This window comes from Lepus europaeus, chromosome 14 (assembly GCF_033115175.1).
Source record: "Lepus europaeus isolate LE1 chromosome 14, mLepTim1.pri, whole genome shotgun sequence".
NCBI lineage: Eukaryota > Metazoa > Chordata > Mammalia > Lagomorpha > Leporidae > Lepus > Lepus europaeus.
Genome location: NC_084840.1, coordinates 41,576,674 through 41,648,762, shown reverse-complemented (window position 1 = coordinate 41,648,762; position 72,089 = coordinate 41,576,674).

The following is a 72,089-nucleotide window of genomic DNA, read 5'->3' as shown; positions in this document are numbered from 1 at the left end:
AAAAATCTGTCTCCTACTTTATACACCTTTCTTCATTGAGCAGCAGAATCTGCCCTTTTCTTTTTCTCTCTCTAATTAAAACATTGTAACCTGGGGAAGCCATCAGTTAGCTTGCAGTAAATGATGCTTGTTTTGATCTCCTTTTGTATGGCAAGAAAAATGGTGAAGAGGACAGAAATGCCCTGGTCCCCAAAACTAGATATAAATTCACTAATATTCACCCTCCAGAATCCTCTGGGTCTTCAGGAATGGCACCCAGTAATTTATTTCAACATAAAGCAACTTGCTTTCACTCAACAGCTCAGCTGTGCAGAGCTCATTTTTCAAAGGAACTTAACAGTTCAAGATTGTTCATGTCTTCTAGAATCCTACATCTATATTTTCTTTCTTAACTGATTCTCTGAGGTTGCAATCAAAACCATACATCATGTTGTAACTCCACTACGTAGTAGACTCATCACTCTGGCTACCATTTTGTATTCTTTTTTGCCCTTGGCTAAGGATCATCATCAACATAAGCCATCCAGGAATATGAGGATTTTTTTTTTTTTTTGCTTTAAACTCTTATGCTCTATTAGCAAAACCACAGGCAAGAAGATTATAAAGATTGTGCAAGCTAATGCCTCTACATCTTTTCCTATATCCCAGGGGTATAGACGAGGCCTTGAATAATGGACACATTGACCTAATGCATAATGGTTTGCTAATTAAAAGACTGCTTTTGATATATATTAGTATTAATGAAGATTGTCAAACAAAAACAGCATAATAAACTTGCACTTAATAAACATGTATAAATTGTATGACTACTTGCATACTGATAATTTAGAAGAGATTTATAAAACAAATTATTTTCTAGTGTAAACAGTCTAGGCACATGCTTAGAGAAGCAACATATGCTAAATTGGCTGGTACTTACAATTCACATCAGAATTGGGACAATGGTTATGCACTATACACACGAGAAAAACAGAATAACAGCCATGTTAGAAGTAGTATAAAATAGGAGCCAGCATTGTAGCACAGGTTAAGCCATCTCCTGCAAAGCTGATAAGTCATATGAGCATTGATTCAAATGTCATGGAAATCTGGGGAGTGAACCAACAGATGGAAGATCTCTTTCTGTCTGCTCTACCTGTCTCTACGTCACCCTGATTTTCAAATAAATAAAATAAATATCTTTTAAAGTAATCTCTTTTTAATAAAAATTGCTTGACTAAAGGAAAGGTAGCCACATTGACTTTACTCAAGAATGTGAGCCCTCATTCATAAAGTATCAATTTCACTGAAAGGAAGTCACTAGATTTAGAATTAGGAAGCTTAGATGTCATTCTTAATTTTTCCATTAAATGTCATACGATCTTAAAAACTTGAGTTGACCTTTGCAAACTTCCTTCGGTTTGCTTATCTATAAAACGAGTGGTTCGATATTTTAACCTACAAGATCATATCCAATTCCATAAACTGAGGAGAAAAAGCCAACAGAAAATAATCAGAGAGCTTAAAGCAAGGGGAGAACCCGGTCCTACTTTTGAAGTCACTTTCCAGGACAGCCAAAACACGGAACTTCATTCCACACAAAAATCTTAATTAATTTTATAGATATCTGAAGATAACACTAACAGTAAGCTTAATTATCCCTTATCTGAAACATTTTCAGCATATATTAGAAGTTCATTTTGTACAATATCTTAGAACTGAGCAAGGCTTAGCTTTTAATTTAAAGATAGTATGGATTTGTGATAAGAGTTTGGACTTTTAAAGCCGGCGTCGCGGCTCAACAGGCTAATCCCCTGCCTTGTGGCGCTGGCACACCGGGTTCTAGTCCCAGTCGGGGCGCCGGATTCTGTCCCGGTTGCCCCTCTTCCAGGCCAGCTCTCTGCTATGGCCCGGGAGTGCAGTGGAGGGTGGCCCAAGTGCTTGGGCCCTGCACCCCATGGGAGACCAGGAGAAGCACCTGGCTCCTGCCTTCGGATCAGCGCGGTGCGCAGGCCGCAGCGGCCATTGGAGGGTGAACCAACGGCAAAGGAAGACCTTTCTCTCTTTCTCTCTCTCTCACTGTCCACTCTGCCTGTCAAAAAAAAAAAAAAAAAAGAGTTTGGACTTATTTAAGTAGACAGAGTTTAACTCTAGCCCCACCACATTCAATTGTATAAATCTGAGCAAGCTACTTAATTTCTCTAAATATGTTTCCATATCTATAAAATGGGTTTAATACTATCTATATCACAGAAAATATAGGATTGGATGGAATAATATGTGTATAGTCCAATGTTATGCCTGGCATTCAGTAGGTGCTCAATAAATATGTATTCATCTTAGGAGAGTTTAAAATAATATATTTAAAATAAGCATCCTGCTTTGGCATATTTTCTTGTTGGTCAGGGTGAGTTCTATGGATAAGAGTTTGCTCATGGGGGCCGGCGCCGCGGCTCACTAGGCTAATCCTCTGCCTTGCGGCGCCGGCACACCGGGTTCTAGTCCCGGTCGGGGCACCGATCCTGTCCCGGTTGCCCCTCTTCCAGGCCAGCTCTCTGCTGTGGCCAGGGAGTGCAGTGGAGGATGGCCCAAGTGTTAGGGCCCTGCACCCCATGGGAGACCAGGAGAAGCACCTGGCTCCTGCCTTCAGAACAAAGGAAGACCTTTCTCTCTGTCTCTCTCTCTCTCACTGTCCACTCTGCCTGTCAAAAAAAAAGAAAAAGAAAAAGAAAGTGCTCATTAAGTATCCATTAGTAATAATATTAAACAGTATGCATTGAATTTTTCAAACAAAACTGCAAACGGCAAAAAGGAAGACCTTTCTCTCTGTCTCTCTCTCACTGTCCACTCTGCCTGTCAAAAAAAAAAAAAAGAGTTTGCTCATGGGAAGAAATCAAGTGTTAAGAAAAAAATCATAGTTATAATAATAATAAAATAGCCAGGAATAAATATTACAAAGGAAATACTTGTATTCTACAAAAGAAAGACTTGTATACTACAAAGTATTTATAAGAATAATTTAAAAAGACAAATAAATGGAAAGACATCCTGTGTTCTCAGATTGAAAAACTTATTATTGTTTAAATGTCCACACTACCCAAAGTAATCTACAGATTTAATGCAACCTCTATCAAAATCTCAATGGTATAGAAATAGAAAAAAAACAGTCCTAAAATTCATGTGGAACCACAAAGCATGCTAATTACTAAAAGAAATCCTAAGAAAGAGTAACAAATCTGAAGTCATGATAACCCCTAGTTTCAAAATATATATTATAAAACTATACTAATTAACCAGCATGGTACTGACTGGCACAAAAACACACAGACAAATGGAACAGAACAGAGAACCCAGGAGTAAATCCACACATGAACAGCCAATTGATCTTTGACAAGAGCCAAGGATACAAAATGATGACAATATCTTCAATAAATGATGAGAAAATTAGATCTTAATATTTAAAGGAAAGAAAGTGGAAGCTTATGTCATGTGGAAAAAATCAACTCAAAATGGATTAAAGCCTTGAACATAAGAACTTAAACAAAACAATGAAAAAAAAAAGAAAATCATAATGGTACTGATCTTAACATTGCCTTCTTCACTATGACCACAAAAGCACTAGCAGTGAAAGCTAACATAGTTAAGTGGGTCTAAACAAAACTACAAATGTCCACACAGGAAAGGAAAAAAAGCAAAAAGATTGGATGGGAGAAAATATTTAAATCCATAATCTGATAAGGGACTCTAACAACTTAATAGTAAAAACAACTGGATTTAAAACTGGGCAAAGGACTTAAATACGCCTTTGAAGAACCTCCACTGTGATATGGCCTTGACTAAATAAGTTCAGAGTTGGTGAACTCAAGAGGCTTCCATAGCCTTGACAGCTCATGACAAGAGCCTCGGGTGATTACTGATGTCATAAGTAAGTGTCAATTGTTAAATCAACAACGGGAGTCACTGTGCACCTGCTCCCCATGTAGGATCTCCGTCCTTAATGTGTTGTACTATGAGAATTAACGGTAAAACTACTGGGTGAATAGTACTCTATCTCTTGTGCAGTTGTGTGGGTGCAGTCTGTTGAAATCTTTGCTTAGTATATACTAAGTTGATCTTCTGTATATAAAGATAATTGGAAATGAATCTTGATGAAGTGTGGGATGGGAGAGAGAGTAGGAGATGGGATGGCTGAGGGTGGGAGGGAGGTTATGGGGGAAAAAGCCACAACAATGCAAAAGTTGCACTTTGTAAATTTATATTTATTAAATAAAAAAATCAACTTAAAAAAACAAATGGTCAAAAGATATTAAAATACACTTTATAACACAAATAATCAGAGAAATGCAAACGAAAACCATGAGATATCACCTTATACTTATTAAAATAGTCATTATCAAAATACAAATGATAAGAAGTGTTGGTGAGAATTTCAAGAAATTGAGGCCCGGGTACATTATTGGTAGAAATGAAAAAGTGACACAGTCATTATGGAAAATAGTGTGAAAGTTTCTCAAAGCATTTATAGTATGACTATTGTATAATCCACTAATCCTACTTCTGGGAAAATAGCTGAAAGTATTGAAATCAGAATCTTGAGGCAATATTTGAATGCTGTGGTCCCTGCAGCATTATTTATGACAGCCAAGATGTGAAACCAATCTAAACCTGTTTTCTCTGAAAATGGATAAAGAAAATGTGGTAGACACATACAATGGAATATTCTTTGGCCTTAAAAAAAAAAAAAAAGAAATACTGCCATAATCAATAAATATTGATGAATCAGGAGGACACTGTGCTTAGTGAAAATAAGCCAATCATGAAAAACATGATATAATTCCACTTACGTTAGGTATCTAAAATAGTCAAGCTCATGAAAACTGAATCAAATGGTGGCTGACAGAGAATGGGAGAACGAGGAAATGAGGAATTGTTGTTCAGCAGTGAAGGAGTAAAGTTTCAGCTATACATTAGGAATAAGTTCTAGAGATCTACTGTGCAACATTGTGCCTAAAGCTAGCAATACGGTATTGGGCACTTAACAATTCAAGGGGTTAGGGGTGAACATTGTGGCACAGTGAGTTAAGCCGCCAGCTGTGACACAGGCATCCCATATGGTGCTGATTTGAATCCCAGCGGCTCCACTTCTGTTTCAACTCCCTGTTAATGCACCTGGAAAAACAGCAAAGATGGGCCCACATGCTTGGGCCCCTGCCACCCATGGGGGAGCCCCATATGGAGTACCAGGTTCCTGGCTTCAGCCTGACCCAGCCCTGCCCATTGGGGTCATTTGTGAGCCAGTGGATTTAAGATATCTCTCTCTCTCTCTCTCTCTCTCTCTGCCATTTCCTCTCTGTATACAACTCTGCCTTTGAAATAAGTAAATAAACCTTGAAAAAGAATTCAAGATGGTAGATCTATCTTCAGTGTTCTTAACAACAATCAAAAGAAAAAAAAATAAAAGTAGCTATCTGATCCTGTTCTGCTGTACTTGTCCAAGAGTGAATGAAAAAAAAAAAAAACCTTTCTTATCTGTGATTTGATATAAATACCCAACAATCAGAAAATCTACCTGGATATCCTAGGCAGCTTCACTCATGTCAAAGTCTCCCATCTGCTCAGGAGACAGGGTCTCTCAGTTCCATTGGGAAGAGTGTTAGAACATCTAATTGCTGTCTCAATGAACAATTTAGTGTCTTCTGAGAGGAAGTGAATCATAAAATGTGGTTGAATATGAACTGTTTGGGGTTAGCAAGAGAGGCCACCCATGAAATGTCAACTTGATTGCTAAACTGCATTTGTAGCTTCTCATGTACCTCTGTGAAAAAATGCTGAGGTCACTAAAACATAGTTTGCTTAATAATGTTTCTATCAAGTGGAGATAGTTATGATATAAGAAATGTGTGTGTAACTGCTTTGTGCCTGATTACATCTCAAAAGACACTTTATTCATGCCTGGGAAAACACAATTTAAAATAAGGCCTGTTGAAAAGTAGCGATTAACCCTGTTAATAAGCAAATACCCTTTTTTTCCACTCATAGATGATACTCAATATGTCTTTGGGCTCATCTTTCAGAGAATACTTCCATATGAAGTTTATTCTAGTAGAAGAAATACTTCCTGACTACTGACCTGAAGTGGCTCACCAAGACGCGTGTGCTCTGCAGCAGATGCCACACTGCTAAGTCCATCCTCAGGGGTTTTCATAAAAGCAAATTCCTTATCTGAGAGCCTAATCTCTTGTGAAGTTTGACCATCTCTACACATGGCAAGGGCACAGACATCTTTGTGTTTACTGCAACCTCAGAGAATGCTTCTATTAGGCAAAGACTAAAGTCAATCAGTAAGCGCCCTACAATATTGAGCACACCATCAACCTTCATTACGGCATTTTTTATTATGATGGTGCTGGTAGTGTTGGAGGAATTCACTGAAAGAATTAAAGTCTTCCTGACTAGATGCAGGTTTCAGAGGGAGTGAAAAATACAACACATTAAGAAAGTATTTTAGGGCACCTAAGCTGGTTCCTTGCTCTCATTCATTTAAGGTATGGTGGTATCTACAAAAGAGTGAAATGACTTTTCCTAAGTCACACACGAAGTGAAGAAATAGAAAAAAATATATAGCAGAGAGTGATACTTGGTCGTCATACCACAGCATAGGAACTTGTTCATTTCATGAAAAAAATGGCATTGAGTGCAGAGTCTGAAAGGAATGGTTACTAGTATAGAACATAGTAGAAAGAAGAACTCTTTCCTTTGACAGGTATGTGATTTGAAGACATAACAAAGGATAATTTCTGAAATTCTAAATGGATACTGTTTTAAGCTGTATTCTAGACATTTTAAAATCAATTGTTAAATATAGAAAGCATGTTTAATATTCATGATTCTAAATAAATTTGTTTTTAAGAAGTGCATGAATTTTATGCTCTGGTCAATTAAGCTGATCTTCCTTTCATGTAAGATACAGAAGGGCCAATGTCTAAAAAAGAAGATTATTCCTGAAACAACTATTGGGTTTTGTGAGTCACCATTCAAAGAATTTTTTAGATAGAGAGTAAAATAAGTTACTGTGCTTTACAGCTTCACATTGTCTTAATATCTTTAATGCACTAACATCCAGTATAGACTTTATCAAACACAGGGGCAAGATACTCTTGACAAAAAATGAGTGAGCTCCTTTCTCACCTTATCAATGAACTGCAAATACAAAAATATATCCTACCTTATGTTAAGGATAATAAGTGCCTAGGAAGGTAAAAACAAAGTGCTTTGGGAACACTGAGGAAAGAGATTGTATAGCTTCCCAGAAGATTTAGGGCAGTATTTATGCAGAAGTAACTACTTGAACTGAGTCTTCAAACACAGCTAATTTTTATTAGCAAGAGAGGACGTATGTTCCAAGGGAGACCAGCATGAACAGAAATCATGGAGCATGTACTCAGTCTGGTTACTGGAGTCAATATTGGAACAACACTAATGAGAGATGAAGCCAGGGAAGTATACTATTTTTGCCTACAGAAATTCCTGGGGAATATATTAAGGACAGTGAGCTTTACAATGCAAGCACAGATAAATCACTGTAAATTTCTTAGCAAAGGAGTGACATGATCAAAGCTGTACACTAGGAACAATGCTATTCATCTGTCTATCAGATAATGAGAGGGGAAGACTCTGAAATAGCAATACCTTATAAAGAAGCTAGTACAAAGTACTAAGTAATAAAAGGAGACAAATACGAGATCAATAGGCAAAGAAAGAAAAGGGTTGACAGTCTGGGTAGTTCACTGGGTCAAATGCTGCATTCATTTTATTCATAATGCATACAATTACAAAATATTCCCTGAGCAACTGCTAAGCATGAGGCACTACAGTAAGTGATGAAGCAACAAAAGTGATGGGGCCATTGCTGTGGTGCAGTCAGTTAAGGCCCTGGCCTGAAGTGCCAGCATCCCATATGGGTGCTGGTTCGAGTCCCAGCTGTTCCTTTTCCAACCCAGCTCTCTGCTATGGCCTGAGCTAGCAGTAGAAGATGGCCCAAGTCGTTGGGCCCCTGCACCCATGTGGAAGACCAGAAAGAAGATCCTGGCTCCTGGATTCGGATCAGCACAGCTCCAGCCGTTGCGCCATCTGGGGAGTGAACCAGCGGATGGAAGACCTCTCTGTCTCTGCCTCTCTCTGTAACTCTGTCTTTCAAATAAATAAAATAAATCTTTTTTTTAAAAAAAAAAAGAAACAACAGTGAAATGATAAGGGGCTTCAAAAAAGTTAATGGAAAATGGAATTAAAAGATAATACACTTGGCCAGCGCCGCGGCTCAATAGGCTAATCCTCCACCTGTGGCGCTGGCACCCCGGGTTCTAGTCCCGCTTGGGGCGCCAGATTCTGTCCCGGTTGCCCCACTTCCAGGCCAGCTCTCTGCTGTGGCCCAGAGTGCAGTGGAGGATGGCCCAAGTGCTTGGGCCCTGCACCCGCATGGGAGACCAGGAGAAGCACATGGCTCCTGGCTTCGGATCAGTGTGATGCGCCAGCTGTAGCGCGCTTGCCACGGCAGCCACTGGAGAGTGAACCAACGGCAAAAGGAAGACCTTTCTCTCTGTCTCTCTCACTGTCCACTCTGTAAAAAAAAAAAAAAAGAAAGATAATATACTTGATACCAAAACTAAACAAGAACCGAACAAAAGAAAAGGAAGTTACATGCCAACATTCTTTATGCAAAAATCTCAACAAAAGACTAGCAAACCAAACACAACAATATATTTAAAAGATCATTTACTATGATCAAATGGGATTCATTCCAGGCATGCAAGGATAGTTTTTGAAGGACTTGTGGAAAATTGTAAAAATTTACCAGAGTTTAACCTGCTGAAAGTTTCAAGGAAGGTCAGTTTCTGGGAAACTGCAACTTAGCAGATAACAGGGAATAGCAGTTTGGAAACCCCCCTTGTGCAATGGTTAAGATAAGTAAAACTGATGTGTACTGAGATAAGCAGGACTGCTGTATACTAAGATAAGTGAAATTACTGTAAACAAAAATCCCCTTCCCCTTTGTATTCACTTGCTTAAGATAACTTTGTGGTTTTTGCCTTTAAATACTGCCTGTAACCCTTGTCCAGTACCTCACTCTCTCAGGAGGGAGGGGTCCGTTTTGCGCAAAACGTAAATAAAGCCGCCTCTTGCATTTGCATCGTCTGGTCTGAGGATTTTTGAGTCTGGGGTCGCGATCTAAAGGACCCAGCGGGGATTAGGGTCCTTCATTTTAAAATGTCAACAAACATGAAGAGGACACACAACACAAAAGTGGAAAGGTACTCTGTGTTTATGGATTGAAAGTATTGAAAGAATCACTATCAGTAAAATATACATGGTTCCTGTTGGGAAAATGAAGTCAGTCAGGCTCTATTGCTGTTGTCAACAGCAGGAAGCCCAGTGGCTGATACAATTCTGCTATGTAACTCTTTGGCTGCCTGACATTATTGTTCCTAAGCACATAGAAGACGTTGGGGCCATGGTTCAGCATGGATCCTCAGCGTGTGCTCACCTGTCACCTGGGGATAAAGTACAGACTTCCTGTGTGCAGTTTCCTGCTGCTGTGAGGTTAAAAGGTATGAATTTTCAATCAGCTCCACAGTTGTTCTCTGATCAATCTAAATCCAAACCTGTCTTCCTGGAGCTGAGTTCCTGCATTATAATGCCCAAAGTAATTTACAAATTCATTACATTCCTATTGAAATACCAATGACATTTTTCATAGAACTAGAGAAAAACACCAATAAAATTTGTATGGAACCACAAAAGATCCCTAATTGCTAAGCAATTAAAACAATGCTAAGCAAAAAGGAAAAAGCAGGAGGCATTACACTGCCTGAATTTAAAATATATTACAAAGCTACTGAGATTAAAATAGCAAGATTGTTTAATAAAACAAATACATATAGTCGTAGAATAGAGATCCTCAAAGTAAACACACACACATATATAGACAACAGATCTTTGACAAAGGTGCTGAGAATGTTCATTAGAAAACTGACAGTTTTTTTCAATAAATTCTGCTATGAAAATTAGATATCCACATGTGGAAGAGTGAAATTAGATGGTCCTCCCACCTTCTGTCAGTTTGTACAAAAATCAACTTAAAATGGAGTAGAGGGCTACATTTATGACCTTCAAATTGCAGCAAGAAAACATATTGGCAATGTTTCAGGACACTAGAATGGCAAGGATATTTTGGATCAAACTCAAAGGGCACAGGAACCAAAAGCAGAAACAGACACATGGAATTTCATCAAACTAAAGAGCTTCTACAAGAAATGGAAACAATCCACAGAATAGACAGCTTCCAGAGTGGGAGAAACTTTTTTCAAGCTAAACATCTGACAAGGGAATAATAACTACAACATATAAGGAGTTCAAATAAATCAAGAGCATAAAAAGCAAATAATAAAATTTCAAAATGGCCAATACATGAAAAAAATCATTAGGGAAATACAAATCAAAATTGTAATGAGATTTCATTGCACTCCAGTTGTGTGGAGAATGGAGAATCTTTACACATTGTTGGTGGGGAAGTAAATTAGCACAGCCAATATGAAAACCAGTATGACAGGTCCTCAAAAATTGAAAACAGAATAGTATACGATTCTTCAAACCTACAACTGCATACATATCCAAGGGAAATGAAATCAGTCTATTGAAGCAGCATTTGCAGTCCTGTGTTTATTGTATTATCCACAATAGCTAAGAACACAAACACCTAAATATTCATCAACTGGTGAATGGATAAGGACAATGTGGTTCATATACACAATGGAATACTACTCAGTTATTAAAAAATGCAGTCTTGTCCTCTGCCAGCAACATGAATGAACTATAGGAAGTGAAGTAAGCAAAGTACAGAATGACAGTACCACATGATCTCACTCATACGCTGAGTCTAAATGGAAGGTGAGATCATATGATTTAAAAGTATGATGGCAGAGGCTGGACAGCGAAATAGGGAGAAAGAACTGACTAACAGGTACTAAGTAATAATAGGTAGGAGAAAGAAGTAGCATTCTACTATACATTAGGGTGACCATAATGTTAATTAGTAGTATGTACTTCTCTATTTAAAAGATTGTAATACAGGAGTTCAGATATTTTCACATAAGAAATGTTAAATGTTTCAGGTGCTAGGTATGTTTACCCTGAATGGAAATCATACAATGTACACATGTATTGAAATACCACACGGTATCCTGCAAATATGTACAACTTTTTTCTCTAGTAAAAACAGTTCAAAAAGGATAATGCACATTTTCTCTAAACTTTTTGAATACCACCTCATGTGTGGATTTTCTAAAGGTTCATAACAGCAGCAATATAAATATATATAATAAACAAAAATATGAAAGAATATGCCAGGAAGCAAGAAGAACATGTGTAAGCTCAGAAGGTAGCTAGAATAAGCATGATATATCTGAGATGCTATAAGAAATGTAGCTTGGTTTAAGCACAGAGCATAATTCAGCAAGTCAAGATAGAGGTGGAGATGGAAGCAGAAGCCAGACAAGGGTAAATCCTGAAAACAATATTAACAGTTGATAATTGATGCTGAAGCTAATTGGGAGAACAGTACAGTGATATGACCCTGTTTCACTTTAGAAAGATCAGGAAGAAGACATGCGTGGGTAAACTTAAAAACTAACAAATAAGGGAGAGTAGTAAAAGCTCAAAAGTCAGTGATGTTGAGAAAATTATAAAACCCCAAAGGTTTAGCAATTAGGAACTCAGAAATTCTGAAAGAGCAGTTTCAGTGTGCCACAGGGGCAGAAGCCAGTCTGCAAAGAGTTTCAGAAGGCAAGGGTAGTTGATGTCCCATCATTTTTTACAAGTAAGGAAATCAAAGAGGAAAAATGGATTTAAAAATTGTAAAAGAAGTAACAGGATCTAGAAAAAGTTTACTTTTGTTCATAAAATATATAGACATGAAAACTATTATAAGAATGGGAGGAATCCTGGGGCTGGCACTGTGGCACAGCAGGTTAATGCTCTGGCCTGAAGCACCGGCATCTCATATGGGATCTAGTTTGAGACCTGGCTGCTCCACTTCCAATCCAGCTCTCTGCTATGGCCTGGGATAGCAGTGTAAGGTGGCCTAAGTCCTTGGGCCCCTGCACTTGCGTGGGAGACCCGGAGGAAGCTCCTGGCTCCTGGCTTCGGATCGGCGCAGCTCTGGCCATTGTGGCCAATTGGGGAGTGAACTATTGGATGGAAGACCTCTCTCTCTCTCTCTCTGCCTCTCCTCTCTCTGTGTAACTCTTTCAAATAAATAAATAAATCTTTAAAAAAAAAATAAAAGGAATCTAAAAAGAGATTGGAAGTGCAAAGAAAAATGGAAGAAACACTAGATGGAGTGAGGAAGGAATGGTATCACTATGGACTAAGAACCTGTGGGAAATTTCCCTAAATACCTTAACCTAAGCAGGAAAAGCTCTACCATGATTACACATGCTCATTTCGGAGAAATTAAATAAACAAAGATATTCTTCATAAATTCATACTTTAAAAAAATCTGGTAAATCTATCACATGTGAGATTTGTTTAACACAAACCCCAGGATTATAATATAGAAGTCTGAAGAACTTGCTAAGAGCTATCTGTTTTAAAAGAATGTACTTTCAGGGGCCAGCATTGTGATACAATAGATCATGCTCCTGCCTGCAAAGCCCACATCCAATGTGGGTGATGGCTCAAATCCTGGCTGCACCAGATCCAGCTTCTTGCTAACACACCTGGGAAAGCAGCGAAAGATGGGCCAAGTGCTTGGGCCCATGAAGACGCAGATGGAGTTCCAGGCTCCTGGTGTTGGCTTGGCCTAGCCCTGAACATTGTGGCCATTTGGGGAGTATACCAGTGGAAGGAAGATTCTATTTCTCCCTCTCTCTCTGTGTAACTGTGCCTTTCAAATAAATAAATATTTTTAAATGTACTTTCAGCTAGGAATAGCTAATGTCCTGGTAAAAGAAAAGAAGAAAAAAAAAAAAACTACATAAGAGGCATTGTAGTCTTTTAAGTTGATGAAAAAAATCCTTTAATGTAGACTCCCATCCAAAAGTGGATTTTTAGGTTTATATCATGGCTCATGATCTATTAGGTTTAGCTAGACAATACGGTGTCCTTGTTGGTCTCCCTTTCCTTGTGAACTACAAAACATGCCTCATGCCATGAATAAGAGAGCTGGCCTAGATCATAGGTAGAAATCCTGACAACATGTCCTGGCTGTAAGGGTCAAGCGTTCTTTTTTTTTTTTTTTTTAAGGATTTATTTAGTTTAGCTCAAAGGCAGAGTTACAGAGAGGCAGAGCCAGAGAGAGAGAAAGAGAGAAAGGGAGGGAGAGAGGGAGGTGGAGGGAGAGAGGGAGGGAGGGAAAGGGGGAGGGAGGGAGAGGTCGGTCCTCCATCCGCTGGTTCACTCCCCAGATGGCTGCAACAGCTGGAACTCCACTGATCAGAAGCCAGGAGCCAGGAGCTTCTTCCAGGTCTCCTACATAGATGCAGCGGCCCAAGCACCTGGGCCATCTTCCACTGCTCTCTCAGGCCATAGCAGGGAGCTGGATCGGAAGTGGGATCGGAAGCTGGATCGGAGCTGGGACTCAAATCGGCATCCATATGGAATGCCGGCACTACAGGCGGTGGCTTTACTTGCTACGCCACAGTGCTGGCCACCCAAGTGTTCTTGATTTGTAATAATGTCTACCCTTCCAGACAGCAAGCAGTCAGCAAGTGAAAAGACAACAGTGTGTTGGCGGAAAACTACGCACCACTATTTTGGAGGCACAGAATTTCCACAACCACATACTGGTTGAAGCACAGCATACAAACGTCAGATGACTTGTTGGACATTTGGGAGGAGTTTAGAAAATATAAATTAACCACCACAATTTGATTTCACTTGTACCTTCTCTCTTTTTTCCCACCTCAACCATCAAGATGCATGGTGAATCTGAGGACATATAAATCTTAGCAATAAAGGAGACAAAATTTGACTAACCTGAGTTACAAGGACTCTAGTGGACAAATATGACAAAAATGAACAAAGTTACTAACATGTCATAATTCACTGTATCTAAAATATAGTTTATGGGAACACATACCCCAGTTTGAGGCATGCTAAAAATGGGAACTGTATGTTAAAGCCAAAGAAACACAGTACCTTGGAAGCTGAGGAAATTCAACCTAAGATGGTATTAATGTTCTTTGTAATAAAGGGCACTATGCTTTCAGATGAAAAGGGAATGACCTGAGCAAATACTGAGAGTGTAAAGAGCAAGAAATGTTCAGAAAAGACATCGATGGTGATGAACATAAAGTCTGTTTATGGAAGAACATAAAGTCAGTTTTTCAACTCGAAGCTGCTCTCTTAATTTTGAGATACTATCTTCTCAGGTGTGCTATCTAAACATTTGGGGCTGTCAGTAATTCTCCCTTTTCCCTCTCCCCAACACCTGAGCAATCATTATCAATTGTATATCCCGCACATTTTTCACTTTATTCTCTATTGTACTTCCCCACTGCAATTTATTAAGACTCACCATTCTGGGCTTAAAGTTTTGGTATAGCCTCTTGTGGTAGAAAGCCAAATTCTAGTGAAGTGATTGGTCATTCAATACGACAATAACAAAAATTCTAATTGAAAAATTCACCATTTACTACACTGGAATTTCTCCCAGATGACAGAATTCCACAAGCTTTTTAATAAAGTGAAGTCTTACTTGTCTGAAGAAGCCAGTGAAGTTACTCACAAGCTTGTGATGGTGTTGCTGTCCAATCACCAGTATTGTGTTCACCAGATCTGTGGCCTCTACGTGAGTACTTTCAGAATCGATATCCACATACCCAAAACAATGTAGAAGCACATGGCAAAGATGGGAAAATTTAGTAGGGAATGCACATGTCTGTGTACACTGAATCAAAAGAATTTCCAACAGCAGCATTGCATAGGAAAGGAATGTGAACAGTTTCTCTAACAGAGCCAAGCCTTAAAAAAAAAAAAAAAGCAACTATTCATCATGATGAAAAACTTCAAAATATAGTTAATGGTGGTGAAAGTTATCTAGCTCATATGACCTACTCCACACAGCTGCCTACAATCTGTATCTGTGACATCCTTTTTCATATGTTGATTTTTCTTTTAAATTTTTAGGGTTCTTTTTTTCCTACTATTTTAAATTGTCAGCACTATTTTTTTTACAATTCATTATGTTAAATATTCCATTTTTGTATCATTTTCAACACTGACTGTAAAAATTATATATAAAGACTTTTAGGAAGCTCTAATTCATTTTATGTCATTTTTGCAAATGTGACTGTGTAATAGTGCACTATTACTTGATTGTGCAGTAGGCATTGTAGATGCACATAAAAATGTTAAAACTTCCTCAGTAAATCAAGAGGTGTCCTTTTTGTACTACTTCATCTGTGGAACATTAAAATTATCAAATTTTGGCTCTTTGAGATACTGCTTAGGCAGTGGTGATCCATAATGGTTTTTGATCCATCCCTCAAGACTCCAGCTACCCTTCATTGTACTTCAGATAACCACAGTTATAAAGTTGGGTGCATACAATTACCAACAACAGTGATAGGCATTCATGTATTTCATGTAGACCTACTTCATTATGCATACAATTGGCTGTCACACCTGTGAACCTGTTGTTAGCACATCTGTGCTTATATTTGCAAAAATATGTATGATTAATATTGCATACCTTGGCTGGCGCTGCGATCACTAGGTTAATGCTCCGCCTGTGGCACCAGCACCCTGGGTTCTAGTCCCAGTTGCTCCTCTTCCAGTCCAGCTATCTGCTGTGGCCCAGGAAGGCAGTGGAGGATGGCCCACGTGCTTGGGCCCTGCACCCACATGGGAGACCAAGAGGAAGCACCTGGCTCCTGGCTTTGGATCGGCGCAGCGCACCAGCTGTAGCAGCCATTTGAGGGGTGAACCAATGGAAGGAAGACCTTTCTCTCTCTCTCTCTCTCTCGCTAACTATGCCTGTCAAAAAAAATTGCATATTTTATTGTGTGAAGTGACTGAAAGTATTCTATCATATTTGATGTTTCTCACATAATTCTGTTTAATAAATTTAAATAAATATCCTTTAGATAATTTTAACTATCTTTTCCAAAGTATCACTTTTGGGATTTCAATTTGGGGAGTCTTTATATTTTAAGGATTATTTGAGATTTCAACATTCAGGATTATGACATCCATGATTGTGTCTTTCAGGATTATGGCCCAAACTCTCATTCCTGACTCATGATATTCACCCTTGTGTAAGTGTCCACCCACATAGAAATCAACATGACCATTATTCCATGTGACCATTGAACATGGCAGAAGTGAAAGCGTATCATTCTCAAGGTCAAGTTATAAGATTTAAATTCTGCTCCCTCCCCATATCCCCCAAACCATCACTCATTCTGGTGAACTCATGGGGAAGTTTGCTGCTGGCAATCCTGTAGGGAGGCCCTAGTGGCAAGCCAACAGGAAGAAAAGCCTCTTGGCAATACCCACAAGTATGAGACGGGAAGTGGCTCCCACATTCCTTGCCAGGCTTTAGTTGACTGACGCCTCAGCTGACAACTGATTACAAACTCATGAGAACCTAAGCGAGGCTTGCAAACTGAACTGCTGCTGCATTCCTGAACCACAGCAACCACAAGATGAGTGTCTCTGGCTTTAAGTTTTAGTTTTGGGATAATTTGTTACAAAGCAATGGAAAATTTAATTCTTTTCTTAAATTGACTATTATATACTTCCACAACCCTGGTATTTACTTATAAAATGTATCACATTTGTGATTGTTTTCTCAATGATCATCTTCCAACTTTAACTCTACAAAGAGGGTATGTGATCTTAGAAAAATTTGTTTACCCTTTGTTTTCATCAATAATATGAAAGTTGACATAAAATTTAAGTGCATGTAAAATATCTGAAATAATGCTAAACACTAGGTACATATTCAATGGTGAAAGTGTTGTTTTCCTCATGATTATCCTCATCTTTAGAGAAGCACAATCAACCTCTGTTGAATGGTTTGGATGATTACCTCTACCTAATGCACACTATCACCCTGTCAATTACATTTTCATACCACTGGGAAAATAATCTTAGTAAAGTACAAATATTATCATCCTTTTGCTTCATACCCACTAATGATTCAAACCACTAGTAATTCAAACCTCATATCTGTTACTTAACCTTTTTAGTATTATATAATTATATTTAATTAACAATTATTTTCTTTCTCTCTTCCACCTAGAATCTATTTAACAGAAAAACAATCACATGATTGGTGTCAAAGAAAAGAAAGAAAAATATAATCAGTGTTCAATAATTAGAAGAAAAAGTGGTTGTCTTACCTTTCCTAAAATAAATTTTCTGCTCTATTCAAAATGGTAGCCATTAAACATATATGGTATTTTCATAAAATTACTAAAAAATATATTAAATAAAATTTAGTTCTTCAGTTATTTTAAGTGCTCAATATTTTAGTGACTACCAGGACTACAGATCATTGTAGAATTAAAGATCCTTTCAATCATCACAGAAAGCTCAATTGGACAGACGTGGTCTACTGTAAATACTGATCTGAAATTCTTCCATGTGAAAGTTTTTACCAAGGTTTCGCTCTCCTCTGATTGTAACTTAGCATTTGAACTATTCATAAGTTGTCTATAATTGCGAAGTATAACATACATATTACATGTGCCGTTTAAAGAGTATCTGAAAGCAATACAATCATATAGCTCTGTAACACAGTATTTTTGAAACCTCGGGAATAGTCTGAATATACTTCACTAATCATATTTTCCTTCCTTCACCTCAGAGATAAACACTATTTTATGTTAATTATTCTCATTTCCTTTATAATTTATTTCCTATGTGTACAGCTGCAAAGTATTGTATTTTGTACATATTTCTGAACTATTATATATATATATTTATTGTTGTGCATTTCTCTTTTCCTTTAAATAAGAATCAAGCATGATGATGAAGTCTATAGTTCATTATTTTTTAAAGATTTACTTATTTTATTTGAAAGGCAGAGTTACACAGAGAGAGAGAGAGAGAAACAGAGATATCGTCCATCCATTGGTTTCTTCAAATGGCCAAAACAGCCAAGGCTGGGCCAAGCCAAAGCCAGCAGCCCAGAACTCCATCTAGGTTTCCCACGAGGGGTGGCAGGGGGTGACCCAAGCATTTGGGCCATCTTCTACTGATTTCTCATGTGCATTAGCAGGGACCTGGATTGAAAGTGGAGCAACCAGGACATGAACCAGCATTCAAATGGAATGCTGGCAGTGGCTTAACCTGGTGTGTCCCAATGCCTACCACTTACTCTGGTTCTAATATGCAATTCACTGATTTAATGCAACTGAACTAATTCATGTACTGTTTTGTTTTCCAATAAAGACCAGTTCTTGATTTTGTTTGATGGTTTCTGTTCAGTTTATTATCTTGGTCTACTTAATTTCTCTAAGTTCTTAGTCACTTATTATTTATATGATAATAATTTTTTCGGCCAGCACCGTGGCTCAACAGGCTAATCCTCTGCCTAGCGGCGCCGGCACACCGGGTTCTAGTCCCAGTCGGGGCACCAGATTCTGTCCAGGTTGCCCCTCTTCCAGGCCAGCTCTCTGCTGTGGCCAGGGAGTGCAGTGGAGGATGGCCCAAGTGCTTGGGTCCTGCACCCTATGGGAGACCAGGAGAAGCACCTGGCTCCTGCCTTCGGATCAGAGCGGTGCGCCGGCCACAGCAAGCTGGCCGCGGTGGCCATTGGAGGGTGAACCAACGGCAAAGGAAGACCTTTCTCTCTGTCTCTCTCTCTCTCACTGTCCACTCTGCCTGTCAAAAAAAAAAAAAAAAAAAAAAAAGGAAATATTTTTCTGCAGTTTTTTGCTCTCTTTTTCTCATGTCTTTTGATAAGTAGAATTTTTTTTTACCTTTAATTTAATAAAGCTTACAGGCATTTTTTTTTTTTTTGACAGGCAGAGTGGACAGTGAGAGAGAGAGAGACAGAGAGAAAGGTCTTCCTTTTGCCTTTGGTTCACCCTCCAATGGCCGCCGCGGCTGGCGCGTTGCGGCCGGCGCACCACGCTGATCCGATGGCAGGAGCCAGGTGCTTCTCCTGGTCTCCCATGGGGTGCAGGACCCAAGGACTTGGACCATCCTCCATTGCACTCCCGGGCCACAGCAGAGAGCTGGCCTGGAAGAGGGGCAACCAGGACAGGATCTGGCGCCCCGACCGGGACTAGAACCCGGTGTGCCGGCGCCGCTAGGCGGAGGATTAGCCTAGTGAGCCACGGCGCTGGCATCTTACAGGCATTTTTATTATCTGTGCATTGGTACCTCATTTAGGAGTCATTCTCTATTCTCTAGATTATATAAATAATCTTATATAATATCTTTTTAAACATAAATGTTTATAATTTGTTTGATTTTGGGGGGGACCATACATTATGAATTCAGGCCAGAAACAGCTCCAAGTTTGAGTTCCTGTCAAGAAATTCTTAAGATCTTTGTTCAGATTCCAGCCCTGACAGGACAGAGGGAGTTTCACAGGCTAAGTCTTGAGATTATCTCGCACCATGCTCAGATTTCTCATTTAACTCTCCTTCTCTGCTCTTGTGGCTCTTAAAATGCAAACTACAAACCAACAGACAATAATGCTTATCTCAAGGCAGACGCAATATTCAGGATTCAGGGGCTGGAGTTATCGCATAGCGGGTAAAACATGGCACCATCTGTGAGGCTGAGCATCCCATATGGGCGCTGCTTTGAGTCTGGGCCCAAGTTCACCCTTTGCGGCCATCTGGGGAGTGAACCAGCAGATGGAAGATATCTCTGTCTTTCCCCTTCTCTGTAAATCTCTATTTCAATTAAATATATAAATGTTTTTAAAAATTCAGGATTCAAGAAATCTTGTTATTGTTGGTCTAAAAAGAATTGCTTTACTTTCCATAAGCTCAGTTGTGCATTTTTAAAAGTTATATTTTAGCTAGAACTTAGATATAATGTTCCTGGAAATATCTCTGTAAATATATAAGCTTTTGGCCGGCGCTGCGGCTCAATAGGCTAATCCTCCGCCTTGCGGCGCCAGCACACCGGGTTCTAGTCCCAGTCGGGGCACCGGATTCTGTCCCGGTTGTCCCTCTTCCAGGCCAGCTCTCTGCTGTGGCCCAGGAGTGCAGTGGAGGATGGCCCAAATGCTTGGGCCCTACACCCCATGGGAGAAGCACCTGGCTCCTGCCTTGGGATCAGTGCGGTGCGCCAGCCGCATCGCGCTGGCCGCAGTGGCCATTGGAGGGTTAACCAACGGCAAAAAGGAAGACCTTTCTCTCTGTCTCTCTCTCTCACTATCCACTCTGCCTGTCAAAAAAAAAATTTTATATATATATATATATATATATATATATATATATAAGCTTTTACATTATCCTGATGAAATCTGCTATTAAATTAGTTGTAGGGTGATGGTCCTAAGTTCACGGAAGACTATTTTTTGCCTAACAGAATAGCCATTTACTGGCAATTAATGGATGAGTAATTCTCCTTTCCAGGGGGTAAGTGCAGAATCAAGAGTTGACACAGCATAAGCTAAAACATCTCATATTTTGATGAGGGCTTCAGAATTTATTAATGAAAATACTATACATACATATTCCAAATTAAAGTTATCTTTTCAAAGTAATCATCTTGGGAAAATCTTTCCTTTATTCTACTAATTCTGGCATTTCAAAAAAGTTTGGGGATTTCTTTTTAGAAAATGCTACCCAAGCCTGTATAATAGTTTTGTGAATACCCTCTGGAGCAGTAAATCTTTTTGAGGGTAGATTTGATTTTTGGAAACCACCCAAAATTATTTAGTACTGTGTCTGTTGAAAATGGCAATTTCTCAAACTATGGAATTACTATTTAGAGTCTAAAATGAATTTGACCACAATTTAATGACTGAAATACTTTGGTGATGTCTGTACTGGCTTATGGACATTTCAGCACATATGATCAATATATACTTACTGATGATAAGCTACCTTACACCATGATCCGTGACCATGGCCACAGTGAGTCAAAATTATACACCACCAATATGAATGAGTAATAGTGGGGAGGCAGAAGGATTCCATGCACTTTCTAATATATCTTGCCCCTTTGTTTATCCACATCAGCTCAATCCAGCCCTACTGAGGATAGTGCTTGTCAGTGGTGCTGACTTTTAATGACAAAGTCTTCACATAACCTTCAAGCAAAGCTTCAGTCCAAGCCTATCACAGGCAGCCCAGGGAATCTCCCAGTAGCAATAAATGTCTCATATTCATTTTTCACTGGATAACAGTGTGACTCTTGGTCCTGAAAGAAAATCACACACAGCTATATTACATTTTAAATGCTTCTGATTCCCTTCCTCACTGAATTCTCTTTAAGAAAAAGATCAGGCATTCTTTTTGTCATTTATTTTTCCATTTATGTCTTTTTTGTTTCCTTTTCAGTTCAAACTTCCTAGGTAATTGCATTGTAAATAATCTTAAGTTATTCTCACTTTAACATAATTTTCATGAATTTCTGCATCTATAACAAATACATTTGTTATTATCTTTGTCACAGTGTTAATAATCTCCTATCACCTTATCATTAAAGTATGATTCTAGCTACTACAATAAAATATTTATATTCCTCTGTTTCTATAACATGTATGCATAGGAAAAATTACAGATTTTTTCATGACAAATTTCTAAGATGAAAACAGCTAAGGAATATGATGTTTGACTTTCTGTAAGACATAAATTATGTGTGTAGTGATAAATGAGTGAATGTTTTAGGTGTAACCAAGTTGTGTCCTATGTTTTTCCATGAAAAGTCATAGTGGTTCTGAGCTAAAGTAAGAAATATCAAATTACATATTCCAAAATGATCATATGGTAAACTGGGCGGACAGAGGGATCTCTGATACACCACTGTGCTTCAGAATTCATATGCACAAGAAAAGGTTCTGGCCTCTTAAGTGCTGATGCCAAAGAGTTAAATACATCAGGTTCAAGGAAGCTGACTAATCCACTGACCTATGTGGGAAAAAATAAAACGTTTTGGGAATAAAAGAAGATCTCATAAAGGCAAACGTGCGCAGTCTCCCTTTGACTTACGACATCTCAGCAAGGTAAGAGGTAACTAGTGGGATGTATGAGGGGACAGTGATTTCAGATGATTTCATAAGTGTCATAATGGGCTTTTTGCTCAATTTATATACAAATAAGTGCCAAGGATCAAATCTGCCTCTTTATCACCTGATGGACATGAAAAAATATTTGCTAGAATAATTTAAAACACAACTGTTTTTCAAAATTTTGCATGTAAAAATCCAAAGAAAAAACTGAGAATGTACAGGTAATTCCATATTCTGAGAGAAATTTTTATTCCTGTGTACACAAATAGCAACAAATTCCTATTGTACTTTGTACCACACAAAATAACTTTGATTCTCTTCATTTTAATAAACATTGATTAAATACTATATCATGAGGAAAACAGAAGCTAAACCTGATTTCGAAACATTGTTCAATGATTGTTATAGAGAAATGAAAAACAATGGTAAAGCATGAAAAGAAATACTTATTACATTCAATGTAGTTTCAAAATAAAAATGTCAAAAAATTTACTGAAATTATTAAAATATTCATATATATGGACAAGGACTAAAAGGTCACAATATATGTTTACAGTACATTATATATGCAATTATTCTTTGACCCAGAAATCTTAATTTTAGAAATGTATCCCAAAGACACACACACACACACACACAGAAAAGCTAACTGGTAGGTATACAAAGATATTCATGGTGGTATTATAATAACAGAAAATCAGAAATAAACTAAATGTTCAAAATGGAGAATGTGTTCAATAAATTATGAGACATTCACAAATTAGAAGCCTGTATAGTTGTAGGAAAGACAGGAGCTGATTCTCTACACTGTTAAAGAGAGATCCCCAAAGTATACCAGTAAGTGAAATACCAAGGTGTGGAAATGTTTATAGTTTAAAAATGGTAAAAATATGAATATATTTCACTTATTTTTTTTAAAAAATCACTTAAATTAGAACTAAAATTACATTTCTCAGAGATGTACCTGTAAAGATTTTGGTCCTGGGGTGGTGCTATTTGGTGGGGTATACAGGGAGGTCCGCAGGTGAGTAGGGGCATGCTCTCAGGAGGTAGTGCTCATGGAGGCCGTAATAAAAGCTTGGATTTGGGCTCAAACACTCTCTCTGCTTCCTGGCTTACCACATGGCCCTTCTCCTGTGCACATGCTCTACCACCTGCCTTAGGCTCTTCGCCAAAGTCAAAGCCTTTGCTACGCCACGTGGTCCTGAACCTCCAAAACCATGACCCGAATACAGCTTTTCTCTTTATAAAGTTAGCTGCCTCACAGATTCCATCAAAGAAATGACAAGCTGACTAATCCAATAACCTTTGTGGGAAGAAATAAAACAGCTCTAGGAAGAAAAGACGAACTCATAAAGGCAAACATGCAGTTATAACAACAAGCATTATTACAACAATAGTTTGTAACTCCACCTATCGTTTTCTAGATAATTTAAAAGACTAACATATTTTTAAAACAATCATTAAGTCTAAAAGCTGGCATTATTTTAAGTGGTTTATAATTGTACATTTTACTTTCTATATGAGACCAGGGCATTTAAAAATATTAACTTATGGTCTACAGCATTCAATTTTAAAATAAAGTGATCTTGTAATGCCAACAACTTAAATGGTATGGATGGAGCTGTAAAGGAACAGAGTTATATGCTATTGATGTTAAGTTAGTATACATTCAAATAAGGTGTTATAGCTTTAGGATGTTAAATATAAGCCCCAAGGTAGGCACTAAGAAAGTAGCTACCGAATATACACAAACAGAAATGATAAAGGGACTTAAATATTTAATTACAAAAGAAAAACTGAACACAAAGAAGACATCAATGCAGGAAAGAGTGACATAAAACTAAAAATCATGGGCCAACACTGTGGTATAGCAGATTAAGCTACTACCTGTGACACCAGCATCCCATATGGGTACTGGTTCATGTCTGGGCTGCTTCCACTTCCAAACCAACTCCCTGCTAAAGTGCCCTGGGAAAGCAGTGCAGGATGTTCCAAGTGCTTGGGCCCCTGCACCCATGTGGGAGACAGCAAAAGAAGCTCCTGGCTCCTGGCTTTGGCCCAGCCCGGCCTGGTCCAGACCCAGCTACTGCAACCATTTGGGGAGTGAACCAGAGGAAGGAAGATATCTCATTCTGTCTCTGTCTCTGTCTCTGTGTGTGTGTGTGTGTGTATAAATTTGCCTTTCAAATAAATAAATGTTTAAAAAATAGAAATCATAAGAGAGGGAGGAGATGTACAGTATGGCACAAGTTCCCTTGGACTTACCCTAGGGTAAAGCTAAAAAATTGCCATGGGGCTCCAAATCCCATTAAGTTGGTAGGTAGCAAGGCCATCTTACTAATTAAAGTGATCAGTTTAAGTTCATAATTGATCATAAAGATAGGGTTAGGTCTCAAAGGGATCACATAAATAAGACCAACTGTCTGCTAATAATAATTAATATAATTAAAAAGGAGAGAGTGATCTAACATGGAAAGCAGGACACATAGCAGACTCATAGAATGACAAATGCCGTAAACAACACTCTGGCCTCAGAATCAGCCCTTCAGGCATCCGGAACTGGCTAAAAAGCCCATGAGAGCATTTCAGGCATGGAAAGCCAAGACACTGTGGCAACGAATGACCTAAATGAAAAATCTCTGTGAGTGAGATCCTAGTGGAAAGAAGGAGCTATCAAAGAAGGAGGTACCTTTCTCTGAAGGGAGAAGAGAACTTCCACTTTGCTTATGGTCCTGTCTAAATACTGATGGAGTTTGTGGACTCAAGAGGCTTCCATAGCCTTTGCAACTCATGACAAGAGCCTCAGGTACTTACTGACATCATAAATAAGAGTGTCAATTGTTAAATCAACAACAGGAGTCATTGTGCACTTGTTCCCCATGTAGGACCTCTGTCCTTAATGTGTTGTACTATGAGATTTAATGATAAAACTAGTCTTCAAACAGTACTTTATACTTTGTATGTCTGTGTGGGTGCCAACTGTTAAAATCTTTACTTAGTATAGGGTTGATCTTCTGTATATAAAGATAAATAAAAATTAATCTTAATGAAGAATGCTATGGGAGAGGGAGTAGGAGGTGGGATGGTTTGCAGGTGGGAGGGTGGGTATGGAGGAAGAACTGCTGTAATCCAAAAGTCGGACTTTCGAAATTTCTGTTTATTAAATAAAAGATTTCTATAAAAAATAAAAAATTAGAAATTGTAAAAAAATTAAGAAAATGGCAGCAAGCTCCTACTATAAGCATAAATAGATTAAATTTTTCAATTGAGACAGAGACTGACAGAATGGATACAAAAGAAAAACAGCCTATATACCTTCTCCCTTAAAAAAAAAAAAAAGGAAACAAAAACTTGATCCAACTATATGCAATCAACAAGAGACTCACTTTGTATCCAAAGATATAATATATTGAAAGTCAAAATATAGGAGCTGGCATTGTTATAAAGCAAGTTAAGTCACCACCTCCTATAATGGAGTCCCATATGAATGTTGGTTGGAATCCCAGTTGCTCCACTTCTGACTCAGCTTCCTGCTAATGTGCATAGGAATGCAGTAGATGATGGCTCAAGATTTGGGCTCCTGCACCCACGTGGAAGACCTAGATGTGTTCTAGGCTCCTGGGTTTGGCCTGGCCCAGCCCAAGCCATTACAGCCATTTGGGGAGTAAACCAGTGGCTAGAAGATCTTTCTCTCTCTGTCTCTGTCTCTGTCTTTCTCTCTCTTTCTGTAACTCTGCCTTTCAAGTAAATAAATAGATATTTAAAAAAGAAAGTGAAAGTATAAAGAAAGATACTCCATGCAAATAGTAACCAAGAGAGAGCAAGTGGGCTATATTAGTATCAGACAAAACAGATTTTAAATTAAAAAAATTTACAAAACAAAGAATAGTTTCAATACAGCAAGAAGATAAAAATATAAACATTTACACCTCATAAAAATCATCAAATGAAACAAAAATTGCCATTATTGAAAGGATAAATAGTTTTGTTTTTGTTTTTGTTTTTGTTTTTGTTTTTTTGACAGGCAGAGTGGACAGTGAGAGAGAGACAGAGAGAAAGGTCTTCCTTTTGCCGTTGGTTCACCCTCCAATGGCCGCCGCGGTAGCGCGCTGCGCCGGCGCACCGCGCTGCTCCGATGGCAGGAGCCAGGTGCTTCTCCTGGTCTCCCATGGGGTGCAGAGCCCAAGCACTTGGGCCATCCTCCACTGCACTCCCGGGCCACAGCAGAGAGCTGGCCTGGAAGAGGGGCACCCGGGACAGGATCGGTGCCCCAACCGGGACTAGAACCCGGTGTGCCGGCGCCGCAAGGTGGAGGATTAGCCTGTTGAGCCACGGCGCCGGCCAGGATAAATAGTTTTATAATAATAAATAGAGAAAAAAATACACTACACTCAATAGTGGAAATAACAATCAGACAAAACGTAAGTAAGGAAAGATAAGGCTTAAACAATACAATAAATCAACCAGATGAAACACACATATGTGGAGCACTGAACTCAAACAACAGCATACATGTTTTTCTCAAGTCTGTATCAGAGTGCTCCAGGATAGAGAATTTATAAGGCAACACGTAAAATTTCAGTATATTTTAGAAGATAGACACACCAAATATCTCCTTTGGCCATATGGGTTTAAAAGTGAATAACAGAAGGTAAATTGGAAAATTTAAAAAAAAATGTAGAAATTAACACATCTTAAACAATTAATGAATCAATCTAGAAGTTAGAAAATACTTAGGACTGGTATTGCAGCATGGCAGATAAAGCCGCCACCTGCAACACTGGCATCCCATGAAGGCACTGGTTTGTGTCCTGGCTACTCCATGTCCAACACAGCTCCCTGTGAGTGGCCTGGCAAAGCAGTGGACAATGGCCCAAGTGCTTGCTTCCCTACCACCCAGTGGGGAAACTGGATGAAGCTCCTGGCTCCTGGCTTTGGCCTGGCCCAGTGCCGGCTGTTGCAGCCACCTGGGGAGTTAATCAGCAGATGGAAGATCTCTCTCCCCTTTCTGTAACTCTAACTTTCAAAATACATAAATAAATATTTTAAAAATAAAAGGGGCCAGTTCTGTGGCATAGTGGATTAAGCCACGGCTTGCAATGCCGGCATCCCATATGGGTGCCGGTTCGAGACCCAGCTGCTACATTTCCCATCCAGCTCTCTGCTATGGCCTGGGGAAGCAGTAAAAGATGGCCCAAGTCCTTGGGCTCCTGAACCCACATGAGAGACCTGGAAGAAGCTCCTGGCTCCTGGCTTAAGATGAGCGCAGCTCCAGCCAACGCGGCCAACTGGAGAGTGAATCAGTGGATGGAAGACCTCTCTCTCTCTCTCTCTCTCTCTCTCTCTCTCTCTCTTTGCCTCTTCTTCTCTCTGTGTGTAACTCTGACTTTCAATAAAATAAAATAAACAGAATAAAAGAAATCCTTAAATACAAATGAAATCAAAAGCATACCAGAGTTATACGACATAATAAAAGCAGTGCTAAGGGAGAAATTTTTACCTGAAAACACTTCTATTAATACCCACAAAATAATCAAATATTTAGAGAGTAAAATATCTCTACAATGAAAATTAAAACATTAATACACATGTACACACATCCTGTCATTTGCAAAAAAATGGATTGTACTGGAGTACATTATTTAAGTGAAATAAGCCAGAAAATTATAGACAAATACTGTATTTTTGTTCCTAGAATTTAGAAACTAAAAAAAAAAAAAAAAAAAAAGAAGAAGAAGAAAAACAGAAAGAAAAATAAATACAGAATGGTGGTAGCTAGAGACTGGGAAGGGTCCAGAAGCATGGAGGAACTTTAGACAATGGGTACCAAATCAAAGTTAGATCAATGGCCAGCACCGCGGCTCACCAGGCTAATCCTCCGCTTGTGGCACCGGCACCCCGGGTTCTAGTCCCGGTTGGGGCACCGGATTCTATCCCGGTTGCTCCTCTTCCAGTCCAGCTCTCTGCTGTGGCCCGGGAAGGCAGTGGAGGATGGCCCAAGTGCTTGGGCCCTGCACCCGCATGGGAGACCAGGAGGAAGCACCTGGCTCCTGGCTTGGCTCGGTGCAGCACGCTGGCCATAGCAGCCATTTGGGGGGGGGGGGGGGGGGAGGAACCAACGGAAGGAAGACCTTTCTCTCTGTCTCACTAACTCTGCCTGTCCAAAAAAAAAAAAAAAAAAAAAAAGTTAGATCAAATGAGTAGGTCCTAAGTGTTACACAACAGAGCTGGGAGACTAGAGTTCACAATAACCTAGTAGATCTTCTATGAACAAATAGAAGAAGGAAACTCCAAGCCTCCAATCAGAAAGTAATATCAAAGTGTGTGTTTGTGTGGGGGAATACTGATTACCCTCTTCTGATGAATATGCGTTGCATACAAGTACTGAAATGTCACACTGTAGACTATAATTATGTACAATTATTAATACATTTTTAAAATAATGAACCAAAATAAAAGATTAAAAGACACCTAAAAAGAGAAAATAAAAGAGTTCAAAATAATTAACCTGGTTTACAATAATGAGCTAGGTTTATCAAACTGATCCTTTAAGAAATGTCTACAAACAATAGCAAATGGAATATTTTGGATATTACTAATTTTTTTAAATTAACAAAGAATATTTATTTTAAAACATATGAACATTTCTGATAAAATTGGCTTTAAAATGTCATGGATACAGAACTTGGATCCATAAGTAACAGATCCAAATGAATCTGTGGATGAACATCAATTAAATAAAGTTCTAATTAGTATCACAATGGAATCATATCCTATTGACTTGGCACATAGGTCATTATCATTCAAAACAAAGCAAGCAATACCTAAAAACACAAAGAAAAATTTTGGCATGCAACACACTAAAAGTTTCAGGTATCTGCCAGATGTAGCAGAAAAACATCAGTTAGGATGTAGTGGACAGTCCACAGAATTGCTGTAAAACCTACAGATCTACCCTAGAGGTTACATCATAGAACCAGTTTAGTAAGAATATTATGGCTATACTCCCAACGTCCCCAGTCTGAACACCAACTATGCTGTCCTACCAGCTACCAACTGCTGTCACCCCAAGATAATGACAGAAGCATTCAACTAGAGCACTTTAAGTCATATACTCACAATCTAGCTGCAAGGGAGCTGGGAAAGAAAAGATTCTGTAGGTTTAACTTCTGTAGTGGGAGAAGGGCTCTCTCTCCTACCGTGACTCACGATGTAAGGATTTTTTTTTTTTTTTTGACAGGCAGAGTGGACAGTGAGAGAGAGAGACAGAGAAAAAGGTCTTCCTTTGCCGTTGGTTCACCCTCCAATGGCCGCCGCGGCTGGCGCGCTGCGGCTGGCGCACCACACTGATGCGAAGGCAGGAGCCAGGTGCTTCTCCTGGTCTCCCATGGGGTGCAGGGCCCAAGCACTTGGGCCATCCTCCACTGCACTCCTGGGCCACAGCAGAGAGCTGGCCTGGAAGAGGGGCGACCAGGACAGAATCCAGCGCCCCGACTGGGACTAGAACCCAGTGTCCTGGCGCCACAAGGCAGGGGATTAGCCTATTGAGCCACGGCACCGGCCACGATGTAAGGATTTTAAATGTTGAGTTTATGAAAAGGAATGACAGAAATCCACTCCAAAAGGACTGTGAAAGAAATGTGACAACGAATCAAGATATAGGCTCACAATAGCCACCTATCAGATTCTGCTGTATTATTTATATACTGGTGTTTTTTTCCACTATGTGTGAACTCTTGAGAGCACCAGGTATGTCTTAATCTAATGGTTGGTGTCAAATCTGACATTCCCAACACATATTTGTTGAGTGAACAGAGAAATAACTGACTGACCGAATTAATGAATAGTGTATCTAATCATTCTTATTTCACAGCCATAATAGGCCTGGGTGGCCTGATAATATCTAATTACCTGTTACTTAGAAGGATTTACAGATATAGGACATCCTGATGATAAATTTATCTGTTAATTTCCCCTTTTGTATGACTGTCCAGAGAAGAGAGTCTCAAAGAATTTTGAAACTTAAGGATGATAATAGAAACTCTGGGCATTGAGCCTAGAAAATTAGACCTGGAACTATGAAAATCAATGTAAGATTGGTCTATCAAAGTAGGAGGCATCTGGGAAATAGATGGATCTTCTTCCATTTCTGGTAGAGCCTGCTTATTGTCAGTCCTTTCTAAATGATTCATTCCAATTTGTGTCAGAGTTGGCTCTTAGGCAAAAATTAGTAATTGATACCCAAATAATTTATTATACATTCAAACCAAGAATTCTTATTAACACGTGACTAATGAGTTTCCAGCTTTCAAAAGGAAATCAGAGGACAAATGAATTAAACTGTTGGAGGCTTTAGAATGCAAAATAGGGGCCCAGTGCTGTAGTATAGCAGGTAAAGCCTCTGCCTGCAGTGCCGGCATCCCATACAGGTGCCGCTATGAGTCCCAGCTGCTCCTCTTCTGATCCAGCTTTCTGCTATGGCCTGGGAAAGCAGCAGAAGATGGACCAAGTATTTGGGCCCCTGCACCCACATGGGAGACCCAGAAGAAGCTCCTGGCTCCTGGCTTTGATCTTTGCAGCTCCAGCCATTGTGGCCAACTGGGGAGTAAACCAGTAGATGGAAGACCCCCCCCAGTGCCACAAGCGAGGATTAACCAAGTGAGCCATGGCGCCGGCCTCATAAATAAATAAATTTTTATTTTTAAAAAAGTAACCTGCAAATCATATTAGGATATATCTGTGGACTTTCAGGATTAAGTATAAAAAATATTTCCAATCCAAGAAAGTGTGCGTGTGCTTGATTTCTAGCTACAGCTGAAATGTACACTCTTTAGAGAATACAACTAGCTGCACAGTGCATACAGCTTAGACAGTGCAAATGGTTAAGCACACAAACACAGCCTCGGAGTAATATTTGTTAGTCTTTCATTTTAAAATACACCCTGCTGAACTACCAGCAAATTATCACTGCTCTTTGTAACGAAAACTCAGTACAATCCCAAAAATCTCAAAAATAAAGTGAACAATTGGTACTTTCAGTCCTATCTTATACTCAGGTAATTTTCTAAGGTAATTGTGCTTTATCCTAAACTGAGTTTGCAAATGTTCACCATTTTTCTTCACAATCAAAAGCAAACAGAAACTTGGAGGAGTACGTTACAGGGATTTACTCTCTGCTTATAAGGGTCTACTTCTGGTTCTGTCCAAGCAGGATAGATTAAGTCAACAACCTTAAAACTGACTCAGACATTCACATAAGGATTCACAGTGGCAAGACAAGGTAAAGAAGATGTGTGCAAGGGGCAAAAAAAAAAAAAAAAAAAAAAAAAAAAGAAGTTGGCTATTTATTAGGATCGAATTTAAAGAGGGACTCAGACAAAGTATAACTCAGAGACAGCTTATCTATTTTTTTCTTCTTTCCTCACCCACTTTCCCTTTTCCAAAGAATTCTAGTCTTTCTTCTTCTTTTTTTTTTAAGATTTATTTATTTATTTATTTATTTGAAAGGCAGAGTTACAAAGAGGCAGAGGCAGAGAGAGAGAGAGAGAAAGGTCTTTGATCTGTTGGTTTACTCCTCAAATGGCCACAAGGGCAAGCTGGGCCGATCTGAAGCCAGGAGGTAGGAGCTTCTTCTGGGTCTCCTACCCAAGTGCAGGGGCCTAAGGACTGAGCCATCTTCTACTGCTTCCCCAGGCCATAGCAGAGAGCTGGATAGGAAGTAGAATAGCTGGGATTTGAACTGGCATCCATATGGGAGGCGGGCACTAGAGGCTTTATCTGCTATGCCACAGCTCTTGCCCCTGGAATTCTAGTCTTAAAGGGCATTTTCAATCAAAAGACATAAGAATAGAAGAAATGGAAGTAACACGGAGATTCAATTCTTCTAAGAGATTTTACTGCAAAGGGGAATACAGTAATGGGTGTTTGAGATGAGGCATATGGGAGCTTGGAAAGGGTCTCTTTTATAGAGAAAAAATAGACTGTTGTGGTGATATCTTTAAGTAGGCAAGAGGAGACAAGATTGAGATTGCAAGTGAAGGTGTTGGTGCAGACAATTTTTTTTTCTCTTTTTTTCAATTTTTTTGACAGGCAGAGTGGACAGAGAGAGACAGAGAGAAAGGTCTTCTTTTGCCATTGGTTTGGTGCAGACAATTCATCTATGGAAACAGCAGTGAAGGCAGGATGGGAACTGGTGGAAACCCTCTTCTGATTGTTTGGCTTTGACTGCGCAGTAGGAAGCAAGATCATCGGAAAAAGTGAAAATTGCTAAGGGAGTGCTGAAGGTTTAAGAAGAGCTGATTAACTACAAACATCATCAGCAGAGAAAGAAAAGCAAGAGGAGAGAGATTCGTGGATGATAAATAGGGCATTTCCAGCAACATATGAGACTGGTGGTCTAGTAAGTATGGGTGTTATTTACTTATTTATTTAGTCTTATTTTGTTTATTTCCAGCTAGGCTTAATAGTACAGATCCTGGTCTTAAATAGGATAAGTCTAGATTTAATCAGGGTTGCAGTTTTACTAGCAAGGACCATGAAATTGGAAAAGGCAGGGGTAAGAGTGCAAGCAACAGAGTTTGAAAGATGAATCTGAAATCCAGGCTAGGTAAAGAGGAGAATGCATACAAGAGAGCACTCAGCGACGTTCTAGGGAGTAGTTTCAATGAATGTAAGAATCAGGAGGGTTAAAGGAACATTGGAAGGTGGGTCACTAAAAATGTCACCTGTAAAATGGAAGATGATGATAAAACAGTGAGACCCCAGAAACTGAAACTACAGCAACTGGGCTGTGAGTGATAATAATAGTCTAGAATGGCTGTGGGACATGAGGGGAACAACACCTCACTCACAGGAAGGAGATCAAGGTAGTGCAGGTCAGACTAATGGGAGGATCATCTACTTTAATAGAAATATTTCTACAAGTGATCAAGGAAGTAGTGACAGAGACAGCAACAGGGATCTGGAAAGGAAAATCAAGACCTGAAAGAAGAAACCTCAAAGTCTGTAACTGCCTGAACGAAAAACAGTGTTTGTTTGCTTGTTTGTTTGTTATTGTCTTTTTATTTGAGAGGCAGAGGGACAGAGAGACAGACAGAGAACCAGAGACAGACAAACCAAGAGAAAGACAAGAGTCCGCCATCTGCTGGTTCACTCTCTAAATGCCTGCCATGACCAGGACTGCATCAAAGTTGGGAGCCAGGAATTCAACCAAAGCTTTCCACATGGGTGGCAGAGACTCAAGCACTTGAGCCATCATCTGCTGCCTCCCAGTGTCTGCATTAGCAGGAAGCTGGAACCAGGAGCTGGAGCAAGGTTTCAAACACAGGTGCTCCTGTGTAGGATGTAAGAATTTTAACCACAGGACAAATGTCATGCTGCAAAAATGGTTAAGTGTGTGATGAGAACTCCAATGATGACATGAGCTTGAAATGGTGGATGTGAATATTTAGGGAAGACTTAGGGAGAAAGGCTTGAGAAAATAATGAGGTTCCATGACACAAAGAATCAGAGAGCGAAAACAGTCACCTTTGCAGAGCCATAGAACAGTGGCTTGGATAAGCCAGGATTTCATTTAAGGAGAGGAGGTAATGGGAACATTCACTGACCAGGCTGGGGGCAAAGAAGATTTTGCTGATGATGGCTTGTGAACTCCAGAGGGCCCAGTGCAAGGGTTTTGAATTTGGGGAATGCACAGATCACATCAGAGGACCATGTTGGGGATGTGGCTCTCCACAAGGGCGCATGTGGGGTTCACCTCCCACTGCCTTTCTACGTGCATTAGCAGGAGGCTAGAAGGGAAATGGAGCAGCTGGAACTAGAACCAGCACTCTAAGGGCTTAACCTGCTGCACCACAACACTGGCCCCCCTGAACTCTTCCTTGAAGTGAAGTCAAGGACCTGCCTACCAGGCAGCTCTCGCTGTCTACTGCCAACACCATCTTCTTTCATTGATCTCCAGTTTTCAGACAACAGATCATGGGACTTCTCAGCCTCCATAATGACCAATTCTTTGTAATAAATCTCCACATACATACATGAGGGGGCCTTCAAAAACTTTGAGAAAATTTTGCATTATCTTTTGAGTTTTCCATGAACTTTATGAAGCCCCATCCATGTGTTTGTGTATTATTCATTAAACACCCGGCTGTCATTAGGCCATGTGAATGCTGGCGTCATTCTATCACTATTTCAGAACATAGCTGCTAAGCATTCTCCACTTGGGGCAACTCGTGTCTTTTTCTCCTTAGTTTGAAAATTTGGCATTTATTTACTAGTTTCATGATTTTTTTCCTCTTTATTTTAAGTGCAATTATGATATTTTTGAATAGGAGGGATTCCAGGAACTTTGTTGGACTAAGCACATGTGAAGACATGAGCACTGCATTATCATTCCTGCACATCATCTTGATAGAGCAAATGAAATCTGAACTCTGGGCTCCAATACCACATAGCTGTCCTTATCATTTAGCACTTTTGTGCTGCCTTTTTTTTTTAATTGACTGCTTGCATGCTCCGATATGTATCTCTGCAAACAGTACGGAATAATAAATGAAACATCACCCACTCTTCACTCCCAAACACTATCATGCTTTAAAGCCACTGAATTTATAACATTTCATATAAAATATCTAACATACTAGGGTTTCAATATAAAAATATTATCAAAGTTAATTTGTATATCCTAATCATAAAAATAATTACAAAAACATAGAATTTTAATTGATATAAAAGTGCATGAAATAAGTTTAAAGCCCAAGGTCTCTTTAAATAACATTATATCTAAATGTTTGATGGGTATATTGAAAGTAAGAGGTCTTAGTCTAAAACATTTTGTTTGTATTAGCAGATGATAATGAATTGGTGTTTTCACTGAGTGAAATGTTAGATTCGTACTTGGATTTCATCTACTCTGAGCAAATATGAGCATTTGAAGTTTCTGTGGTGGAGCCGAGAAACAAGTACACTTGAATGCTAAAGGCTAAGGAATGAGGGAGAAATAGAAAACTGACCTGGAGAAATTAATAGAATCTGTATCTGAGTGTCTCTGGCATTGTTTAGGGGTCTCTATTCTCCCTATCTGTCTTCCTAATCTAGTGTTCTTTTTCCTTTAATAATGTTAAACCAGTTTCTCTTTTCTTGTGTGTTTCATTTATTATTCATTTCAATAAATGGTGCTGGGAAAACTGGATTTCCACGTGAAGAAGCATGAAGCAAGACCCCTACCCTACACCTTACACAAAAATCCATTCAACATGGATTAAAGATCTAAATCTACGACCTGATATCATCAAATTATTAGAGAACATTGGAGAAATCCTGCAATATATTGGAAAAGACCCTGGAGGCACAGGCAGTCAAAGCCAAAATTAACTATTGGGATTGCATCAAATTGAGAAGTTTCTGTACTGCAAAAGAAACAGTCAGGGAAGTGAAGAGGCAACCGACAAAAAGGGAAAAAATACTTGCAAACTATGCAACAGATAAAGGGTTAATAACCAGAATCTCCGAAGAGATCAAGAAACTCCACAACATCAAAACAAACAAACCACTTGAGAGATGGGCCAAGGACCTCAATAGACATTTTTCAAAAGAGGAAATCCAAATGGCCAACAGGCACATGAAAAAATGTTCAAGATCACTAGCAATCAGGGAAATGCAAATCAAAACCACAGTGAGGTTTCATCTCACCCCAGTTAGAATAGCTCACATACAGAAATCTACCAACAACAGATGCTGGAGAGGATGTGGGGAAAAAGGGACACTAACCCAATGTTGGTGGGAATGCAAATTGTTAAGCCACTATGGAAGTCAGTCTGGAGATTCCTCAGAAACCTGAATATAACCCTACCATACAACCCAGCCATCCCACACCTTGGAATTTACCCAAAGGAAATTAAATTGGCAAACAAAAAAGCCATCTGCACCTTAATGTTTATTGCAGCTCAAATCACAATAGCTAAGACCTGGAACCAACCCAAATGCCCATCAACAGTAGACTGGATAAAGAAATTATGGGATATGTACTCTATAGAATACTATACAGCAGGCCGGCGCCATGGCTTAACAGGCTAATCCTCCACCTTGCGGCGCCGGCACACCGGGTTCTAGTCCCGGTTGGGGCGCCGGATTCTACCCCAGTTGCCCCTCTTCCAGGCCAGCTCTCTGCTATGGCCCGGGAAGGCAGTAGAGGATGGCCCAAGTGCTTGGGCCCTGCACCCGCATGGGAGACCAGGAGAAGCACCTGGCTCCTGGCTTCGGATAGGCGCGGTATGCCGGCCGCAGTGGCCTTTGGAGGATGAACCAACGGCAAAAAGGAAGACCTTCCTCTCTGTCTCTCTCTCTCACTATCCACTCTGCCTGTCAAAAAAAAAAAAAAAGAATACTATACAGCAGTCAAAAACAATGAAATCTGGTCATTTGCAACAAAATGGAGGAATCTGGAAAACATCATGCTGAGTGAAATAAGCCAGTCCCAAAGGGACAAATATCATATGTTCTCCCTGGTCAGTGACAACTAACCAAGCACCAAAAAGGAAAACTGTTAAAGTGAAATGGACACTATGAAAAACAGTGACTTGATCAGTCCTTGTCCTGACTGTTGATGTACAATTTAATACTTTATCCCTTTTAGTATTTTTTTTGTTCTGGAGCTATTGGTTGAACTCTGTAATTATCACACAATTATTCTTAGGTGTTTAAATTTAACTGAAAAGTGATCCCTGTTAAATATAAGAGTGGGAATAAGAGAGGGAGGAGATGTACAATTTGGGACATGCTCAATAGGACTTGCCCCAAATGGAGGAGTTAGAAACGTGCCAGCAGATTCCAATACAATCCCATCAAGGTGGCATGTACCAATGCCATCTCACTAGTCCAAGTGATCAATTTCAGTTCACAATTGATCACACTGATAGGTCTAAGAGTCAAAGGGATCACACAAACAAGACTAGTGTCTGCTAATACTAACCAATAGAATAAAAAAAGGGAGAGAATGATCCAATATGGAAAGTGGGAGACACAGCAGACTCATAGAATGGCAGATGTCCTAAATAGCACTCTGGCCTCAGAATCAGCCCTTAAGGCATTCGGATCCAGCTGAAGAGCCCATGAGAGTATTTTAGGCATGGAAAGCCAAGACACTCTGGCAAAAGAAAAAATGACCTTAATGAATGATCTCTGTGAGTGAGATCCCAGTGGAAAGAATGGGGCCATCAAAGAAGGAGGTACCTTTCTTTGAAGGGAGGAGAGAACTTCCATTTTGACTATGACTTTGTCTAAATATGATCAGAGTCGGCAAACTTGGAAGGCTTCCATAGCCTTGGCAACTCATGACTAGAGCCTAGGGTGATTACTGACATCATAAACAAGAGTGTCAATTTGTTAAGTCAACAACAGGAGTCACCGTGCACTTACTCCTCATGTGGGATCTCTGTCCTTAATATGCTGTACATTGTGATTTAATGCAATAACTAGTACTCAAACAGTATTTTTCACTTTGTGTTTCTATGTGGGTGCAAACTGATGAAATCTTTACTTAATATATACTAAACTGATCTTCTGTATATAAAGAGAATTGAAAATGAATATTGATGTGAATGGAAGGGGAGAGGGAGCGGGAAAGTGGAGGGTTGCGGGTTGGAGGGAAGTTATGTGTGTGGGGGGGTTCTATTGTAATCCATAAGCTGTACTTTGGAAATTTATATTCATTAAATAAAAGTTAAAAAAATAAATTATGTCTGATAGGAAAAAAATGCCACTTTTTGAAAAGTGAAGGCAATTCATATTTCCATCACAAGATGCAAGGGAGAGGCCGGCGCTGTGGCTCAACAAGCTAATCCTCCGCCTTGCAGCGCCGGCACACTGGGTTCTAGTCCCGGTCGGGATGCCGGATTCTATCCAGGTTGCCCCTCTTCCAGGCCAGCTCTCTGCTATGGCCCAGGAGTGCAGTGGAGGATGGCCCAAGTGCTTGGGCCCTGCACCCCATGGGAGACCAGGAGAAGCACCTGGCTCCTGCCATCGGATCAGTGCGGTGCACCGTCTGCAGCGCGCCGGCCGCGGCGGCCATTGGAGGGTGAATCAACGGCAAAGGAAGACCTTTCTCTCTGTCTCTCTCTCTCTCACTGTCCACTCTGCCTGTCAAAAAAAAAAAAAAGAAAAAAAAAGAAAAAAAAAGATGCAAGGGAGGGAAAGTCGATAGGTGCCTTAAATATTGCCCAAAGAAAATATTCTCAATCATTCCACAGAAAAATTTATTGAAAAAAGAAGGTATCTGGAGTGTTTTCTGTAAAATAAGTCACCTCCTGAGAACTGTTTCATTACTTGATTCAACTCCTGCTGACCTTATGCTGATTGTGTGATAAAGTTTTATGAGGGAGTATAAATGCGTAGCCGTTACTTCTGGAGGGGGAAAAAGCCAGCACCAAGTTGACTGCTTAAACTGCTCTATTTTAAGTAATATCACAAAATTATGGCAAAAGGTTTCCAAAGGGCAAAAATGATAAACATTTTCAGATCCTGTTTGATGGATATTTTGTAATATTTTGAGATATTTCAGATGGGTAGTATAGTTTTCTCTAGGTGAAAGCTGTAAGTTAAAGCTAAAATGACTCCATCTCAGTTCTAACCCAGGTTATAGCGGTATTCCATTAAGGCATCTTGAGGAAGCATTTAAGTTGTGTGCCACCCCTAAAGAAAATGTAGTACATTCTCCCTTTTAATGTAGCTTTTTCATTTACTATGTAACTTAATTTGATATTGTCTACGGAATTGACCAACTAAGATAGCAATACAGTAATGCTTCACCCACAAAAAAGTCAATAATGTAGAGACTTCAATTGTGTAAAACACAGCAAATATCACAGTATAAAGACAACTGAATAGATAAAAAATATACAAACTAAACATTATGAGTTGTTTGCTCATTGCCTAAATCTTCAAGCTTTTAGTCTCGGTGTCTTGTTCTTTTTAAAATTTTTATTATATTTATTTATTTGAAAAGCATGATACAGAAACACACACACAACAGAGTGTGTGTGTACTTCCATTAGCTAGTTTCTTCTCCAAATGCCTGCAACAGCCAAGGGTAGCTCAGGCCAGAGACACCTGCTGTCTCCTAGCATGTGCATTGGCAGGGAGCTGGATCAGAAGGAGAGGTTGGACTCAAATCCAGGCAGCAGCTTAACTGCTGCACCACAATGGCTGCCCAGGGGCTGCACTGTAAACACAGAGTTAACTGTTCTGTTTATTTGCTTTTCCCATCTATAGCCAACAAGAAACTATAAGCAAGAAAACAGAGCCACTAAAGACACCAAAATGAGAACAGGGAAAGCTGATAACAGACTATAAGGGATGACACAGAAAAAAAATACTAACAATAACTGGAATCATTTAGTATGCGACAAATCACCCTTAATATTTCTTTTTTTTTTTAAAGGAAAGAGTTTATTGGGGAAAACCCAACAGACGAGAGCGAAGGGGCGAAGAAGGAAAAGAGAGAAAGGAGAGCATAAGAGAGAGGTCAAGAGAGAGACAGAGACAGAGAGATCAGGTGACAAAGAAAAAGAGAGCCACATTTTCAGGAACAGGTCCTTTTAAAACTTCATGGGGGGCCAGCGCCGTGGCTCACTTGGCTAATCCTCCGCCTGTGGCGCCAGCATCCCATGTGAGCGCCAGGTTCTAGTCCCGGTTGCTCCTCTTCCAGTCCAGCTCTCTGCTCTGGCCCTGGAAGGCAGTGGAGGATGGCCCAAGTGCTTGGGCCTCTGTACCCGCATGGGAGACCAGGAAGAAGCACCTGGCTCCTGGCTTCGGATCGGCACAGCGCCAGCCGTAGCGGCCATTTTGGGGGTGAACCAATGGAAGGAAGACCTTTCTCTCTGTCTCTGTCTCTCATTGTCTATCTCCATCTGTAAAAAAACAAACAAACAAACAAACAAAAAACACTTTATGGGGGCGGGCAGGTATGTAGTAACAGTGAATCCCATTAGGGTGGGGCTGACACCGGTTAACCCTTCATATTTCAAAACTGGCATTAGAGAATCACTCCATCACTGACAAGTACAATTGATACAAATGACAATAGTTAACAGTTACATAAGGTTAGATACTGGATACTGGAGTGAGCAAAGCACCAAACACAGCCTCCAAGAGTTCCAGGGCAGTGATCAGTAACTGCAAGCTGTCTAAAAGTACTTGAGAAGGCTATGCATGGCTGAGAACCTTTGAGCAAGTTCTAGGCAGACAGGGGCTGATAGTCAACTGAGGGAGGCAATAACAAATATTGATAAACACAAATACCTGACAAAAGATCAATGGACTAACTAAAAGATCATAGAAATCTGAAAAACAAACAACAAACTTGTGAAACTACTAAAGGACATCAAACAAGACAAGAATTACAGGAGATTGAAGGAATTGGTGAAATCTGCAGGTTTATATTCACTTACTTAAAACATTTTAGTTCTAATTACATCACCTAAGACTATACTTTCAGGGATCATTTCCATAGTTCGCTACTAATTACATCATCTATATGGCAATATATGCTTCTTTCCTCCACTTACAATCATTGTCATTACTCTCATAATGTGATATTAAAATGTTTTCAAGGGGCCAGCTCTGTGGCACAGTGAGTTAACGTCCTGGCCTGAAGCATTGCCATCCCATATGGGCGCTGGTTCTAGTCCCGGCTGCTTCTCTTCTGATCCAGCTCTCCGCTATGGCCTGGGATAACAGTAGAAGATGGCCCAAGTCCTTGGGCCCCTGCACCTACGTTGAAGACCTGGAAGAAGCTCCTGGCTCCTGGCTCTTGGCTTCGTATCGGTGCAGCTCTGGCCATTGCAGCCATCTGGGGAGTGAACCAGCAGATGGAAGACCTCTCCCTCTGTCTCTACCTCTCTCTGTAACTGTCTTTCAAATAAATAAAATAATAATAAATTTTAAAAAAATGTTTTCAAGAATAGTGTAGATGTTATGTATATAATACCTGTATATGAAGTGAATATGGCAAAATGTTAAAAATAGTTAAATCTTAAAACAAAATTTGAAATGCTTATAGGGGCACAAAGGAAAGATGTCACACTAAACCCCTTAATACGTGTAATTACTAATAAAATATTTTAATGAAAAAAGGAACATCTTCAGTCTCAATCACAAGTATGGGAAAACTCAGTTTATCCTCTGTAAACTCAGAAAATGGAAGTATAAATATTTGTAAAAATGATTTTTTCTAAGTTAAACAGAAGTACTTTAAAAATAAAAACAAGCTTTGATGCGATTCCATAAAAATGTACAGATTAAAGAGGAATAAAAAACCCTGCTACTTCTAAGTGAGCCCTGATGGATGATAAAAGACTATTTTCGGCAGTTTATATATATATTACATTATTTAATCCTCAAATCAACAATGAGAAACAGAGCTAGAAAGGAAACTGTTAATCAACCATGAAATAAGGGAAGGAAATAAAATGTTTACAGAGGTTGTTAAGTTTCAGATGGCTGTTCAGAGGTAGAACACACAAAAATGTGCTATTAACTAACACACAACACTATGAATAGATATTTAATATAAATCACAAATAGAGAAATTAGTGTTCACAAGTACTTCATATAGATGGCCAATACACTTAACATAAAAATAATTCATACAGTTGATGAGAATAGCATTAACATTCCACAAAGAAAACAGAGGACACACAAATCACTAGTGGACTTGAAAAATGTTTAACTCTATAAACATTTTAAAAACCTGTGGTTTTCAGTGATGCCAAGCATGTAGCGATACTGGTATTCTTATGTTTTGCTGATCGAAATGTGAACTTGTACACCTTTTTTCAAAAGCAATTTGTTGAAATATCTACCAACTCTTATCTCAGTTACTTTGCTTTATGATTTATCCTAAGGAAACAATATGTAATGCAAAATTTAAAAGCACAAATTTTGGTTTAAAATTATATTCAAGTAGTTGTATAATTTATATAACAAAAAGAATACTGTTGTTTTCTTTTTAATAAAAAAAAAAAATTGGAGGGGCTGGCACTGTAGTGTAGTGGATAAAGCCATGGCCTGCATTGTCGGCATCCCATATGGGTGCCAGTTTGAGTCCTGGTTGCTCCATTTCCCATCCAGCTTTATGCTATGGCCTGGGAAAGCAGTAGAAGATGGCCCAAGTCCTTGGGCCCCTGCACCCATGTGAGAGATCTGGAAGAAGCTCCTGGCTCCTAGCTTCAGATCCGCACAGCTCCGGCCAATTAGGCCAATTGTGCAGTGAACCAGCGGATAGAGGACCTCTCTCTCTGCCTCTCCTTCTCTTTGTGTGTAACTCTGACTTTCAAATAAATAAACAAATCTTTAAAAAAAAAGAAAAAAATGGAAAGAAAAATGAATTTTAACAAGGAAACATTTTAGTAAATTCTATTTTATTCAAATTTAATCACATGACATAATTTAAATGCTAATAATGGCATGCATTGGAAAGTATTTATAATATAAAGGCAATAAAAATTAGGATATACAAATCTTACATGAAATTTTTTTTAACTTTTATTTAGTAAATATAAATCTCCAAAGTACAGTTTATGGATTACAATGGCTTCCCCGCCCCCATAACTTCCCTCCCACTCGCACCACTCCCATCTCGCACTCCCTCTCCCATTCCATTCACATCAAGATTCATTTTCAATTTTCTTTATATACAGAAGATCGATTTAGTATATATTAATTAAAGATTTCATCAGTTTGCACCCACACAGAAACACAGAGTGTAAAATACTGTTTGAGTACTAGTTACAGCATTACTTCACATTGGACAACACATTAAGGACAGATCCCACATGAGACGTAAGTACACAGTGACTCTTGTTGTTGACTTAACAATTTGACACTCTTGTTTATGGTGTCAGTAATCTCCCTAGGCTCTAGTCATGAGTTGCCAAGGCTATGGAAGCCTTTAGGGTTCGCCGACTTTGATCTTATTCAGACAGGGTCATAGTCAAAGTGGAAGTTCTCTCCTCCCTTCAGAGAAAGGTACCTCCTTCTTTGATGGTCCCATTCTTTCCACTGGGATCTCACTCACAGAGATCTTTCATTTAGGTCTTCTTTTTTTTTTCTTTTGCTAGAGTGTCTTGGCTTTCCATGCCTAAAATACTCTCATGGGCTCTTCAGCTGGATCCGAATGCCTTAAGGGCTGATTCTGAGGCCAGAGTGCTATTTAGGACATCTGCCATTCTGTGAGTCTGCTGTGTCTCCCACTTTCCATATTGGATCATTCTCTCCCTTTTTTTATTCTATTGGTTAGTATTAGCAGACACTAGTCTTGTTTGTGTGATCCCTTTGACTCTTAGACTATCAGTGTGATCAATTGTGAACTGAAATTGATCACTTGGACTAGTGAGATGGCATTGGTACATGCCACCTTGATGGGATTGTATTGGAATCTGCTGGCACGTTTCTAACTCCTCCATTTGGGGCAAGTCCTATTGAGCATGTCCCAAATTGTACATCTCCTCCCTCTCTTATTCCCACTCTTATATTTAACAGGGATCACTTTTCAGTTAAATTTAAACACCTAAGAATAATTGTGTGATAATTACAGAGTTCAACCAATAGCTCCAGAACAAAAAAAATACTAAAAGGGATAAAGTATTAAATTGTACATCAACAGTCAGGACAAGGACTGATCAAGTCACTGTTTTTCATAGTGTCCATTTCACTTTAATAGGTTTCCCCTTTGGTGCTCAGTTAGTTGTTGCTGATCAGGGAGAACATATGATATTTATCCCTTTTAGACTGGCTTAATTCACTCATGAAATCTTAATTGGGTCAAAATAAAGTATATATGCAGCAAAATTAATATAATTTAGGTAATAATTTCATTATACACTTTTCTGTTCTCAATTTTTTACAAATGAAAATAAATGAGATCTATAATAAGAAAGACTAATTATAGATTAGAATTTGGTATTTATATGATTCATATCCTAAAATGAGGCTTCCAGAAATTCAATGGAATCCTATCTGGTTGACTTGGGTCGAGTTTGTGTTTCAACAATCTATTGGGGTTCTTCATAATCCAGAGTCTTCACTGGACATTAAGGATACTGAGGTGAAAAGACATGATCTTTGCCCTTAAGGAACTTACACTCTAATGGAGAAAGCAGCAAGTAGGTAAACAAATCATGATTTTTAAATGCGATATGCCTCATAGAAAAATATACTCAAGCATAAAGGAGGATCCTGTCCAACCACTTAGAGAAAAATCAAGTTGTCAAAAAGACAGAAAGTGTATGCCAGGACCTAAAAGGTGCTTTCCATTCCAGAACCTGCCAAGTACATTTTAGGAGACGATGATTCGTAACATACACCTCAGGCCCTGGGGGAGAACCCTAATGAGGGAATAACAAGAAACTCTGAAAGTTGTGGTGCGGCAAACAGAAAGGAAAATGGAATGAGAGCTGGAGGTAGAGAACAAAGGGCCATGTCTATCGATGTAAAGCTTGGATCTTAGTCTGTCAGCCATGAGAAACTGAAAAAAAATTTAAATGGTATCAAAAATAATAGGAACTTACTTAGAGATAAATCTGATACAAAGATGTGAAAGGTCTATACACGGTATACACAAAGCACTGCTTGGATCAGTTCAAGAGCAACTAATGTGGTTAATATTTGGCCTAGTCAGCGAAGCCCCCAGTTGGGATGCCTACGACCCACATTATAGTGCCTGGGTGGGAGTACTAGCTCTGCTCCTCATTATAGCTTCCTACTGCTGCATACCCGTGGAGCCAGCAGGTAATGGCTCAAGTAGTTCAGCCCCTGCACCTGTTTGGGATACTTGCCTTGAGTTCCTAGGCTTAACCTTTTAGGTATTTGTATCTGGGGAGTAAATCAGCAAATGGAGCACATTCTCTCTTCTCTCTCCCTCTCATGATTTGTCCCACAAACATTTTTTTTAAATCTCAATAATTTTTTTTTTAAAAAGAGGGACTAAGTAAATGGGGGAGATATACTACATTCATAAGCTGCTAAAATGTCAATTATCCCCCAGATGGCAAATCAAAACCATACAACAGGATTTTTGTTGAAATTGATGAGCTACTTCAAAAATTCATATGAAAGTGTAAAGAACTTAGAATAGGCCAGCGCCACGGCTCAATAGGCTAATCCTCCACCTGTGGTGCCAGCACACCGGATTCTAGTCCCAGTCGGGGCACCGGATTCTGTCCCGGTTGCCCCTCTTCCAGGCCAGCTCTCTGCTGTGGCCCAGGAGTGCAGTGGAGGATGGCCCAGGTCCTTGGGCTCTGCACCCACATGGGAGACCAGGAGAAGCACCTGGCTCCTGGCTTCAGATCAGCGAGATGCGCCGGCCGCAGCGGCCATTGGAGGGTGAACCAACAGTATAGGAAGACCTTTCTCTCTGTCTCTCTCTCTCTCTCACTGTCCACACTGCCTGTAAAAAAAAAAAAAAAAAAAAAAAAAAAAACTTAGAATAACTAAAACAATTATCAAAAAGCATGAGAAGCTGGCGGACTAACATGAGCTTTTTTAAAGTATTATAAAGATATTATTTCAACTATTGTAAAGATACAATGAGTGAAATAGCATGATACTGGCATAAAGAGAAAACGAAATCAATGGAACAATCAGGCATTTAGAAACAAATTCACGTGTATATGACAACTGATTTAACAGTATTATATAGGTGATATATAAGGAAAAGGAAAAACATGATAGTGCAAAGGCCTTTTCTTTCTTTCTTTTCTTTTTTTTTTTTTTTTTTTTTTTGACAGGCAGAGTGGATAGTGAGAGAGAGAGACAGAGAGAGAAAGGTCTTCCTTTTTGCTGTCGGTTCACCCTCCAATGGCCGCTGTGGCCGGCGCATCTCGCTGATCCGAAGCCAGGAGACAGGTGCTTCTTCTGGTCTCCCATGCAGGTTCAGGGCCCAAGGACTTGGGCCATCCTCCATTGCCTTCCCGGGCCATAGCAGAGAGCTGGCCTGGAAGAGGGGCAACCGGGATAGAATCCAGCACCCCAACCGGGACTAGAACCCGGTGTGCCAGTGCCGCAGGTGGAGATTAGCCTATTGAGTCGTGGCGCTGGCCACAAAGGCCTTTTCAACAGATAGTGCTGTAACTAGATAGTGCCATGCAAAAACAAAATTAACTTGAATCGATTTATTTTATAATATATAACAATTAGCATGGTTCACTCAGCTGTATATAAACTCTATACCAGTTAAGCAACTTGAAGAAATCATAGGAGAAAAATCTGCGTCCTTGGATTAAGCAGAGAATTCTCAAGTACAACACCTACAGCACAATCCATTAAATAACAAAGATAAATTGGATTACATAAAACTAGACTTCTGCTCTTCAAGATGTACTGTTAGGCAAATGAAAAAACACAGAGAAATTATTTGCAAACATATCGTTAGTAAAGAACTTATATCCAGAATATATTTAAGAAATTATTTGATTGATTGGAGAAGCAAAAACAGAGAAAGCTTCCATCACCTGTTCATTACGCCAAATGGCCAGGGTTGGGCCACAGCCAAGGCCAGGAGCTGGGAACTCAACCTAGATCTCCCACATGGATGGCAGGAAACCAGTTATTTGAGGAATCAGTGCTGCCTTTCAGGGTCTGCATTGGCATGAAGCTAAGTATTTTCTTTCCCACAAGAAAGAAGGGTATTTGAATTCTGTTGAATAAAAGATAGACCCATGGAGTAGGATGTGGGTTGTTAGCTCTGCCTTTTTTTTTTTTTTTAAGAATTCTTTTATTTATTTGAAGGGCAGAGTTACAGAGAGAGGTAAAACCAGAGAGATAGAGAGAGATCGTCCTTTCCACTGGTTCACTCCCCAATTGACTGCAATGGCAGAGTTGAACTGATCCAAAGCCAGGAGTTTCTTCTGGGTCTCCCACATGGGTACAGGGGACCAAGGAGTTGGGCCATCTTCTACTGATTTCCCAGGCCATACCAGAGAGCTGGATCGGAAGAGGAGCAGCCAGAACTCGAAGCAGTACCCATATGGGATGCAAGTGCTGCAGGCTGGGGCTTTAACCCACTGTGCCACAGTGCTGGCTCCAGCTCTACTCTTAAAATCCAATAGTGGGCTGGCACCGCAGCTCAATAGGCTAATCCTCCACCTGTGGTGCCGGCACACCGGGTTCTTGTCCCGGTCAGGGCACTGGATTCTGTCCTGGTTGCCCCTCTTCCAGGCCAGCTCTCTGCTATGGTCCAGGAGTGCAGTGGAGGATGGCCCAAGTGCTTGGGCCCTGCACCCCATGGGAGACCAGGAGAAGCACCTGGCTCCTGGCTTCGGATCAGCGCGATGCGCCGGCCGCAGCAGTGCGTGGGCCACAGCGGTCATTAGAGGGTGAACCAACGGCAAAAAGGAAGACCTTTCTCTCTGTCTCTCACTATCCATTCTGCCTTTCAAAAAAACAAAAACAAAAATAATAGCAGGAGCTGGAGCTGCGCTATAGAAGGTTAAACTGCCATCTGCAATGCTGGCAACTCATATGGCTGCAGTTCGAGCTCCACTTCCAAATCAGCTCCGTACTTACGTGCCTACTTACATGGAAAAGCATTAGAGGACAGCCCAGAGCTGCTGCATTCACTCGGAAGACACAAATGAAACTCCTGGCTCCTGGCTTTGGCCTGGCCCAGCCCATCATTACAGCCATTTGGGGAGTAAACCAGTGGATGGAAGATATTCTCATTCATTCATTCATTCATTCTCTTTCTCTCTCTCTCTCTGGAACTCTGCCTTTCAAACAAATAAAATACATCTTTTAAAAAAATACCATAGAAAACCCAATGAAAATATGAGCAAACAATCTGGACACCTCACCAAAGGAGATATATGGATGACAAATTACCACATGAAAAGTTAGTACCATTAAGGGCACATACCTTGAAACTACAATAATACATGCACTAGAACAGTTAAAAATTGAAATACTGACCATGCCAAGGGTTGACAAATGTTGAGGAACTGGAACTCTCACATGGCTGTTAGTGAAAATGTAAAACGGGAGGTCAAGCATTGTGGTGCAGCAAGTAAAGCCATCACGTGGGATGCTCTCATCTCCTACAGGAGTTACTGTGATTGTGTCTACCTCTGCTTCTGATCCACCCTCCTGCCAGTTCAGCTGGCAGGCAGATGACTGGCCAAGTACTTTGGTTCCTGACACCCATGTGAGAGACTCAGATGGAGTTCCTGGTTTCTAGCCTTAAACAGTTCTCGTGAGCATATGGGGAATGAAACAGCAGATAGAAGCCCCCTCCCACCTCTCTGTCTCTCCCTTTCTGTCACTCTGCCTTTCAAAAATATATTTTAAATGTCAAATGGTAGAAACACTTTGGAAAATAAATTGGAAATTTCTCAAAATATGAAATGATCCTGCCATTTGCATCCAAAAGAAAAAATAAGTGTATGTCCCTGTTTCTTACTGGTACGTGATGTTCACAATAGGTTTATTTGTAATAGTTAAAAACCAGAAACAGTTCAATGATATTCATCAAAAGATGAAGAAAAGCAATTGTGGTACATCCATACAGTGAAATAGTACTCAGCAACAAAAAAGTTAACTATTCATATAAGCAACAAAATGAATGAATCATGAATCACAAAGAATCAGTGATAGAAACCCCAGATCACAAAAGCACATACTGTATGTATTCTTCCATTTATGTAAATTCTAAAATATACAAAGTATCTACAATAATGCCAAGCTCCTAAATGGTTTCCTATGGAAAGAAGTAGGGAAAGGAGTGGTGGTAGAAAAAGAGGAGGCACAGTCTAGCAGATGAGGGATATGTTCATTATCTTGATTTTCATGTATATATATATTTTTTTTAAAAGGGAAAACAATTGTTCAAAACCAACTGGGCAGTATGGAGGGGGTGGGGAGCAGTCCTACAGAGGGGGGCCCAGAACTTCCCCTGGGGAACAGACACAATACAAAGAAAATAACCACCAACGCTCCGGCATGGGTTCGTAGCCTCCAGAGAACAGATTGTCCCATCCTCAAACTGGCTTTTTTTTTTTTCCAATTTTGTCTTTTTGTTTTGTTTTGTTTGTAATGCACCAAGACTTATCAAATTGTGCATGTTACCTATGTATAATTTACTGTGTGTCAATAATACCTAAAACAAAGCTATTTCTATTTCCTGGACATTCCACTTCCATTTGAAAATGGACTTAACTGTCATCTGTGTCCATTATCAACACAGATCTAAAGAATCACTGACCATCAAAGGAGTTTGGTTTACACAGAAAAGCCTATTTGAGAAATAAAAATGTTAGCCTATAACTAGTGTAATATTTGTGAGAAAAAGTCCGAGTCTGGGATGTGCAAGTATTACCGCATGAGAGACATATTATCTTCCTTGAAGAAAGGCTGTCTCCATACATTTCACCGTGAAACATTCCCGAAAACTCAGCAACTAATATGTGCTCTTTAAGGATATTTCTATCTGGCAGGCCCAGAATCTTGACATAGAGAAAAGGATGACCTCATTAGGAAATGCACATGGTCGAGTAACTAGAGTTTAAATGCCCACTTAAAATTAATAAATTAACTTGCTGATTTATTGATCAGTCTTGTGTAATGTATGTCCATTATCAATCAAATCTGCTTTGATTTTACTAAGGATATCCAGCTTCTAGGCCTGCAAATCTAAAGAAAGGAACCTTAGTTCCTAGTAAAATGGAACAGGGCCAGCTCCTGAGCTTCTGAGCAGCAGCCTCTCCTGTAACCCCGACGGGAGGAGAATTTCTCTGCAAAAATGCTTCAGTGGGAACAGTCTGACTTAAAAGCTCTTGCTATATTTCCTTGAAAAACTGTTCATTTTCTTAAGGAAATCCTAAGAGTCCCTCCCCATTTGCATCAGGCAAAAAAATTCTTAGTCACAGGCTATGTTTTTACAAATGACCCAATTATTCCTCTTTTAGAATCTTTAAGCATTCACCATTAAAAATTTATGGTCATACATACAGATTTTTTTTTATAATTATGGAGAAAACTCAAGAAAAAGCTACTAAGAGCAAAATATGACTTTTCAGTTGTAGCAGAAATAAGTTTTTAGGACTCGCAACACTTTTACATTTTTCAAGCAACTTTTAGGAAGTAAAATTCTGAAGTGGCATTGCAGGTGCTCTCTTGCAGAATAAAACCATAACTGTGAACAGACACTATTTTAGTTGAGGCATTCTGTTAGCTTCCTAAGTACTACTTAGAAACCAACACACAGTTTTTCATTCAGAGTACAGTCCTAGGCACTGTATAAAGTTTCATTAAATAGTCATGGTCATTCCTCATCACCTCAAACATTATTTTGAAAACCTGAGCATAGTTAAAAAGATGTCTAGAGAGGATAAGAGGGAAACTGCTTGTCTTAATCATCTTGAGGTTACTTCTGAGAGCTGTATTTTCAGACAGGGTCAATACAACTGGGACGTGGGCTTCTCTTTCTCTATTTATCACCCAAGACTTAATAGTGATGTTAGAAAGAAAGCAAAGCAGGGGAACTGTCTAGTAAATTGCTTACCATCTCTATGTATTTGAGCCTCTAGGTCAGTCTACATAGATAAGATTTCACGGCGTTACAAAAGATCAGGGGTAAACAGTAGATGCCATTTTCCCAATGTAAATACATATAAGCAGATCTACAATGTGAGAAAACATATATCCATCAACAGTCCCACAAGGTGAAATTGCTGACTCAAGCTGAAATAAAAGCTAGTGAGTAAGAAAGTCAAATACATTCAACTGTGTCTTCTATCAAACACTCCCCTCAACAAAGGTCCACTCATCAGAGGACATCCCTTGAAGGTGAACTCATGCCTGATAACCTACATGGATCTTGTAGAGTGTTGAGTTGTAGATCGAGACTGAAAGCCAATGGCAGCCCAATGCACAATGTGGCAAGAGGATGGAGGATGGGGCCAGCACTGTGGTGCAGTGGGTTAACACCCTGGCCTGAAGCACTGGAAACCCATAGGGGTGCCAGTTCGAGACCTGGCTGCTCCACTTCCAATCCAGCTCTCTGCTATGGCCTGGGAAAGCAGTGGAAGATGGCCCAAACCCTTGGGCCCCTGCACCTGTGTGGGAGACTCAAAGGAAGCTTCTGGCTCCTGGCTTCAGATTGGCGCAGCTCTGGCTGTTGCGGCCAATTGGGGAGTAAACCAGTGGATGGAAGATCTCTCTCTCTCTCTCTCTCCTCTCTCTGTGTAACTCTGACTTTCAAATAAAATAAATAAATCTTAAAAAAAAAAAAGAGGATGGAGGATGGAAGCCCATGGTGTCAGTGTCTCTTTGAATTCTTGTTACTTTTGCTTGCTTGTCAAGTTTCTATTAAGGATAGTACAATATTTTCATTTTGGTGGCTAGTAGAGCACTATTTGAATCTTAGCTCTGACCCTCATCAGCTAGACACAAACTCCCATACATCACTTTTCTCATATTTTAAATGGACATAATAACGTATACTTTTCTAGATCCCAGGCATCTAGGGAATGCATGTGAAGCACCCATCATAGTATCTAGCACAGAGCAAGTTCTCAATAAACAGCAATTACCACTAACAACATTTCAGGAAGACTTCATCCACCTGCCTGTTTTGCTATCTAAACATTATATCCTGGCTTAATAAAAACTTCATAAGTGGGTACTTTCCTCTTGAAGGTTTATATACCTGCAAAATGAGGCTAGCAAGCATGAGAACATATTTAAATCAGGGGTAAAAACTACATTTGTAAATTGTTTGAAACCCCTTGAGAGAAACATTCTGAATTGCATGCTTGACACTTCAGAAGAAACCAACCACCACCTTGGGAGTCAGTTTCTCCTCATTTATATAAAATGAAATATTCTTCCATAAGACTTAAGTGTATTCACAAAGGCTTCCTTTATTGCTGAGATTGTTATAGTAAAACACATAATCTATGGCAGACATAAACCATGACACTGTGTATTTGTGACCTCATAGAAGGATTCATCAAAGAGAATCTGTGAAAAAGTTCAGAAATAGGAAACAAGAATCAACATCTCAAAAAAGTACAGGCTTTTGTGTTTTCTCCAACAGCTGCTTTACTGCCCTTATGCAAAGATTGAATAAACAGAGAAATCAATTCATAAATATATATTTTGGCAACTATGTGTTGTCAGATTGGCTATCTGTATAAGCATTCTTATATGAATAGTCAGTCAGAACTAATGGTTATGATAATGAAAAGAAACTCAGTAACAAAATCATGGTATAGTCAACATTTTCATAATGCCAAGTAGATTATTGTCTATATTTATGACTCACGAAAGTATATGAATCCTGAGGAAAAATCCAAACGTTTAGCCTTATAAAAAAAATCAAAACACATTCAGAATAGTTTATAAAAGTTAATTTTAAAATATGAATAAAATATCAAAAAATTGAGGACTTGAAAATTAGAAGACAAAATCTGTGTTTGATACTGCTTAAATAAAACTTAGACACAAATAAAGGGAATTTTCCACCTTATCTAGCCTAAATGAAAGGACAAAAGGGTGGATAGTCCAGACTACAAGCAGTGACCTGTAAGATTAAAAAGAAGTCTCTTTGTCGCAATTTTATCATCACTTGTAAGTGATAAAGTGCCAAAAGACAGACTTGTGGCAGTAGCAATACATTTTCTTCGACGCAGTAAAATCATCAACAAGGTGTCTGTATATGTGTAGCCCTGCTTGAATATGAAAGCAATTTTCCAAAGCTCTGTAGTTTAATTCTATTGTTTTCATCAAGAACAAATATTCTAGATCACAATTTTCAATGACCGATTGTAATGGGCAAAGATTGAAAAACGAATGAGCAAGCTCTTCAAATGATTACTGAACAAGACTCCAATACCATCTACAGCAATATTTGCATTTCCTAAAAAAGATTAAATACTAACAGAACTTCTGTACATGTATTAGTCTTCCTAGCATCCTTGCATGCTTCTTCTGTTAAAGTAGGGAAAGAACAAGATTGGACTAGAACAACCCCAAATAGCCCAAATCTAAATAAAAGTTCAAGACATACTACACAGTAATATAAAAATTAATATATACATTAGACTTAAAAACTAAAACAAATTATATAATATTGAAAAATAAAACAAGGGCCAGTATAATTGCACATTGGGTAAAGTCACCACTTAAAATTCAAGCATCCCACATAGGAACATTGGTTCAAGTCCTGGCTGCTCCACTTCCAATCCAGCACACCACTAACATGACTAGGAAGGCAGCAGAAGATGGCCAATGTACTTGGACCCTTTCCACTCACATGAGATACTACAAAGGAGTTTCAGGCTCCTGGCTTCAGCCTGGTGCAGACCTGGCTGTTGCAGCCATTTGGAGAGTGAACCAATGGATGAAAGATCTCTCTTACCCTCTCTTCCTCTCTCTGTCATTCTCTCTCTCTACCATTCACAGCCCCTCTCCTCTCGTCTCTCTCTCTCAGTAACTCTACCTCTCAAATAAACAATAGAAGTGTTTTGAAAAATAAAAATAAAACCATTCAAGTAAAAATGTAAAAACCATTTAATTATATCACTTTCAAAAAGTTCATTTTAGGCAAAGTTTCCAAGTCAAAGCCAAACATATAGTTGGAAAATATTAACATATCACCTTTCACTATTTAATCCAGCAATGACCTGAAACAATTTTAATTATTCAGATTCTTCAACAGCTCTTATGGACATTTTTATGGCCAATAATTACTATAGTAGGAATGTTGCTTAGAAAGGGGTAATAAACATTTATTTATTTATTTATTTATTTATTTTAATTTATTTGACAGGTAGAGTTCCAGACAGAAAGAGAGAGAAAGGTCTTCCTTCCGTTGGTTCACTCCCTAATGGCCGCTGCGCTGATCCAAAGCCAGAAGCCAGGTGCTTCTTCCCGGTCTCCCACATGGGTGCAGAGGCCCAAGCACTTGGGCCATCCTCCACTGCTTTCCTGGGCCACAGCAGAGAGCTGGACTGGAAGAGGAGCAGGCGGGACTAGAACCTGACGCCTACATGGAATACTGGTGCCACAGGCGGAGGATTAACCAAGTGAGCCATGGCGCCGGCCCCAAAGAGTAATAAATTTTTTAAAAAGATTTATTTATTTATTTGAAAGTCAGAGTTACACAGTGAGAGAAGGAGAAGCAGAGAGAGAGAGAGAGGTCTCCCATCTGCTGGTTCACTCCCCAGTTGGCTGCAATAGCCGGAGCTGTGCCGATCCGAAGCCAGGAACCAGGGCCAGGAGCTTCTTCCAGGTCTCCCACGCAGGTGCAAGGGGTCCAAGGACTTGGAACACCTCCTACTGCTTTGCCAGGCCATATCAGAGAGCTGGATGGGAAGTGGTGCACCTGGGATTTGAACCAGTGCCCATATGGGATGCCAGCACTGCAGGCTGCGGCTTTACTTACTACACCACAGTGCTAACTCCAAAAAGGGCAATAACTTTTATGTGTGAAGAAATCAGGTTATAGTGAGTCAAAAATCAATTTGACTCTGTTCTTCTGTAGCTCTTTGTGTGATAACTTAAGTTGATGTTTTTTGAGTTTCTCTTATCCTGGGAAACATCAATTTTGCAGCTTAGAGCTATTGTGGGATTTGTGAATATATATATATATATATATATATATATATATGTGTGTGTGTGTGTGTGTGTGTGTGTGTGTATACCTGCAATGATTTCAAATCAAGGTTTAATAATACTCATTTTATGACATATTGAAGTCTGTGTACTTAAGAAATTAGCACTTGAATTTTTTTTATAGACACACTAGGAACAGCAAATGACAAGAAGCTAAGAAAAAAAAGAGACTGCAGTCCACTGAAGAAAAGGAATATCAGGTATAGGTGATCTGGCAACTTTAACTCAAATCCACTGGAAGATACCATGGAGAAAATGATAGGTCAAATATTCTACAAAATTATTAAGTGGAATTTTCAGCAAATAATATGTTCCAATTGTTGCATTTTCATACTTAGAAGAAAACCTTCCTTTGTATTTCAGTTATTATTAATGAAAATGTTTCTAACTTAGAATGTTTCCTTTTAGCAATTAGTATATCAAATAGTATAGTTCCATATTTCATTTACAATGTAATGATTTGAGGTCTTTCAGAAACTCATTAGGCACATCGGATATTACTGTAAAAATTCTATAGATACAGAAGAAAAAGTATACATTATTGGACTTACTGTGAGTAGATTCAGAACATCCTTAAAGAGTTTGTTATTTAATAGATCTCCTCCAAGTATTGCTTGCATTTTGGAGACTTGATGTTTTTTTTTTTTGAAAATCAATATTGAGGAAATATTCCTGTTTATTGGATATTCCTTCCTTTCAAGGTATTACTTACATAGGAAAAGTATGATATACAGAAATAAATGACTTATTTTTATGAAACACTATACTAACTACACATTTGAAATCTCCTGTTTACATAAGTAAAAAACTATTAATAGTGAAACATACAAATATTTCTTTTCAAAATTTCAGCTGAAAAAATCAAGCAACTCTCTATCCCAAAAAACGTTTTAAGAGTTTGGGCTATAACCTGGCTAGCAGTGGTCTGAGAAACAAAAGTGTAAAGCTGAGAAACCTACATCCAACTCTATGAGTCTGTCCTCCATCCAACCCATTTCAAGTCCTTCACTTTTGTACTAATTCCTCAAACCCACTGATCTCAGGCTTTTAAATCACCCATTTTTGTTAAACAGTGATGATTCCATACTAAAACACAGAGCAAAGCAAACGAAGCTTGCAATTCCTCTTCTTTACCCTCCTAATTTTATAGTGAAAGGATCTGAAGCAGTTAAGAAATCAGATGGCTTATTCAAGACCACAACATTAGTTAGTTTTACACTCAGATAGAATTTCAATCTTTTTCTACTTGGTACATGAGTCTTTCATATTTTATTAGGAAAGGGGTTCTGAATTAGTCTAACCAAACAACACATAATAGTTAAGAAAATGTGACTTATGCCCCTGTACATCATGGTTTTCTTAACCCTCCACTCCTTGTATTCCCAATTTAGAATGAAGGTTGAATAGCCCAGACTCCAATCTATCGAGGAAGGATTTGGCTGTCTTGCATCCATAATCTGCATCTTCCTTTAGAAAGTAAGTACTTCTCTAGAGGGAAATAAATATTATTCTTGATGCAGAAAATTATACTTAGACACCCTTTTTATTTATTATAAAATTGATTTATTTGAAAGGCAGAGCCAGAGAGAGAGAGAGAGAGAGAGAGACAGTGAGAGAGAATCCTCATCCACTGGTTCACTCCCCAAATGGCAGCAACAGCCATTCTGCACCAAAACAAAAACAAAAGCCAGAAACTCCATCCTGGTCTCCAACGTGGCTGGCAGGAGACCAAGTACTTTGACCATCCTCTACAGCTTTCCAAGACACATTAGCATGGAGCTGGAATGGAAGTAGAGTGACCACGACTTGAACCAATGCTCTGATATGGGATGCTGGAACTACAAGAGGCGGCTAAATCCACTATGCTACCACACCAGACCCTAAATATCCCTTTAAAACTGGGGGATTGAAGGGTTTACTTCTCTCTGGTTTAAAAATTCTAGTATAGAACTTCCGAATACTTTTTAATTTTAATTTACTAAAGGTTAATATGATTTTCATTGATTTTGGCTTGATAGAAAATATTAGTCCTAAGAGTTTGAGAAACTGTTCCTAAGAGGATAAGTTAGATCAGTTTTAAAATAATATATCATACCAAGAAATACATCTGATTGTTTTTAATTTACCAGTTTGTATAAAATATGATTGAAAACATCAGATATTGAATATGTATATATAATACCACATACCAACTAAACAAATATTACCACAAAATAACAGAATATATTTTTCTTTTTTGAAAAAAAAGTTTTATTTTCAACAACTTGAAAGGCAGAGAGAGAGAGAGAGAGAGAGAGAGAATCTTTCATCCACTGGTTCACTTCCCCAAATGCATACAACAGCCAGAGATAGGCCAGATGGAAGTCAAAAGTCCAGAACTCCATCCAAGTCTCCGACAAGGTTTACATGGACCCATGCATTGAAGCCTTCAACTGTGCCTTCCAGGATACATTTTCAGGAAGCTGGATCACAAGTAAAAGAGCTGGAACTGGAATAGGCACTTCGATACAGGATATGGGAGTCCAAAGTGGAAGCTTAACCCACTGCACCACAGCATCCACTCCAAGAATACATATTTTTCTAAAATGTACATAAAACATTCTCTGAAACTGACCATAAACTATAAACCAAACCAGAATAAGTTTAAAAGGATTGAAACTGTACTGTTTACATTCTGTAATAACAAATAAATTAGAAATTAATAACAGGAATGTGGGGAATCACAAAGATGTGAAAATTAAACATGCTCTTTTATAATCAATGTATCAAAGAAGAACTCACATGCAAATTAGAAAATACTTTCAGATGAAGGAAGACAAGAGATGCTATAACAAAACCTATGGATGCAGCTAAGTAGTAGAGTTGGTTGTAGATGTGTGCATTGATTTCTGGGGTTCCTATTCTGTTCCACTGGTCCACGTGCCTATTTTTGTGCCAGTACCAGGCTCCTTTGATAACTGCTCCATAGTAAGTCTTGAAGTCTGAAATTGTGATGCCTCCTGCTAGGTTTGTGTTGTTTAAGATTGCTTTATCTATTCAGGATCTCTTGTGTTTCCATATACATTTTAGCAGTTTTTCTAGATCTGAGAAGAATGCCATGGTCTTTTGATTGGAATCACATTGAATCTGCAAATTGTTTTCAGTAGTATGGACCTTTTAATGATATCAATTTTCATTCCAAAAACTTGGAAGATTTTTCCTTTTTTGTGTCTTCTTCTAAAACTTTAATGTTTTGTAATTTTCATAGTAGAGAGCTTTAATTTCCTTGGTTAAATTTATTCCAAGGTATCAAATTTTTTGTAGCTACTGTGTATGGGACTGATCTTACAAGTTCTTTGTTAGCCAGGCATAGTGTATACAAAGGCTACTGATCTGATTTTTGTGTGTTGATTTTCTATCCTGCAATTTTATCAAATTCTCTTTGAGGAATTTTTTGGTTCCCTTATACTTTGAATCATGTCGTCTGCAAACAGGGATAATTTAACTTCCTCTTTTCCAATTTGTATACCTTTAATTTATTTTTCTTGTCTAATGGCTCTGGCTAAAACTTCCAGAACTATATGGAATAGCAATGGTGAAAATGGGTGTCCTTGTGTGGTTCTGGATCACAGTGGAAATGCTTCCAACTTTTCTCCATTTAATATGAAACTCTTGGGTTTGTCATATATTGCCTTGATTGTGTTGATGAATGATCCTTCCATACCCAATTTGCTTCAGGCGTTTATTATGAAAGGATGTTTTCAACAAATACTATTGGAAAAAGTGAATATCTTCATGCAATAAATAAAGTTGAACCTATTTACTTTTTTTTTTTATTTGACAGGCAGAGTTACAGAGAGAGAGAGAGAGAGAGAGAGAGAGAGAGACAGAAAGGTCTTCCTTCCGTTGGTTCACTCCCCAAACGGCTGCCACGGCCGGAGCTACACCGATCCGAAGCCAGGAGCCAGGTGCTTCCTCCTGGTCTCCCATGCGGGTGAAGGGGCCCAAACACCTGGGCCATCTTCCACTGCTGTCCCTGGCCACAGCAGAGAGGCGGACTGGAAGAGGAGCAACCAGGACCAGAACCCGGAACCCATATGGGATTCCGGCGCCGCAGGCAGAAGATTAATCAAGTGAGCCATGGCGCCGGCCCCAATTGGAACTTATTTCACACTACAAACAAAAATAAATTTGGAATCATCAAACTCTAAAACTTGTTTTAGAAGGCACCGTCAGGAACATGAAGGGACAACCAACAGAGAGAAATAAATTTGATAAGGCATTTAAATACAGAATGTGTAAACAACTGTTCAAAACTCAGTAACTAAAGACAACCCAATAACAAAAGACAACAAAGGATCTGAACAGACGTTTCTCCACAAGAATACACACAAATGATCACCTAAAACCACATGAAATGATACCAAACACCATTATGACTAAAGAATGCAAATGAAATGAGACCCGTTCATACCCATTAGTAATCAAGTATTATTAAATATTGGTCAGGATGTGGAGAGATTGGAACCCACATGCATTATTAGTAAGATTACAAAATAATGCAGCCATTATAGAAAACAAGTTGACAGTTCCTCAAAACATAGGGTTATCATATAAGTTAGCATTCCACATCTAGATAGACACTGAAGAGAAATAAAATATAAAGGGCCACAAACAAACTTTATGGTAGCATTACTATTGCTAGCCAAATCTGGAACACCCTAGATGTCCAGCAACTAATAAATCAATGATCAATGTGTGGTATAGCAAGGTGATGGAACAGTATTTGTCAATAAAAAGGAACAAATCACTTAAGTTGCTACAACATGGATGACCCTTGAAAAAATCATGCTAAGTAAAAGAAGCCAGTCAGAATAAACCATATAGTTAGTTATAACTTCATTTATATGTAATATCCAGAATAAAGAATCCTTAGAGACAGAAAGTAGACTAGTGGTGGCCAGAGTGGGGGAGACTAGAGAACAGAAGACAGTTTCTTAGGGCTACTTCTTAGGATAGTTTTTTTGGTGTGATGAAAATGTCTTAAAATTAGATAATATTGATGATTGTAAAACAATGTGAATGTACTAAAAATGTTCAATTGCACACACTTTTAAATAGTTATTTTACAGTATGTAAATTCTATTTCAACAAAGCTGTTATTAAGAAAAAATGAATTATTAAAAATTGCACTTCAAAATTCAAATCAATTGGCAATTTACAAAAAGAGTTAAAGATTTTAAAAGCTATTATTAAAATTGCTATATTGGTCTATTATGCTATGTTATATATGTGTACATATTGTATGTCCACATGGGAAAATTTTATTAAGAATTTTATTTTAATCGGCTTATAGATAAGATTGTCCATAAATTTAAGCTGTTAAATTTAATCAAAGATACATTTTAATTCATGTGACCTGAATCTCTGTATCATATGTTTTATACTTGTTGGTAGAAAGAAACTAAAAACATTTTATATGGCTGTGCTTAAGTTTACTGGTTAAACAAACTACACCATGTTAGGTATTTAAGAGGTGTTTCCAAATACATGATTCTTAAAATTTATAGAAGGCATTGGACCTTCTGGTAAATGTTTTCTTAAGTTGTTATCTAATGGTTGAAACGGTTTGCTAAGTATTCATGTGATATTGCTATTGTCAGCAAGCGATCTAGGACTTGCTCCTTCATTTCTCTATTATAAGCCCAACTTCTTTCATTTCTCTATTCTCTTCAAGGTAGGTAACTAGTTCTATTATGAAGGAATCTGTAGGATGCACAATTTAATCTTTAGACCTTATAAAAGAGATGGCTAACATTTTTCTGTAATAGCATAGCCAAAATAAGAACTTAAATTATAATCTCATAGCTAGATTTACTTCGCCATCAGCGAAGTATACAGTAAGTAGAAAAAACCTCCCTTTCAGACCAAAGGGAAAGAAAGTTTTAAAGTGAGAATATAATTTTCCTCATGGGCATTGTCTACCTTAGAAAAAGTACTATAGAACATGCCTGTGACTATAGACTTGTAGTTCAGGCCACCGAGGATTAGAGATGGGACATGGGCACTCCCTTGACTTGCATCCTCTGGTCTGCTTTAACACAAACCAGGAGGAAAAGAAAGCTAGGCATCAGAAGCAATGGGTGGCAGGCCTATTTAATGGCCGTTCTGTACAGTGATCTGCCCTCAAGGAGACCCAACAGGCCAGTCCACTGCAGTGGCTTTCAATGTGGTAAGCCTGGGCTTCAGTAGAAGTCAGCTTGTGAAGAGTCCTGGCAGCTCTGCCAAGAGTTGGATCACTGGAAATGGACCTGCCCTGGAGTCGAAGGACGCCCAGGTCAGAGCCACAGATCTTATTGGCTCTAAGCTGAAAAGCCCTTCACTCAGCCCAACTTCCAAAGTGACCACTGCAGCTGAGGGGACGGCCAAGCAGGGTCAACAACATTGCAGGCAGAACTGTAAATTTCTTGTTAGAGATGCCCCCTGCCTTTACCTGGCCAGCTCTCCTCCCAGGCCAGCTAAGTAATGAAAGTCAACAGAGTGCCTTCCCCTAGGAGGTTCACACCTCCCTTAGGATGTACCCCATGTGAAGAGATAGATAGGTCTGGGCCTCTTAACTTACAAGGCCTAAAGCCCACCAGATTATTATCAAGCCCCTTCTATCAGGTTCTATTTGCCTCTCAATCAGAAAACTTAATTGTAGCTTAGACAGCACCTTTCTTAGCTCCTCTAATAATGACTCTGTCATTTGTTCTAGACCCTGTCTAGCGTACTTGGGCCTCATTCCTTTGTAATCATAACCTCTACTCTACCACCAATGGCTCTACTCCCAACCTGTGTGTACTGATGGTCCTCTTCCCCACTTAATGCTGTATAATTGTTCAAACCTGGTTAATGCCACTCTTAGGATCATTGGTTACTATCCTCACCCTGTCTCTTATGACCTTGTCTAAATATGATCAGAGTCGGCGAACTTGGAAGGTTTCCATAACCTTGGCAACTCATGACAAGAGCCTAGGGAGGTTACTGGCGCCATAAACTAGAGTGTCAATTTGTTGGGTCAACAACAGGAGTCACTGTGCACTTGCTCCTCATGTGGGATCTCTGTCCTTAATGTGCTGTACATTGTGATTTAATGCTATAACTAGTACTCAAAAAGTATGTTTCACTTTGTGTTTCTATGTGGGTGCAAACTGTTGAAATCTTACTTAATATATACAAAATTGATCTTCTGTATATAAAGTGAATTGAAAATGAATCTTGATGTGAATGGAAGGGGAGAGGGGCTGGGAGAGGGGAGGGTTGCAGGTGGGAGGGAAGTTATGGGTGGGGGGAAGCCATTGTAATCCATAAGCTGTACATTGGAAATTTATATTCATTAAATAAAAGTTAAAAAAAAATTGCACTTCAAATCTAGAACCTAAATGAAAACAAAACAAAAAGGCAATTGGGTAGTGTCCAATTTAAAATGTTAATAAATATGGATTGTTCAAAAAATATTAAAACATAGTAGAAACAGAAGACAAAATAACCTGACAGCATGTGAGTAAAATAGAATATATAATATGGTGAGTAATAATATAATTAATATAAATACAATAAGTAAAAACAAAGTTACTCTGGAATAAATATTGAAAGTGTACCTAAAAAAAGATCACCAAGACTGCTGAGAAGTAAAGTTCATAACCAGTGGCCTTGCAGAAATGTGAGAACATTTATTTTATTTAACTTCATCTCTGCCCCATTCAGTGTCTCTGCCTTGGTGTTATCATGTGCTGAACAAAGAACTACCTGAATATTTCCCTGTGAAAGCCAAGGTCTTAAAACGTACAGCATGGTGAGCTACAAGCATCTGTCCTGGATTATCTTCCAGTGTTAGTACAACTGGCTCAACAGATTTACCTATACCAAAATGGACACACAGTGTCTTCAAACTCAGTAAACTCATTCTTATTTTTCTCTAATGCAATATAACAATAAAACTATAATCTACCTAAAATTCTCTTTTGTACTTAATTTCTTTATAGATACTTGAAATACCTAACATATACATACATTACATATATTCATAATTTTATATAAATGTACAAACATCAGCATAAACATGCTTATTTCAAGTAATATTTTTCTGTTTATTTTCTGCTTGCTTCCCCCTTCCCATATGCTTGCCTCTTCATTGACATACACATTCAAAATCTAATGTTACTCACATTTTTCTCTGTACCCCTGTAGTCCTATATAGTTATGCACAGTCACACGTTGGGGACTGTCTTGGATTTTTAAAACTGAAATCTGGTGTACAGCTTCTCTACATCTTTATTTTCCTTTCAATGCCTTGTGGAAATTCTTACAGGTCATGTGATATGGCTTTAATCCATTCTTTTAAAGCTACATAATAGCCCCAACTCTCCATGCTGTGACAGTGCTGTCATATATTCAGCTGTTACCCTACTCATGGGCACTCATTTTGTTGCTACCTTTTTGCTGCTAGAAAAATGCTGCAATAAACAACTTCAATTCCTAGAAATAAATGACCTGAGTATGGTTTTGTTTTGGAGGTATAAACTCACAAGAGTAAAATGAATGCTAATAGATGTTGCCAAAAGGACCATAATACTTTATATTTCCATGTGTATATAAGCTTTTTTCACATCTCCACCAATAATAGGGCTGTAGTTCTTTTAATTTTTGACATATGTAAGTTATATATTGAAATGGTTAGGATACAACCCATTGTAAATTTAAAAAGTAAGAGCCAACTCCTTAGCCAAAAAGAAAATAGATGTGCTCACAAACTTATTTAATATTATTATGACTTGGTTTCTCTCTTTTTCTCTCAGCTCCCTCTTCTCCACATGGACCTCAGTCTCAAATGGGCTCTCCCCTTCTTGTCACAGCAGTGGACAACAACTCCTGGAGCTGCATTTTCCAGCTTGACATCTAGCAAAAAAGCAGCAGATCTTGTAGCATTCTCAGCAATTATTCTGAGATTTGCTCCTATTGGATCTACTGTACACATCTTTGAATGTAATTTTGTATAGCTGGGAAAATATGGTGCCTTGAATGGCTCAGGTCTGGGCCACATACTCCACCTTAGCAACACAAATACAGCCTCTGCTAGCCTAATGGAGATCAAGGAAGGAATAGTTTTCCCCTAAGAATGACAATCATCCATTGCATCTTCCTTAATGTGCCAAGTATAGCTGCATCTTACTCACTGAGCAATCGTTACATAAGGATGTGTTTATCATAAGTAAATGACATTCTACCCCTTTCAACAGCTTTCAATATAAAATGATTTAGAATTTCAATGGAAATTTAAAAAAAAAAAGATTTTTTTGAAAGGCAGAATGATAGATGGGGAGAGACAGAAAGAAAGATCTTCCATCCACTAATTCACTCCCAGATGGTTGCAATGGCTGGGGCTGGTCCAGGCCAAAGCCAGGAGCCTAGAACTCCATCCAGGTCTCCCACATGGATGGCAGAAGCCCAAGGACTTGGATAGATAACCATACCATATTTTAGGTTCTTATTACCTCAGAGTTACCATCAGAAATCTCTTTTATAATTCTATATTCTAATATGCTTAGGGTCTATAAGAGATACATGGCAACTGGAATTTTTTAATTGCTATTTATCTTCATTTTGTTTGGAAAGCAGAGAAACAGATAGGGAGAGGGAGAAGAAACAGGAGAGGGAGAGGGAGAGAGGGGAAAGAGGGAGAGAGGGGAAGGAGCAGAGAGAGAGAGATAGAGAAACAGAATCTTTCATCTGCTGGTTCACTCTTCAGATGGTTGCAATGGCCAGCACTAGGCCATGCTAAAGCCGGGAGCCAAGAGCTTCATTTGGGTCTCCCATGCGTGTTGCAGCATCTTAAGCTGCTTTTCAAGCCATGAGACATTAGAGAACTGGATCAAAAGCAGAGCAGCACCCATATGGGATGCTGGGGTCACAGGCACCAGCTTTACCTACTATATACCAAAAGAGGATTCTTAACCATTGCACCAAATTCCCACCCTAACACTATTGGATTTTATTGAATTTTCTTAATTTCTTAGTCACTTATATATGTCTTAACTTCCTCTTTTTTTTGATGTTACTGTACCCATCTCTGGCTGTTTCCATTCCAACTCTCCAATATTTGAAACCTTCCACTTATAATATGCAAGTTGTCTGGGGAATAGTCAGCTGGCCCTGAGAGAGATCCTAAGGAGTCCTTCTATTATACTAGCTTTAGTACAAACACTTCATGTTAGGCTAAGTCGGTCCTAATCACAATTGTGTATGATTACCTGAGGGTTTCAATAATTTACTGAATGGATAAAATTATTGAGGATACTTAGATGTCCTTTTTTTGCTCTCTTTTTGGTCCTTAAGTGTTTCAACAAGAGTCAAGGTTGCCTGCTAACAGGATTCAAGATAAGAAAGGTCTAACATATTTAGGAGTTGTGGTCTGAGAGCATCTCCTAAAACTAATGTATTGGAAACTTAATCACCAAAATTAGATGTGGGGGTGTTCATTCCTTTTTGCCCTTCAGTCTTCTGCCACAGAAGGGCATAGCAGAAGGCAATTGCCTTTGCTGGCACCTTGATCTTGGACTTCCCACAGACCAGACTGTAAGAAAATAAATTTCTATTCTTTACATATTACCCATTCTCAGATATTTCCTTACAGGAGCACTAATGGACTAAGACAATATAAGTGGCTTTAATGTCTACACATACACGCACATCCATATGCACATACACACAAATAGATATACAAAGAAATTTAGGACGAATATATAAAGAATGGTTTAGTTTCATTAATTTTTCCCAATCCTAGATTACATCTTCTAACCATAAACTGTGATTTCACCACTTTATGAAGTGTCTATTAATTTGGGAAAATATAAAGAATGTTTTCTCATTAATTGGGAGTAAAACATAAATATCTGTTGCCTTATCTCATTTTCCACTCCACTTCCCCTAACATCACTTTTTATTTTTCCCACTTATTAGGCATATAGAAAGCAGCAAAAAGCAATAATAAAATAATGATAGTAAAATATGGGAGGGGGATTTGCCATGGGTACTGAACATGGTAACCAACTTGATACTCAGAACCGACCACATGTTTGCCTTTGCTGATTATCTCTCTCCTATTCCCCAGCCTGTCCTTAGCTCCTACAGCATCCCAGGCAATTAGACACAACCTCCTTTGTGCCCTGTACCTCCTGATGCTTACAGTCCAACTGTATTGCGCTGTATACAGAATATCACAGCGAACAGCAAAGACTATGGAAGGTGTTTAGGTTCAGAATCTGGCTTCAGCACTTACTGTTATCATCTTGGGTGCAGCACTAATCTCGTGCTTCAAGGTCCCTATCTGAAAAATGGCAATAATAATGGTGTCTGTCAGATTGCTGTTGTGAGCATGAAACGAGACAATTTATGTGAAACTCAGCAAGGTTCCTGGTGTGCAGTGTATTCCATCAGTGAGAGCTGGTATTATTTGCTCACTTTTTTTCCCTCACAAGATTGAGAGCAGTGGTATTCCCAACACCTAGCATGGTGCCTAATGAGAACATGCTATACATAAATGTTCAGTAAAGTGGTAGAAACTACAATTCTACTTTCCTATTTGTTCATACAAATCTACATGTATGTATACATCATCTCAGAAAGGAACTATTAGTTTCAAATACTGCTAGAATAAAGACAGAAATAAAATGGAATAAAACTATAAGGAACTAGGTTTCTAGAAAAGTCGTTATAATCTTTAAAAACCATACTGAATTAGAATTATTTTTTTGTTTCCTTTTAATAGACTACTCATTTTCCTGGTCAACAATTCTTTCTACTGTAATACTTTGCATAGAGAAATCATAATTTTCAAAGAAGAATCAGGCAATTAAGAGGGGAACGAATACTTAATTATGTAAGGAAGAGCTAGTCTTTTAAAAAAAAAGTGGTATTCCAATTCTGAGTTAAGAGCTGCTCAGCCTTGTTTATCCCAGGTTATCTGGTGATTTCTGCCTGAATGCCCTGACGCTGGAATGTCTCTCTGACATCTCCACTACATTTTATTCTATATTTTCTTTCCTTATAGCCATGCTCCCTTAGTCCTCAAAATTATCAGATTTTATAAAAAGATATCAAAAGTCAAACAAAAATCAAATCCAGTTGACACAGAGATGTTAAGAACCAAACTGCGCCTTCCCGTTCAATCCTCTTATTAATATCCATGTCATGGTTCTTGTCGAGGAAAAGGTTTAGTGTCACCATCCTCAATCAGTGTCCCTTCATTCGCTTTCATTAAGAGCCATGTTGTTCTGACAAAGGATAACAAATGGACACTGTTGGTCCCTAATGTGCTTTTGACTACAGATCCTGCACCATTTCTCTGTGAAGCAATTGCAATTATTTGTCATTTTAATATGACTTGGCAAGGAGGTCTGAAAAACATGGCTATTACTCATCAATATGTATATTTTGTACTTATATTAATATTAGAATATCATTATTACTCATCTCACATTATATGAGCAAGATAAAATTATACCATGTAAAAATTCATTAAATTTCCTTTGGCTGCATTCATATAGTGAAAGCAAAGGTAATTTAAGAGCTTGCATCATTTATATGCTAAATGCTAACATTTATTATTATTAGTGAGGAAATATCTTCACCTTTTCACTAACAAAAAATATATCAATGTTTCCAGTATTAATTGGAAATAATATGGCTAATATCAACACTCTAACCTTTTAAAGTGTATCAATTCATCCTTTCACATTCTGAAATATTCTACTACCTAATTTTTCCTTCCTGTTAGCAAAATATAATCTTGATAGAATATAATTCTTTATCTAGTTTTGAGACTGCTGGATATAGGATTGGTTTTGGAACCTTTGAAATTTAAGAATTAACTTTGTAAATAAATACTAATAATTTATTAGTCAACCTTCTCCCAAATGATATAACTAATACTAAATCACAATGATGATTAACCAAAATACTATCCAGTTCAAGGTAGCTTTAAACTGTTTCTGCAATTTTATCAATCTTGCCTTGTTTTACTAAGCTAGAACTAAATTAAACTCAAGTATTTTGCAAATTAATACATACATGATTTTTTAAAAATTGCTACATGCAAAGCAAATGGAAAGGGAGGGAAAATTTATTAGAATTGGTTTCTCAGAATTAGGCACAAAACACACACTCACTGCAATGAGAACTACAGGAAGCAAATCATATCTGATTTCAAGTTTCTAACATGATTAATACATATATTCTTACTACCTTAAATTAGCTCTTATTCACTTTGCATTCAACTATGTGCCTTACAAAAGCCTGCCACATTTTTAAAGCATGTACTATATGCATGAGACACATATTTATTAATGTGACTTTGGCTATTATCTAAGTACTGATTTCAGCTCATAAGACATAGAAAGCTGGGAATCCAGGTAATAGCCTTTTATCTAAGACAGAAAGCAAGAGGCAAAACCAAGGCAAAGTACCATGCTTCTGTCTTGGTGGGTAGAATGAGTCAAGTGGAAAGGGGGCAAAGGCTAGAAACATTTAAGAGAAGAGTGACATTATCAGGACAGAAACACTGACTGACCTCTTCTAAAGGAATTTGAGTTCAGATTCCATTTTAGAGGGGAAAAAAAAAAAAGCAGACACAACTTTCCTAAAATTGCACACAATGTGAGAAAATAAGGTACCTTCCTACTTTTATCAAGCCATTAACGACCTTCCCACATTCCTCAGCATCAATCAACCACAAAAATATGCATAAAGACTACCTTCCAATACCAAATAACCAAAATGCAACTAAATGAAACAGCAACACCGCATGGTATCTTTAACACCAGGACAGATTCTGACCTGAGTTAAGGACCTCATTCATCCATTTGCTAATGCGTGTTCCTGGGTATGCACTTTCCCTAGGCCCTGCTTCCTTACCTATTAAATTAAAATACTTCTGTGCAATATTGTCCTATGTACACGGTGAAAGAGGTATATGAAATGCGACATTAAATCTAAAGACATGTAAAATTCTATTTGTAATTATTTTCTTCTTAATGAATCCGTGGGCTGAGAAGAACTGCAGAAAAACCTTGAAAAAAAGAAAATGTGTGCAAGAGCATTTTCTCTTTCAAAGTAAGATTCAGAGCATTTGTGTTTGTTCATTTGTTTGCTTGTTTGTTTTCAACAAAGAAGTGGACTTTCAAAATTCTTATCATAATATACAAACACTCTTACTCTGGAATTTATGGCATACAAATTTTACATATAGTGAGAAAACTTTCATGAGCAGTGGTTTTCTAAAAAGAGAACAAAAATATAGGAATGAGATATTTTAACTACCTATTTTTATATCTAGGACTATCGGCTTCCTAAAGAAGTCGAGGAATTACTGATAGATTCAGAGCAATGAGAGACCTTACCCCAAACTGAAATATAGCCCTCTCCTCAGAGAGTGGTATCAGAGCAGCCTTGTAAGAAATAACCTTCCAAGAAATTCTGGGAGAATTTATCTAACACCCCTTGATGTGGATGGGTGCAATCTGAAGATGCTGGCAGCCTGTGGGTAGAGGCTCAGACCTCTGGGAATTCCTTAGCCCAGGGACCTCTGTGTCTGTAGTCAGAGGCTCTCCAGGATTTACACAAAGAGGAAACAGTGCCACAAGGCTTTGCACTTGCAGGGTAGCACAAAAAGTAAAATGGTGGTAATTTTTTTCTTAGGAAAAAATAAAAGATACTAATCTATCCATGCTATAAACTTCAGAGGAATAAATATTTTTGTATATATTTTAAAAAATCATAAAAATACATAAATAACAATGCAATAAAAATGGGATTCCACAGAAAGACATTCTTCGCATTCACTAGTTTCCTTTGGATGTAACAAAGGCCAACTCTGTAAAAAGCAAGGGAAAAGAGGAAGAGAAGTTTTCAAAGAAAAAGCAACAGGTTGCTCATAGGCTAGAAGGGCTGAAGAATCAGATTAAAGCAGACAAAGCAGATAATGGCACAAGGTCTCAAACATGTAACTGTTTAGCCATCTTACACAAAGTACACCTGAGAACTCCAGCATTGTTTTTTTGTCTTAATTTCTAATGTCCATACCTCAAGATCCCAAAGTCCCAAGAATGAATCTGAATGGGCAAGTGGAACCCATATGCTTTTTTTTAAAACTTATTTTAACTTTTATTTAATGAATATAAATTTCCAATGTACAGCTTATGTGTTACAATGGCTCCCCCCCCCATAACTTCCCTCCCCCTGCAACCCTCCCCTCTCCCGCTCCCTCTCTCCTTCCATTCACATCAAGATTCATTTTCAATTCTCTTTATGTCTAGAAGATCAGTTTAGTATATATTAAGTAAAGATTTCAACAGTTTGCCCCCACACAGAAACACAAAGTGAAACATACTGTTTGAGTACTAGTTATAGCATTAAATCACAATGTACAGAGATCCTACATGAGGAGTAAGTGCACAGTGACTCCTGTTGTTGAATTAACAAATTGACACTCTTGTTTATGGCGTCAGTAATCACCCTAGGCTCTTCTCATGAGTTGCCAAGGCTATGGAAGCCTTTTGAGCTCGCCGACTCTGATCATATTTAGACAAGGCCATAGTCAAAGTGGAAGTTCTCTCCTCCCTTCAGAGAAAGGTGCCTCCTTCTTTGATGGCCCGTTCTTTCCACTGGGATTGCACTCGCAGAGATCTTTCATTTAGGTCATTTTTTTTTTTTTGCTAGAGTGTCTTGGTTTTCCATGCCTAAAATACTCTCATGGGCTTTTCAGCCAGATCCGAATGCCTTAAGGGCTGATTCTGAGGCCAGAGTGCTATTTAGGACATCTGCCATTCTATGAGTCTGCTGTGTATCCTGCTTCCCATGTTGGATCGTTCTCTCCCTTTTTTATTCTATCAGTTAGTATTTTCACACACTAGTCTTGTTTATGTGATGCCTTTGACTCTTAGTCCTATCATTATGATCAATTGTGAACTGAAATTGATCACTTGGACTAGTGAGATGGCATTGGTACATGCCACCTTGATGGGATTGAATTGGAATCCCCTGGTATGTTTCTAACTCCTCCATTTGGGGCAAGTCCTATTGAGCATGTCTCAAATTGTACATCTCTTCCCTCTCTTATTCCCACTCTTATATTTAACAGGGATCACTTTTCAGTTAAGTATCAACACTTAAGAATAACTGTGTATTAATTACAGAATTCAACCAATAGTATTAAGTAGACCCCCCCAAAAAAAATGCTAAAAGGGATAAAGTATTAAATTGTACATCAACAGTCAGGGCAAGGGCTGATCAAGTCACCGTTTCTCATAGTATCCATTTCACTTTAACAGGTTTCCATACAACCCAGCCACCCCACTCCATGGAATTTACCCAAAGGAATTTAAATTGGCAAACAAAAAAGCAGTTTGTACTTTAATGTTTTTTGCAGCTCAATTCACAATAGCTAAGACCTGGAATCAACCTAAATGCCCATCAACAGTAGACTGGATAAAGAAATTATGGGATATGTACTCTATCGAATACTATACAGCAGTCAAAAACAATGAAATCTGGTCATTTGCAACAAAGTGGAGGAATCTCTAAAACATCATGCTGAGTGAAATAAGCCAGCCCCAAAGGGACAAATATCATATGTTCTCCCTGATCAACTTATATTTAATAAATATAAATTTCTAAAGTACAACTTTTGGATTATGGTGACTTTCCCCCCATAACCTCCCCACCACCCACAACCATCCCATCTCCCACTCCTTCTCCCATCCCATTCTTCATCAAGATTCATTTTAAATTATCTTTATATACAGAAGATCAACTTAGTATATAATAAGTAAAGATTTCAACAGTTTGAACCTGTTGAGGTGAGTTCATTCTGAGGAGGAGCATGGTGGGGGCAAGAGGCACGGAGTCACCACACAGACCCTGGGAGGGAGTCGGGTGAAAGCGGGCCAGAGGCAAGCAGCCTGCAGACTCATTTATTTCAGGTGGTACAGCAGCTTATATAGCTGAGGCAGCCAATCCAGTCAAAGGGCAGTTTACACCCTAACCAATCATACAGCCTGTTGCCAGGCAGGCTCTGTGTCTAGGTGGTTTCCCAGGGGGTTTCCGAAGCCATTTCCGAGTAACTGACACTCGCTCACCAGCAGCCATCTTGGCATGGCCTTCTCATTCCACCACATTTCCCCCTTTTTGTTTCTTTTTGAGCAACGGGAGGCATGATTCTTGGCCA